Consider the following 72,089-nt stretch of genomic DNA (forward strand, 5'->3'; position numbering starts at 1 on the left):
AGCCGATTAAATCCTGTTTCCCTGAAATACTACAAACTTGCTCTCTGATGGGATGAAAATCTGCTTTTAAAAGGAGGGGAAAGAAGCAGCAGCAGAGATCGATATTTTGAGCAATATTTGAGGAACTCCTAAAAACCAGGAAAGGTTAATCAGATTACCAGTTGGGCCAATTCTTGAGTCTGTAAATTGCACACACGTGCATTCATACGCCCATGCAAATACTCCGGCTCAGGTTATCTGCTGGGGGTCAAAAAAGTCAAGATGGCAGGTAGCCATGACTACACAATTGCAGTCCCTTTAGGGATGGGGCTTTGATCACATGATCATTGGTGCTCTCTTGACTTTTTTGACCCCCGTCCCCAGGCAGACACACCTGCCCTGGGTATACAGGCACGTGCAACATTATTAACATTATTATTAATAATGAAATATCATTAACGTTGTTATTATTATTAATAATAACAACAACAATATGGTGCCCAACTCCAAATGATTCTGGGTGGTTATAGATAAAAAACGTTAACTGCTGGAATGCTATCGCATAGGCTAAAATGTTGCAGCCTAAATTTTTTACAGTCCCTCCAGACTGAATGGTGTATCTGGTCTTAGAGCCACCAGTTTCTCACTAGGATCACCAACTGCTACAATCAGAAAGATTTTGATTCACGGGATTTGCTTTTCCAACTGGCAACTGCAGCGAGACAAGGACCATTGTCTAAATAAAATCTGTCATCAGATTTGAACAAGCCCCCCCCCAGGAATCTTGCTGCATTCTACAAAATTTAAAAAAAAAAACACAATAAAGCCCCATTAAATTGTATTTCATTAAAAAGGTGCTAAAACATATTTATTGCTGCACAGCGCTTATCAAAAGGTGAGAAAGCTGTACGGAAGGGCTCACCGTGTGGAAAATCTGCACAAGGAAACAATAGAGAACAGGAAGGGAAATGCAATGGAAGAATATAGAGAAATTATGTACGTAGCGATGGATTGCTGAGGAAAAAATCATTCAAACTTTTTATCAGAGGCTGGATGGCAGACTCAGCTTTGGACTCTGAAAGGGAACTCCTAAAGACCCAGACCCCTTAAACCTAGGAAGTCTATCTAAAGCAGTGTTTTTCAACCTTGGCCACTTTCAGATGTGTGAACTTCAACTCCCAGAATTCCCCAGCCAGCCATACTGGCTGGGGAATTCTGGGAGTTGAAGTCCACACATCTTAAAGTGGTCAAGGTTGAGAAACCCTGATCTAAGGGCTTATCCAGACTACCTGGTTACTCCAAAGGCAGAATGAGCAGGCAACCCTTTCTGAATAGTTGCAATGGAGGTCAGAGCCCCCAGTTTGTCCCCTACTCACTATCAAAGCAATATCAGGATACATTTTTCTGCTCTCTCCAGGGTATGGTTTTCCATGTTATGTCACCTTGTGCACTCTGGTACGATCTGAATAAATCACTTCAGTGTGTTGTGAGCTAACCCCAGCAGCTTACTGTCTACTTTGCAGAGGCGAGAATGCTCCTTTAACTGAGTCAGTATTTACTTTTTCTGCAGTATCTTTTACAGCTAACTTTACCAGGAGTGCTTTAATAGTGTAATACCTGATTTGCGGTACAATACCTGATTCAGTACCATATCTGATTTGCAAATAGAAGGCTGCTGGTTCAAAACCTGATAGAACCTGGAAGGATTTTAATTACTATTTTTCTTTCCCTGAGCTTCCTACTTTTCTCTCTGCTTTCTTTTTTAAAGTCCAGCAGTATACTGTTTCACTATTTTTCCAGTAACATGAGGTAGAAGGGTTTCACCCTCAGCTCCTAAATAGGCCTGATAAACCTATTTATCTGGGGCCCACATTGAATTGGTGGCAGATTTGGCAATGGTACTGGGTAGACCATTACAGGAGAAGATCCCACATGTTCTTGCAAGTCCCTTCTTCAAAACGAGTGGTCCCACCCTTGGGCCTTTGTGGCAGAATCATTGGATGCCTTGATCTCAGGGTGCTGTCAGTAAGTACCAGGCTTGTACAGAAAAAAAATGCACTCATCCACAACCTAATGAACAATGAGAGTGCAGGCCTGGCTTGTATCAGTGGAACATGGTTAGGAAGCAACAGGAACAAAGCCCTATCTGAGATCTACTCTTCTGGGTTTCAGGCCCTGCAGCAGCCACAGAGAATTGCTGCAAAAATCTTTATAAGACTTTGGCAGTGTCCAAAAGCAGAGTTCATTTTATTGTTTTGCCTAGTTTTCTTTTCTTTTCTCCTTTTTAAGCATTCTATGTATTATATAATCATTTAGGGTTTTTCTTGTTTCAGCATAGTTTCTAATATAATAATTATACAGTCTACAGATATGTGTTACTCATTGCTATTGATATGCAATGTCTTTTAAGAGTATTTAATTCTTATGCTTTTAAAAATCAATTAAAAATACTCAATACTTTTGGCTTATCCAAAAGAAAATAACAAAAAAACCCAGCCGTGACCAATGAGCCCAGATCATCTTGGCTTTGGCTCTCAAAGGTGGGCTCATGCTAGATCTGCAAGGAAAAAACCCATTAAATGGTCTGATCAGATGCTTTATGGATCCTGGCAGTTTTCTGAGGACAGATGGATATTTTCTTCATGGCAGAATGGGAAGCTCAGTTTCAGACCTGGGCAATCTCTGGTACAAGGAGACAACCTGAGCTCTGGAGAAGATGGCTCTGGGAGACCTCTACCCACCTGCTGCTCCTGAACATCTCTCTGGTTTATCAAGGAGGTTCATCAGTTGAAGCAGGTGAAAAAACACCCAGAATGACAACAATGTATGACCAGAAATGAATGTGACTGACCATGAGTACAAGCCCAGATTCAGACATACACAGTACTGAGAAGAGTTCCGAAGGGTGTGTTCTTCGCAATTATTGTGCCTGTAGATTCCCACCACCACCAGCAGCTGTGTTCAGGGTGATCTGGATCATTCTTGAGAAAGACAAAGTTACAGATGCTTAGTTCTCCCAGATATCTGTTGTTGGCCGTTGTATACCTTGGTTTGATACTCTGAGCATCAGTTCTCTTTGCTGCAGAAAGTTTACTGCTCAATGGCACTGACTTTATTACTGAGTTGAACCAAAGGAGCTTGAGTTGTAAAGCAAAGTACAGTTTTGTCTGGAGAACAGAATGACCCTCAATAGGCAGAGAACCCTACTGATTTTTCTTCTAGTGGTAAATAAAATTCGCTGGAGACCAATACTTTAACAAGGGTAAGGTTACGGATTCTGCAGGCCCTGAGGAATGCTTTGCCTTAGGGGAGGTTGGAATGTCTGCTAAAACATTTAATTTTATTGCAAGGTCTGTACAAAAGGCAAACTGCATTTCCACTGATACCCTGGTCCCTTTTCCTGTAGTAAAACACACAGCTTGCCAGTCTCTAGAGCCAGTTGTTCAAAGCATCAAATTCATATTTTTTGCACTTTTTCCTTTCTGAAGCTTCAAAAACACTATGTTGCAATCTTGACAGGTTACTGAAAATAATTGGTCCCCATGTCTTTTCTTAGAAGAAGCCATTCTGGCATTTATAAATCTTTCTCTCTCTTATTTCAGCCTCTTTGCCTGCATAGAATACTTTCAGCTCTCTTCACTTTTCCTTGCATAGACATCCATTCAATTTCATTCCTCCCCTCTGTACATTTTCATGTTTTGCCTCTTTCCTAGCAAGCAGTACCCACAAATGAACTCACTTGGTATAACTAATGTAGAAAACTGACCTGCACTGAGCATATTTCTCCTTTTAACACTCTGTTTTTGCCTGATCCATTGCGTCTTGTCAATTTGCATATCATTTATTTCCCACGGCCAAACCCACCCATAAATCTGATGCATCGGTATTATTGAACTACACCGAACCTCTCAGCCCTGAAAATCCTGAAAATTATATTTTTGTGAGGGAGCTCATGGTCAGGTACCAAATCTGTCTGCACCATGACAAATCTAGAGTTCCCAAGTTTCTTTGAAGGAGACCAGAAAACTGCAATCAATATATATTTGTAACATAAATACTTCAAAATTAGCTGGTAAACTGATAAACAGATTATCCATATGTTGTCTTGCTCCCCACTTTTTTCTCAAAATAAGGACTTGGTGCTTATTTGTTAGAGATTTGAATGGCTTCTCCCCAAAGTTAGCATGTTACATCTTCCAATACTTCATAAAACATAGTTGCATGTCCAGATCAGTATACTGAGGTCAAACATTGCAATGCCTTTTTCTCCATGCTGCTGAGTTACTTTCGGTATCTTTTATGCACTGGAACAATCAAGGTGATCAAGGCAAACTTAAAAAATTGAGCGTGCTATTCTTCAAGCATCCTTCAATGGTGAATTTGCTGGCAAATTCTTGCTGTCCCAACAAAGCAGAAGGCTAATGTTCATCACCTCTGTTTTAGAAAGATTAAGAAGTCATGCTGGACACGAGCATTAGTCTCTAAAGTCATTACATCATTATTTCATAAATTTTTTTTCTTCAATTGTTTTGGAGGTTATGCACTTTCCTCTACAACCAAGTAGGACATAGCTATCTTTCTCTGTCTACAAAAGCAAAGGTCAAGCCCTACTATCTCCAGAGCAATTTGTTCTGATCTGATGCCCTCTAGATTGCTTATCAGCTCCATTGGGAATGACTGATTCTGAAGCATATAAATTTTAAAAAAAGATAAATAAATGAAGAAACCAGGCTTAGTTCAGAGTTCTCAGGACATCCTGCAAATTATAGTAGTCCCAACACGTTCAGAAGGTGGCAGATTGGGAAGGCGGAAGTCAAGATCTTCTCTTTTATGGCTTATGAAGATGCTTTAAAATTACATCTATAGACTCTCACCTCTTAGTCCTAGATATGTAGATCTCCCCGTTATTGCTAAATAAATGGAATGAAAATAAATTCCTCAGCAGCAAGGAGATACACTTTCCATGCATTTCATGGGGAAAGGTTTATTATGTCACTGGCACCGAATCACAGTTTATACCAATGTGCAGCTCTGAATGAGATGGGAGAGAAAAGGCCTGACGTGCTCTCCGATGGAGGATGAAAAAGGCTGCTGTCTTTAGAAGCCTTTTATCTCTCCCACCCACTGAGCTGGTTACACTTAGAGGAAGATGAAGCCCATTGGCTCAGAAAGGGCGACTGAGAATGCCATTAACTTTTTATTAGCTGGAATGACTGTATTGGGCTGCCGCTGAGCAGGAAATCTCTCTGTCTGGAGCAGACGGTCATGCTTGTGTCACCTCGCCACTCTTGAAATGGAGGTGACGTGGTGCAGTCATGATGCCGGAGCTGTACCGCCTCATTCAGAGTTTTCCAGCTGGGGAAAAAGATGCATCCCGTCAGCCAGTCCCATAAGTTACTAACAAAGTGAAGCACTCATAGCTCAGCCTTGATAGAGTATCCCCATAAAGAGGACCATGTGGCAATCATGCTCTCTTTGCTTTCTTGGGGACAAACACCAAGGATTTTTGCTGTAGCTCCCACACCAGCTATGAAAGCAAATATGTTTGGTGGAGGAAATGGGGAAGAGATTCAATAAAAAGTAAGGAACTGGGAAAGTTCCTGATTAATGCTGAAGGAAGTCCAGGAGGGAAGTTTCTACAGAGAGCTACTGTTGCTGTACAGGGGCACTGGCATGTGAAGGAATGGTTTGATGAAGGCTGCACTTGGGGAGATAAGCATTTCCTTAGCCCCCAACAGGAGCGTGGGAAGGTTAAGAAGATGAGACTGGCACCACCCTAAGGAATTCGCAGTGTTTTGGCTTGCTGGCTTGGGAAGTTTAGATTGAGTCTGGAGAGATTCTGTCTTTGAGGTGGAAGCTAATAAACGCAACAGAACTGTATCTGCGCTGTCTCGTGGAGTTCTTTGGGCTGAACCTGACATCAATCTCTCCAGACTGAATCTAACTTCCCAAGCCAGCAAGCCAAAACACCGTGAATTCCTTAGGGTGGTGCCAGTCTCATCCTCTTAACTTTCCCACGCTCCTGTTGAGGGCTAAGGAAATGCTTATCTCCCCGAACGTGGCCTTCATCCAACCATTCCATCACAGGCATGAGATGCTAAGCCTGGAGAGAGCAACCCTCTCACCCACCATCCCCAATGGAGGAAGAAATGAGCAAACCTGCTAATGTAGCCCCCATTTGATCTTCTCTTATGGGGTGCACTGCCGCCCCCAAGGAGACAACCTTCTTTTTCCTGGCTGCCTCCAATTCAAGCATATCTTCAGCCCTGGAAGCTTGCTGGATGACTTAGCCTGATCATTGTCCCTCTGTCCCAGCCTCAGAAGTTGTAACGGTGTACAGTGAATTGGAAGAGGAACAGCCACGTATGCCCCTTGAGTTCCAGTGGAAAAGCAGGATAGAAAATGAACAAACATATAAACAAGTAACATAAGACACTATCAAAATATTGTTGTGATGCTGACCAGTCATGCAAAAAAGGTTCTATACCCTTTTTTGCTTCTTGTAGATACTACCCCCCTTTATTGTGTTTGTGTATTGTACCTCTAAGAAAGAAGCATATTGCATTACTCCTCTGCAGCATCTGTGTACATTTGGGCAGGTCTAGCCAATATCCAGGGCAAAGAGAAGATTTGCTCTCACTGCAACAGAACCTTACAAGTTGCAGTTCTGTCTCATTTTCTTCATAGCAGGATTGGTGACCATTCTTTGATGAATGCAATGTAATCTGGATCTAATATGTATGAACTGGGATTTATATCCTCCCACATTTTAGTTAGAGAACATGAACATGCAAATTATTCATGGAGCTCTTGAAGGAAACAGCTGCCTTAATAGAGAACCTGTTATTAACAATACACAGGAAAGTAAGCATTTGGAAAAGTTGTATTTGAGGTTAGTAAACCATATCTTCACGTGGAAAATTAACTAGATGGAGGAATGAAGAGAATGGAAGTCAAGGATAAATTTTCCAGAGATAGTCCATACTTATGGGCTTCAGTAAACTCATACAACCCACACCTCATGGGCTGGGAGACAACTGATTAGGTTGCAACAGATTATGAACTTGCATTGCAGGGCAATATAATTGCATCAAATTATCACAAAAGTAAAAACTGTGTTTTGATCATGCCTAAGTATGCTTCCTCCCCCACCCCCAATTCTTTACACAGCATCCAATCTGAAGGAGATTCATGGAGAATATGAATACTTTGCAGCATTTGGGTTGACATGGTCCAAATAGACTATGGAAAGTTTGTATTGTCATTTCTTTTTTTCATCACCACTGTATTTCTAAGTTGGGTTTTACAGTCAGATTTGTGCTCATTGAGTTTTACAATCATCGAAAAGTAACCACTACAAATGCAGTATACCATAGCAGTGGGAAAATCATGCCTCTCCCCCCCCCCCCATAAGCTTTTGAATACAGTCCTTGCCAGTGCCAGCCATTACAGCCATTCATGAGGGATGACAGAAATTCAAAGGCTGCAGATAACTCACCCTCACATGTTAATATCCTTAGGAGCACATAGGGAAGTTACAGAGCTACTAAAAATTAGCAGCATGTACAAGTCTATAGATAGCCTTCCTGTGCATTCTAATACATAAACGCTATTAACCTGCTTTGTGGTTAGAGTCCCAGCTCTGAAAGGAAGCTAACTAGGGATATGCAAAACTGAGTATTCTGGAAATATTCTCTTCTGGAGAACGGAGAAACATTCTGTCCATTTTCTGGACCACACCAATTGGAGGATGTTCCAATTTCCTAGAAATTAATTCACCTGAACGAGAAGCAGTTCATGGTGTTCTGGATGTGGTCCACCCCCAAATTCTAAATAGAAAACCATAGCCCAATTTTATAGAAATGTAGTTGGAGAAAGACTTTGGAGGTGCATGCTCTAAAATTTGTATTTTGCTTATATTGCCTTTGCTTTTCCTCCACAAGGGCCCACGATGAAATTTAGAGGAAGCCAGATCACTGTTGACAGATGAAGCACATCAGATTTCATAGAAATCAATACAGTGGCTTTCAAACCCCTTTATATTGTTTTTTAGATTAAACTTATTAAAAATGGTATTGAATTTTTGAACCCATGCAAGTTGTCATAAAGATGATACAAATAATAACATTGCATTTCATTTAAACTAATAACACCAAAACTAGATAAACAAAATGGTGAAAACTAAAAAAGAAAGAAAGAAAGAAAGAAAGAAAGAAAGAAAGAAAGAAAGAAAGAAAGAAAGAAAGAAAGAAAGAAAGAAAAGGTCAGCATTCCTCCTCTGAGATGGCTTTCCCTCAATGGAGAGCCAAGATTGGAAAAATAGGTTTCTGTGTCATCCAGGTTTAATTCAATGTTTATAGAGCTGAATAGTAAAACCATATTATTAGTATTCTGAAACTGTAGAAAAGTCATTTTTAAACTCCTTTCACTTCTGATGTTATCATAGTAGTGCTGTGCAAATCTTCAAAGGGAGCTTCTCTTTGATGAAGTTTCAAGGGGAAGCACTACCTTAAAGCTACTCCGCAAATCAACAGGATACCCTTGCTTCTAAGAGCAAAATAAAACCAAAGCGGTTATGTCGCTCTACTGACTCAACTTCACGGCCTCTGCTCAGCTCAGCTTGTCTACCCCTGCTCACCCAAAGCTCTTCCAACTCGCGGGCTTCGCCAAAGCTGAAAGAGGCTCCCAGCTTTGGTGAGTGACCGAAAGCAGAGAGGAAGAAGTTTTGAGGGAACCCAAACGGCTTCCCTGAAACAAATCGTGTTGCTTCTTTGCTTTGATGAAGAGAATCCTGTTGCTCCAAGGTGAATCTCAGTCAACTCACCCAGGCTTGGCTCCAGAGCTTCTTTGTAATGAGACGGAATGCAATGAAAATTGCAGTGAAAATGGATCCAGTAGTGAAAAATATCTGTGGCAAATTTCAGGCAGTTAGGTTGATAGGATTTTCAGCAAAGGGAAGGGACAGTGGTAAGAAATAATGACGCCCCCTCCTGAGCTCCTTGCTGGAACTGAGGGTAAGGAGAAAGATAAGAGAGTCATTCACACAACTTTTCTTAAAGAAAATATAATCCATAAGCCAGTCAGGTAGATAAGAGTGCCCCTAAGCTGCTTCTTATTTCAGTGGACGGGAAACAGGAAACAATGAGAGACAGAAATGGTTAAACTAAAGATGCTTTTTCACTTTCTCTTCATTCTGTCCTCAAGACTGTGGGCCTTTCTCCCCTGCTGAACTGAAATGCTCTCCACCCGACTTTGAATCAGGAGGAGTCTGGTAGCAGCTTTTCCGAGGAACCAATTTTATTAAAAAGCATCTGATGAAGCGAACTGCAGCTCACCCAAAAGTATGCCTTTCATTAAAATGTGTTAGTCGGAAAAGCTTCTTCCGGTTTTTTGCCACCATAGAGTAACACGGCTCTCCTCCTACAACACCCATCTTTGAGTGAGCCAAAAACTAGAATTGGCACGACATTTGCTGCCCCTATAGCTGATCCCTCCCCTGCCTGTTTCAAATCACAGGCGGTCACGTAACTTCCTTCCAAGATAACGGGATGACAAAGTGTAACAGATATGATACTACCTGTGGCTGCCCTTGGATTGTAGTTGGAGAAAGCATTGCACCATCACAGATGCAGCAAGAGACAACGTAAGGCTTTTTAATTCATGGGCTGGGATGAGATGACGGTGATATCATGGGGATAGACAGAAAAAAGATGTTGTCAGGACATGTGTATCCTGCAGTTAGCTACAAGAGGGAAAAGATCAAGAGAGGAGATGCTGTTGGTAGAAGCGAATAACAAAGATTATGCTGATTTAAGGGCAGATCTGTCAGCCACTGAATCGATATCCACCCCCCTCTTCCTTTCCTGCTGAGGCATTTTATGAAAGCAAACATAAAAAGGGTTTTTAAAATCTATCTACCTATTAATTTTTCTATCTACTTAAAAATAATTGTTGGTGCCTGACAGAGTTTCTGAACTATACAGTACTGTGCAAAGGTTTTAGGCAGGTGTGAAAAAATGCTGTCAGGGACAAATGCTTTCAAAAATATAGATTGTAATTGTTTGTGTTTATCAATTTACAAAATGCAAAGTGGGCGAACAGAAGAGAAATCCAAGTCAAATCAATATTGGGTGTGACCACCCTTTGCCTTGAAAACAACATCAATTCTTCTAGGTACACTTGCACACAATTTTTGAAGGAACTCGGCAGGTAGGTTGTTCCAAACATCTTGGAGAACTAACCACAGATCTCCTGTGGATGTAGGCTGCCTCAAATCCTTCTGTCTCTTCATGTAATCCCAGACAGACTCAATGATGTTGAGATCAGGGCTCTGTGGGGGCCAAACCATCACTTCCAGGACTCCTTGTTCTTCTTTACGCTGAAGATAGTTCTTAATGACATTGGCTGTATGTTTGGGGTCATTGTCCTGTTGCAGAATAAATTTGGGGCCAATCACACACCTCCCTGATGGTATGGCATGATGTATAAGTATCTGCCTGTATTTTTCAGCATTGAAGACACCATTGATCCTGACCAAATCTCCAACTCCATTTGTAGAAATGCAGCCCCAAACTTGCAAGGAACCTCCACCATGCTTCACTGTTGCCTGCAGACACTCATTATTGTACCGCTCTCCAGCTGTTCAGCGAACAAACTGTCTCCTGCTACAGCCAAATATTTCCAATTTTGACTCATCAGTCCAGAGCACCTGTTGCCATTTTTCTGCACTCCAGTTCCTATGTTTTCGTGCATAGTTGAGTTGCTTAGCCTTGTTTCCACATCGGAGGTATGAATTTTTGGCCACAATTCTTCCATGAAGACCACTTCTGGCCAGACTTCTCCAGATAGTAGATGAGTATTCCTGGGTCCCACTGGTTTCCGCCAGTTCTGTGTTGATGCACTGCTGGACATCTTCCGATGTCAAACAGAAGCAAGCATGATGTGTCTTCCATCTGCTGCATTAAGTTTCCTTGGCCGACCACTGCATCTACGGTCCTTAGTGTTGCCCGTTTCTTTGTACTTCTTCAAAAGAGCTTGAACAGCACATCTTGAAAGCCCAGTCTGCTTTGAAATTTTTGCCTGGGAGAGACCTTGCTGATGCAGTATAACTACCTTGTGTCTTGTTACTGTGCTCAGTCTTGCCATGGTGTATGACCTGTGACATGAAACTATCTTCCACAACCCCACCTTAGCAGCAGAGTTTGGCTGTTCCTCACCCAGTTTTAAGCCTCCTACACAGCTGTTTCTGTTTCAGTTAATGACTGTGTTTCAACCTACATATGAAATTGATGATCATTAGCACCTACTTGGTATAATTGGTTAATCATACACCTGATTGTAATCCTACAAGATCCCTGACTTTGTGCAAGTATACAAAGTGTGCAAGTGTAAGAACTGATGCTGGTTTGAAGCCAAAGGGTAGTCACACCAAATATTGATTTGATTTAGATTTCTCTTCTGTTTGCTCACTTTGCATTTTGTAAATTGATAACCATAAATAATTAGAATATATATTTTTGAAAGCATTCTTACTTGACAGCATTTTTTCACACCTGTGTAAAACTTTTGCACAGTACCGTATATCAGGGGAGGAGCTTTGTGGAACAGTTTGAATCAGGAATAGGACGAATTAGATGTATCTAACCACTTTGAGACAGTTTAAAATTTACCCAATTGTCCTGCTCCATATTGAGCTTAGGGTTTGGGCCAACTCAGCACATACCTAACGTCAACATATCAAGTGGAATACCTAAACATGGAAAAGCAACATGACCCATTTTGCAAACACACATATTTTGTAAACGGATATAGTTTGCAAAACTTTTCTATGCCTGTATGTTCAGGGATAAACCTTTATCATCCTCTGGATAATGCATGCAGTGGCCCACATTTCTGTCTAGAAACTGAGAAACGGCACATTACCGTATTTTTCCATCAATAAGACGCCCCCATATACAAGACAACCCCCACTTTTCCAACCCAAAATTAAGAAATCAATATTTTAAAGATAGTGCAGAACACATTTTTATTTAGTAATTAGTTAACATTTAACTGATACACTCGGTGGGAGGAGGTCCAAACCGTCTCTCTGCAGCTCTATTTCCAGGCTCTTTTGCATAACTGATTGCATTCAAGCACGAGTGAAACTGCCGATAGCTTGTCTCTGCAAACAGCCTTCCTCTAATTGGTTTGTTCAGCAGCAGCTGACGTCAGTTACATCAGGCTCGTGATTGGAGGAAGTCTGTTTGGGAGACAAGCTATTTCACTCGTGATTGGAGGCTAGCAATAGGAGGAAGCCTGTCTGCAGAGACAAAGTATGGGCAGTTTTGCAACCGCGCGGTTCTCTCCTCGGCTGATTTCCTTGAATAAGACGCCCTTCAATTTTTAGCGTAAGGATTTTAGAAAAAAGTATCGTCTTATAGTCAGAAAAATACGGTAATTGAAATCCTACTTAAGTTTAAATCTCAGGTTCACCATTCCAAAATACTAGCACTAAATGAAAGTTTCCAACTATTCATCCCTAGATTTCGCACCTTTCAAGTCATACCACAAAAATATCTCTGCAAGCATGGGTAAACAAAAAAACAAAACAAAAAGCATGATATTTTGACACTACAGCTTCAAATCAATTCAAGCGTGATTTTTATGGGAAGAAGAAGAGGAAAAAAAAAACAGAAGGAGCCCATCTCAATAAAATAGTTGAATGAGGCAGGGCATTTGCATCATAAAATCCTCATTTGCAGGCACTCTGACTTTCACTGAAAGGACTAAAGAATATTTTTAAAAATCTCTAAAAAACATTTTTAGAAGATATACAGTACTTCAAACGTCCGTGACATTTATTTAGTACTACAGTCCATAAAACATAACAAAATTCAGGAATACACTCATTTGAGATAGTAATATTTGACTTAAAATAGTTCAGCGTCACTTTATACCTGGCAGGTTGTTCTAATAACAGCAGCAAAAAGTTAATTGCATTTCCAGTGCTGGTGACTGCTCATAGTATTATACAGAACTATAAAAATCACGCTTGAATTTTTGGGACCTGGAAAAGCAAGCACAGGAAAAATAAAATGTGCACAAAAATCCCAATTAAAATTACTATACAGAGATATGTGGTGGTGTCTCATCTCTAATTTATTTATTTTATTTATTTAGTAGACTTATCCCCGCCCATCTCCCCCCAAAGGGGGACTCTGGGCAGTTCACATCAAACTAAAACAAATAAATACATAATTAAAATTTATAAAAAGAAAAACACATTTACACAAATGGAAGAAAAAAAATCCAAGAGGCCGATGGAGGCCACACCAGGCCTCTAGGGGGCTAGCCAACCCCACATCTGATGACCTCCCTCCCCAGGCCAGATGGCAGAGCCAGGTCTTCAAGACCCTCCAAAAGGCCGGGAGTGAGGGGGCCCGTCTCACCTCCAGGGGCAAGATGTTCCAAAGGGCGGGGGCTACAGCAGAGAAGGCCCGCCTTCTGGACCCCACTAATCGGAGTTCTTTTGCCGAGGGGGTCCGGAGCATGCCCCCTCTGTGAGATCGGGTGGGACGGGTTGAAATCGTGAGGGTGAGGGGGTCCCTTATATTACTTCTGCATAAGCAGATATTCAAACATGAGGGGAGGTCTTTAAACATGCCTTCCATGACTGCTGATGGGAAATGATTTAACCTGGCCATGGGAGAGGGCAGAACCCTTCTGTATTTAAGACTTCCTGTATCCTGTATCTGTTGCTGGATATCTTTCAAGCTGTTGGCCAAGATATACTGTGGACAAGCTCTCCCTGATAGGGCAATAGGGTTAAGATTAGGTTGGAAATGTGAAACTCTTTTCAGACTGGCAGGATTCGTAACAATTATGCTTTGTTCTTAACAAATGTTAAGTCATGAACAGACATAATTAATCAATATTAAGACTAGGGCTAGCAAGAAAAGGAAAGATGCAACCATTATCTAGTTGCAGAACCAAACCAATAATTCCCAGTAAACAAATCCCAACTTCTGTTGTCCAAGAATAGAAGTTTAGGACTTCTTAATAGAGCAATTAATTTCTAGACTCCAGATCAGAACTCCATGTAGCCATTTGATTCTCATGAAAAGCCAACCAGGACTGGACTTAGTTAATTCTTGGTTGGAAGGTCACCAGAAGATCCCTGGTTGCAGCCTAGACTGGGAAGTAACAAAAATATCCCTGAAGACAACAATAACACAAGCCTCTATATTGTTGCAAAAAACAAAACAAAATCCAACAGGAATTGCAGTTACCAGGAATTAAGCTCAGCTTGGAGACTCACCTTAGCTTTATACATCATTGCTGGGAGAAGCATATAGTATGGCATACGCTATTTTCCTTTTGTAAAGAAGAAATTAACAATACAGGAGATATTGAGACTTCCCAAACCATCTTTCCCAAGACTTATTTATCCACAGTTATATAAATTTGGAATATTTCTGGATGGCTTTACCTTTCCCAGATCTGGACAGATATTCATATTTAAGTATATCTGTCTGTTTGCAAGTCTAGAACTTGTAGAGCTTATAATGAATGTCACCAATCAATATTGACCATGGCTGACCCAAGTTGACCAACAGCAAAGTGATTTTTGAGCCTGCCTGTAGATCCTGTCCCTGATTAATCAGGTTGTGAAGTAACAACCATTATTTCATCCCCACTCCACAATAAATACATTGCTCCTGGCCCCCTCCCTAATCATCCAATTATTTGTCTAGACAGATATTCTATATTGCCTTGGGGCATGAAAAAAATTCCTCCAAAAATGGAATCAAAGGCTAACTTATGATCTATAAAATTAGAGTTCAATTTACCTTTTCTGCATTTAAAATGTTTTTTTGCTAGATCATAAAGAACTAGTGCTTAGTCTGTAGTAAAGTAGCCTCTTTGGAATTTAATTTGCTCAGCACCCATGACATTATTCTCTTCAATTCACTGCACTAGTTGGTCATTTAGGTGTCCTGCACACAGCTTTCCAGTTCATTGGGAAAAGATTTATAGTTCTATAATTCAAAGGTCTAGCTTAGAAACTTTTGTTTTTATAAATTGCTCCTGCTGTTACTTGACACCAGCTGTGGCACATATAGCCCAATTTGTCAATATGAATTGAAGCAAGAGCTGTTTCTAATTATCATTAGAATTTAAACACAAAGGACATGTTTTACATTGTTATGGGAGACACAGTCACCTTAATTCCATGTCCATCCATCATTAACATTCCTCACACTTTAAAGGAGGCCTGGGAAACTCTTTTTTCACATCTACAGTTACCAAGAATTACTACCACAAATTTCTACAATTTCAAAGCAGGAAACTTAGTTTTTAAAAAATGAAGAATTAAATCCAAAATATTACCCCAAATCTGGGGAAATGAAATGGAAAATCCAAAACTCACTTGGGGCATGAGATAATCCTGCCCGCTGTAATTCATGATCCTGCTTCCTGTGAGCATCACAGCCAATCAATTGCGTTAGATGCAACCTCTGAGCCCTTTGAGGGATTCTGACAAGTTCACGTCCAACGTATTTAGAGGAAACTATGTTGGGGAAGACTAGCTGACTCCATATGGTGGGGGAGATGGCTGCCTTGGCACAGACAGATTCAGCCCTTCATCAGTTCTTGCAATCCATCAAATCTTTTCTCACAGCACTTAGAAAAGCATAATGTCAAGCATTTATGTATTTGCCTGACAAATATAAGGAATTCTGCAATGGAAACACAATTTAGTTTTGGCCTGTTTACATGAATATGCATTTTCTAAATAATCTATCTTTCTGGGAGCCAATGTCCACTGATGTCTGTGCTCTTTATGGTCAGGATAGTTAACTCCAAAGGGGGTAGTTTAATTCAGTTGAGAAATAAAGGATACTTGTCACAAGCTAGTTTCTTAGGAAACTTAAGAACTGTCTTATTGGATTAGCCTAAAATCCATTTAGAACGACATTCTTTCTGTTTCCAGCAAAAGCCAATCACTTGGACAGTCTCAGCCAGGCATAAAGTAGATCACTGTGCCCTGCTGTTTATCCACAGCATTTGGTAATCAAACTATATCATTTCTGCATATGGAGGTTCAATTTAACTATCATAGGTAAGCTGTGAATTTATCCAACCTTGAAAAATAAAAAACAATTTAGAACAGAAGCCTAAGCATAACTTGCTATAACCCATTGTTTGGGTTTTGTTTGCCCTACATGGCATGGGACCAGGTTACTTGAGGGACCGTCTCACCCCTATTATATCAACTTGTCCCACCTGGTCAAGCAGAGAGGGTATGCTGCAGACCCTGTTGACGAAAGAATTTCGACTGGTGGGGCCCAAAAGGAGAGTCTTCTCTGCCGTGGCCCGCACCCTGTGGAATACCCTCCCCCCAGATGTGAGGCAGGCCCCAACTCTCTTGACCTTCCGGAAAGCACTCAAGACCTGGCGCTGCCAACTGGCATGAGGCGAGAAAAGGGGCAACCAACCCTGGGGGCGGCTAGCACCTTGAAGATGCTCCCATATATTAATATCTTTTCAATCACCAGCACCTGGAAGATATTATGATTTATGTATGTATTTGGTTTTATTGTATTTTTAAACTATTTTCATTGTATTTTAACTAATATTTATTTGTTGTTTTTCTTGTAAACTGCCCAGAGCCAAAATAGCCACGGGGGACCCATCCCAGCAAGTAGAAGAGAGGTGGCATGCATGTTGCATCCTAAAGTAGCCTATAGAAGTTGGGCAGACCCCAATACCTCCCTGGATCAGCAACCTTACTGTTGGTGAAGCATGCTAGATTGCATCCACAGGAAATATTCTATCAGGAGAAAAAGGGAAACACTACTTTAAAACTGGAACAGCTAAGGATAATTTTAAGCTGCCTCAGCCGTGGGATGGAAGCAAGACAAGGTCAATGTCATGAAGACATCACAGACAAAAAGTGATCACTGAGTCATGTTTATGCTGTAGTTAGGGAGATGTAAAGCTCAACTCCTGTTTGATATTCTTCTACCTATATCCAAGCACCAAGAAACAACAACTTAAGCTGTCATTAAATGGCGACTTATACGGTCCATCATCCATACTAGAATCTCTTTTAGATGTTATTGCCTGAATGAATTTGTCTTTTAGTCACTCAAACATCACTTGGTTTATGTAACTCTTTTGAGTAGGAGTGTTCACTACAACAATAACTAAAAAACAGAAGAGGATGGTTGAAAGCATTCATCAATTGACTCATTCAACTAAGTAATCAGGGTCTTGGTTCCAAATTGAAAACAGGACGCTGCTTAATCAAAACTAATCACTTGGGTCCCCTCCAGCTCCCATTAAGTCCCTTCTACTTCCCCCTTTATTTGGTATCCCTTTGCTCTCTTCCTACTGCTGGAGAAGCAGCGTCACTTTGGTTTGCATGAATTCCTTCTGTAGGACCAGCTGGCAAGTCATCAAGAGCAGAGGAAGAAGAATGGAAACGGTATGGCGTCAAAGACAAGAAGTGCCTATATTCTACATCTGCAGAATCTACTGAGGCCAAGAAGAGAAGGAGGGTGCTTGTGATGAAGAGTGTGGGCAGAAAAGCAGGAGAACCAATAGCAAGTGTACATCTGATGGTGCTGAAGAAGCCTCCTTTGATCATTTGAAGCAGGAGAAACCTGACATGTATTCTCATCTCTCTGATTTACCGTCCCCACTTTCGGAATGATATTGGTTGTTCCATCCGAAGGAGGCAGCCAGTGTTATGGCAGGACAAGCCACACAATTCCCAAATGCTACTAAATCGAAAACAGCCTCTTTTTTGACATTTGAAATCCAATGTCCCATGTTCTAATGATGTTTCAAATCCAATGAAATTCAATGTCCTACTGTCCATTTAGGAATTTTGCCATTCCCTGCTAGCAGAAGAAAAATTATTTGGAGTTTCCTTGGTCACTGAAACTTTTTTTTCAAGAAAAGCCTAGATTTTGTAGACAAAGGAATAGTAAGGAAAGGGGCATCTACATTTTTGAACTCTCCAGGGTTTCACTGAATTATTAACCATGTTATCCAATTCAAGCAGAAAATTCATATGTATATTAATGAAGTAGTAATTTAGAATGAAAGCAATATAGTAATTTAGAATGTAAGCAAAGTGGGTTACTTTTCCGGATTTCCATAATAGCCATGGAGAGACATTCCTGCTCATAAAATATCTGTCATAGTGGGCATGACCAAGAACAAACACCTGTTGTCCAGAAGATAAATAAGTCCATTTGCTCCTCATCACTTCCATTAACTCTGATGGGGTTCTCTACCACTTCAGTTTCTTATTGCCTTTTTTCTGAGTTATAGCTTCTCAGGGCTTTTCTTTTATGGCATAGGGCCTAACTGTCTGAGGAACTGACTGTCTCCCATATTATCTGCCCTTCCCCTGGGGATCGGACAGAGTTGGCTTGCTTTAGGTCCTGTTGATTAAGTAATGTCACCTAGCAGGATCCAGGAAGTAGGCCTTCTCTGTTACAACACCTGCCTTCTAGAATAGCATCTCCCCCAGAGCTTCCCTTGGCCTCCACCCTACCCACCTTCACATGAGCTCTAATACTGTGGCCCTTCTCCCAAGCCTTGGACTAGCTATCCAACGGGCCCCTTAGGTTGAGGGTATTGTGAGAGATTGTTTCTCATTTGTTCCTGCAGGGCAATTGTGTATTTATGTGCATGTGTGCATATGCTTCTGACTTAAATTTTGTGAAGCTATTCAGAGTCATATTTGGAGTTGGGCAGCCTAGAAATTGGATAAACAAATAACATTTCCTAAGGTCTTTCCCCTATCTATCCATACTTTTCTTGGCATAAAACTATACAGGTAGTCCTCACTTACCGACTGCCTTGTTTAGCAAATGTTTGAAGTTATGAGAGTTAAAAAAAACAGCTTTGTAACCAATCCTCACATTTATGGCCATCACAGCATCCTGCGGTCATGTGATTGCCATTTGCGAGCTTCACAACTGGCTTCCAACAAGCAGAATTAATGGAGAATGCAGAAATGAAATTGCAAGTCATGGTCACGTGATGCCTCACTGTGGTGATTTGCTTAATGATGGAAACAGAAGAGAAGTTGTAAATCCGGTGTGATCACATGATTTTTCGCTTAGCAACCGCAGTGCTTAGTGACAGAGTTACCGGTCCCAACTGTGGTCGCTAAGAACTACCTGTACCACCATGAAAATTGCTGAACTTGTAGGTGATCCCTATTCAAATTCTACTGCACCTCTTCTGAGTTATAACTGAATGGTGTTGTCCCAATTATGTGTGTGTAGTGCATGGCAGGCAGGGTGACTGGCTGAGTCCTCCAGCTAGATTGCTCTCCCTCTTCCGCAGGTCACAAGCCCATAGCAGAAATATCCACTAGACAAAGCACAGCATTTGGAATGGGGTGAATGTGACACCAGGACTCCATCAGGCATTTCCTGGCCACTTGGCTGCTCCTCCTTCCCAACCTCCTTCTGTCACAGCACAAGTTAAATCATGGGTGGGAAAAGAGTTTTGGAATAAGTGGGGAAGGGCCAACACAGGCCCAGCTAAGGCCAACTCAAGCCTGTCTCATCAAGCAGCAGGAGCAAACAGGGAAATCACCCTTGCCAAGAAATGATTATGCCATGGTTTATTGTAAGTGGGAGTACAGCCTAAGAAAGCTGCTGGGATCTATTGGCTATAGATTCAGAAGAAGCTGCAGGCTTTCTCTGCACTTGGTATTTTGCAGCATCGAAAAAAGAAAAGTAACTTAAAAATTAAGATAGCTCCCAAGGAGGAGTCAGCAGGCCTACTGTCATTTATGGGCATCGAATTACCTGTCTTTGGCACAAATCAAGCACTTTGGCTAGTGTTGTGAAATTTCAGACTTGAGCTTCAGACCTGAGCATTTACACCATCAGCCTAAAGCAGGGTTCCTCAACCTCGGCAACTTTAAAATGGGTGGACTTCAACTCCCAGAATTCCCCAGCCAGCAGATGGGAACTATCTTAAAATTGCTGAGGTTGAGGAACCCTGGACTAAAGGATCTTTCACCCTCTGAAATCAGGTTAAATTTTCCTGTCCAATGGGGCTGGCGGTGTTACTTGATTGCGCAAGCCCAACTCCTGCTAGATTTTTATCTCTACCCATTTCCCCTTGCTTTTTTAATATCTATAGCTATCAGGGGCAATCTGTGAAAATGAAAAATGAAGGATGAGTCTTTCAACCTTTCCCTCCAGGCCCCCAAACTGTTAGAGGTCCAAATATAATGGCACTGATTCTTCAGCACCTTATGACCACAAGGGCAAGAAGGTGAAAATAAAGAGTTAAAAGTTTTCCTCTGTGTCCCTTCTTTGTCTACACTACCTGCTCTTCATCTGAAAGATTGCTAATCTGAGGTCACTTCCCTCTACTTTTTTTCTAAGGCACACACACACAGACCACCTGCACTTTGACTTTTCTCCTGGCAGAATACAGTCCGCTAGATGCTAGGTTTTGCCTATCCCTATAATGTATTTCTTATAAATTATGTTATACAACTTGCTTCACTAATCACCGGGCAAGTCAGATTCCCACTGTCCAGAATGCACCCATGAATATACTAAATACTTCTGCTTCTAACATTATCTTCCCTGTATCTTTTTTTCATGATTAAAAATATTGTGAAATACAAAAAAGAGTTGAAGAATTATTGGGGCAGGACGATACACAGAGAGAGATACACATACACACACATGTAAATTAGCACTTGGAAAACCACATTCAGGATAGATTTACTTATTCCTGTCTAAGGTCCAGTGTTTCTCAACCTTATCAACTTTAAGATGTGTGGACTTCAAGTCCCAGAATTCCCCAGCCAGCAAGGCTGGCTGGGGAATTCTGGGACTTGAAGTCCACACATCTTAAAGTTGACAAAGTTGAGAAACACTGGTGTAGACCAAAGTCATAGTAAGTAAAATCTTGAGAACACAAAGCAGGAATAGTGAACCTATGGGTCTGTTGCCGAACCACAGCTCCAAATATCCTTCCCTACTGGTCTTGCTCAAAGAAGCCAATTGAAATTATAATTTAGCAATATCTGGAGAGCCACAGGCAACCACTACCTCTGGGCTGCAAACATCTAGATGATGATTAGATGCCAAGAAGAAGATAAAGAGTTTCCTGTTTATCTTTGCTCATTTCTAATTGTCATCTGGATTTTTACAGTGCAAAGATAGTAGACCTACCCTAGGCTCTGACCTACCCCTCTTGCAAAACATGAGCAAGAAGTACAAATAAGCTGGAGCCTGCCAATCTATTTTATAAATCAAACTCATTATGAAGCATTATTGCCTGTTCCGTAACTCTACGCAATGCACTTCCTCAAGAGATCAGCCAGAGCCTCTTTTGGAGATACTGGATACTTTTTAATTTGAATTGATGCTTGGGGCTAGGTATTAACTTAGAAATTGGGAAAATGCTTACTATGGTGTAATGTTTTAAATGGAGTGTTGAGGTTTAATATATATAGATATATTAAAAAGCAAGCTGGGTTACTTAAAAAGACAATCTGAAAAAAATTAGTTTGAGCTATCTATGCACGTGGGTGGATTGCATGCATTATGTATCTTTCTCAAAGGATTAAGCAGTGATCTCCATATTCAGGTTTTGGGATAAAATAAGGTAATATACAATTACTAGTGCAAAAGGAAAATATAATAAAATAACTTCTGAATGAGGGCCTATTTATCGCAAAACTCCCTAACACTTTGAACGAAAGTGTTGCAAATTTAATATGGTTAATTGAGTCTAATTATGTATATACCATATTGTGTACTGTCTAGAAACAAGTGGATTTAATAGGTGCAAGTGGTAAATACAACAATGAGTCTGTAGTTAGACTTACACACAAAACATAAAGGGGGAGAGACTAGTGTCAATCACTATCCTGAGTTTCTGTAATATGGCAATATTTGCCAAAGCTAAAGAAGAATTTCTTTTTCTTTCTTTCTCTTTTTTCTTCCTCTTTCTTTCTTTCTTTCTTTCTTTCTTTCCTTTCTTTCTCTCTCTCTCTTTCTCTTTCCTTCCTCTCTCTCTCTCTCACTGGAATATTTATGTACACATGTTTTCTTCTGTTCCCCTTCAGTTTTCCTTTGGATAGGTGCATTTAATGCATTACAAGAAAATACCCAGAGATGTCTATTCACATAACATACCCTCTGCAAATGTAGTTGCCTGTTGCATCTCTACATTTTTTATTGATCAGGGATTGTTTCCTCCCAATCTGCCTCTAGTTGGGGTAGTTAAGTTTGAAAATTCAATCATTCCTATATCAGGAACAAACATGAATTGCTGATTTCAGACAAGACTGCCTGTTGCATTTTTGAACTGCAAAGGAATGGGCTTATTTCAATTCATACATGAACACAGAAAGAACTTTCTCTCTCTCTCTCTCTCTATATATATATATACCCAGTGTTATGTACAATCCAGTCCCATGCATGAGTTAAATACTGTGGTAAATACTGAATTCAGTCAGACTTACTCTCTGAAAAATGTGTTGGCAAGTGACGAGCTTGGAATGCCATCTTCATATTTGCAAATAACTCATCATAGGTCAGGGGAGGAGAGAAGGAATTGCATTATTGCTGAAACATCATGGAAAAAACACCATGGAAAAATGTACTGTCTGGAGGTAAGATGAACTGTTTTCCTCTGACAAGGGAGATCGACATAGATTCATACCTGCAGTGAAACTCTCATCCAGGTCTAAACTTAATGGATGTATCTATTGATGGAGCCATCTGGTAGTCAAACTATGTTCTGTTCTAGCTACAGAACTGGGAGAACTGAGCAAAGCCTACAAGCATTATTCACAGGGTTCCTAAAGCAGCAGGGTATCAGCAATATGCATTCAGATATAAGGAGCAAGTTTCATGGAATCTGGAAATGTTCCCAAGGAAGCTGACCCAGCTTCATATCACCAGTGGTGATGCTGACATGCTGCGCTCAAATCCCTCACTTCAACTGAGAGCTGTCCTGAATACATGCTGAGTGACATGCAAGTTTATACCTCTGTTTTCACAGCAGGGTGATTGGAAGAAACTTGGGAACATTGGAGGCAGCTGTTAGGCAGCTGAGCTGTGAATCCCTTGACAGGATGGAAGTTAAGCTTTCTGCTTGAGAAGTAGAGCTAAGAATCAAGCATTTTTTCTTAGAAAGCCCATTGTCAGCTAATGGAATTTAGGGTGGTCTCTGAAAACTCCCACCACCTTGCTTACAATCACTATCTGAAGTGTCAGGAATTTGGAATATGACATCCGTGCATGAAAGTAACCAAAGGTGAAGCATTTTGTAATGCTAATATTTAAATATAGGTCATATCCACACTTACCCATTAATCTGCTCCTGTCCTGTGCCCAAGCTGGTTGACTCTAAGCCATTTAAGAAAATCCTCCAGACTGAGACACTTTGGCAATAGGTTACAAGGGATTCAGTCCAGGCTACCATGTTCTCCCACTGGACAAGTCCCTTGTTGCTGTGCCCTCCCACCTTTCTGTTTTAAGAAAACAATGGTCAGTTGCTTTCCTTCAGTGGGTGGGTCTTCCTGGACATATACTGTACACATACATATAAAGTTAAGTTAAATGTATATGCACAAGGTTAAAGCACCTGATGCAGATACATGAAGACACATCAAGCAACTTTAAAAAAATCTCTTTTCCTGCATATGCTACCTCCCTTCACCGGCACTGCTTAAATAGCATAGTGGTTAAGATCTTTCCTTAGCATAGGAAAGATTGCCTCTTGACCCTCAGCAGATTTGTTTTCTAGTTACAATTTTTATTTTCTTGAGTAGGTGGTTCTCCCCCTCTGCCTTTTTTAAAGTACAGGATTTTACTATTTTTCCAGTCACCTGAGATAAGATGATTTCAGCTCCCAAATAGCCTAAACAAACCCTCAATAAACCTGGGACTGATGTATCTATTGAAGAAGGAGAAGGAGTAGTTGGGGGGAGGGATGGGACTTTTTACTCAGAAGGGGGAAAAATGCAATTCTGGAGCAGAGGTCACTTTGAGAGTGAATGGGCAAGTGATTGAAGGCAACGTTACCTGTTTCTGTTCTGCAGAAATGGTTGTCTACCCATTCTGCCAGGTTTCAAACTAGCAAACATCTCTGTGCTGAGATGGACTGCTAAGGTTACCTTTAACCAACTGAAGTGCTCTAGCTCAAAGGAGTAGAGTGCTTGAGGTGACATAACAGGGGAAAGTATATTTCTGGAGCAGAGGGCACTTTGAGGGTGAATGGACAACTGACTGAAGGCAGTGTTGCCTACCCATTCTGGCACAGGGGCAACCGAGCAGTGTAAATAAGTCCATAGTGTCCCTATCCTGGATGATGTTATTTTTTTATGAACTTTTCTTCCAAGTTTGTCTTTCCAAAAGAGCTTCTTCTTTCTCAGCATAAATTTAGTGTGTGTGGATCTGCATTTCATTCCCCGAGAACAAATGAATCTCTCTCTCAGCTTGGTCTGGGAGGCAAAATCAGTTGGTGTTATTATTACACAACTAGCATAAACTTAATGCCTTTACCAAAATATATTTTTTTCTCACTCAAGAAATGAATGAGATCTTCCTGGTCATCTTTAGCTAAAGCTAAATATTATGTCCTATTTTTTAGTAAGAGAGAAATAAGTCTATAGTTAGTTCTCCCAATGAAATTCCAAGGGCTAAATGTTACTGAAAAGAGTAACAGAACAGCAGTGAAAATAATCCTTAAAATAGGAGTTACTTCTAAAATGAGATCTCCAGTTGCACAGCACAAACAGATAAATAATGCAGAGCAGATTAACGGCAAATTGTACAGTGTCAAAGCTCTGAAACTTCCAGATTAGAATCAAAGATGAACTGAAGTAGAAGGGTCTACAAAGGAAGGTGTACATATTTTAATAGCTTTTGTAGAGAAGTTCCTGGTCCCAGCTAATTACAATCTAAATTCCCTAACTGATAAAACAGAGAGCAGGCCAAGATGAACAGATCTGAACATGAGCTTGGAGATTGTATGAGATACCTGGACTGAACACTGTCCAGTATTTTTATGAACTGAATCCAGTTTCTATAAACCTGAATTCTGATAAAGTTTCATGTGCAATAACTTTCTGTGCCATATCTTACAGACAAAATGGACAGAACAGGGGATTCTGCCTGTTCAAATCCATATCACACAGTTGGACTCCAGGTCTGGATAAAACCCTACTGATTCGTAAACATATAAGGGATGTCTGTTTCTGAAATACTACTGCATGGCTAACAATGAGCAATTATTTTAAAGGTTAGAAGAACATGAACTAATAAACATGACTTGTTACTTAACAAAGATTTTCCTGTGGGAAAACGATCAAGAAGTCTGACTAAATAATCCGATAAATCAACAAAGAAAGAAAGACAAGTGTGGTGTTTTTCTTGGAAGCTCTTTTCACCAATCAGTAAAACAAGATGTTCCTAAGAGGAAAGGAAAATCTCCGTGCGCATGGCATTGCCCAGCCTTCTAGTTGCAAGAAAAGTGAAAAGGGTGCTCCTCTCCTCTTTCATTCTTTGCCCATCATGGCAACTATATTACATTAGGACAGTGTTTCTCAACCTTGACAACTTTAAGATGTGTGGTCTTCAACTTCCCATGCTGGCTGGGAGATTCTGGGACTTGAAGTCCACCCATCTTAAGTTGTCACGGTTGAGAAACACTGCATTAGGAAAAAGCAGGTGAAAGTGATGCTAGTCTGTGTGGATCATCTGAATCATCAAGGCTATATATTTGAGTCTGGATTAATGCCCGATACATAAAAACCATTCCCTTGATTTTTCATAGTTTTTAATGGGGTTCATCTGAAGCTACATCAGATTGTGGTATCACCTGTCTAGACAGAATGAACCATTAACAGATCCGTTGCTGTCATGGAGGACACAGCCAGTCTCAACACATCCATTTACCTGAAGACCAATGTGGTGAGGTTGCTGTCTGCCACCTGCTAGGCACCCAGATGTTCTTTATCAGCCCAGTCATTGCCTTTTTTCCTGCACAGGTGGGCATATTCCCAGGCAAAGCACTAAGCTGCAGCTACCTTTTTTTATTTTCCATGAAAGTTTTTGGAACCTATAATTTATAAAGATTGTAAAGTTTATGTGGCTGGCACTTCATTTTGTACCATGCTGATATCTTTATGTCATCCTTACTAATTAATTAATTAAAAGAGTATTTTTAAAATAATTAAGTTGGGCAGAGAGCCTTGTGGGCTCATAGTGACAATGTTGCCAACTCCCAATACACCAAAATGTTTATTGCATCTCTATCACGGCTTGGAAATTTTTCGGCCCATTATTTCCACTATGATCTGGGGACCACCTAAAACACATTGGCAGGAAGATGCTCTATTTAAATTTCAAGTCATCCTTCAGAGTAACAGGAAGGAATCTCTGTGATTTCTTCCTTGCTCCCTCATTCACAGAAGGGACATCCAGCTACAGACTTCGGTGAAATTAGCATGCTTGCTTTTCCAATCCATTACTATAAGTTTGATTCCCTGTCACCAAACAGCCTCCAGCTGGAATCGGCTATGAAAATTTCCCTTGAAGAATTACCACTAGGAGTGCAACTACATCTTATTGCAGATTGCTCGTGCGGAAAAGGACTTGAAAGCAGATTTCAGGAATGGGATCAAGTTGCAAACTAGAGTGGGAGTGAAAATGGTGCAGCGGCAATAGAAAAAGCAAATCAAGCATGTCAGGACTGGGAGTGGAAATAAAACAGCAAGAACCCTAATGGCCTTATGCAAATCTTCGATGCAGCTATAATGATCTTCTGAATGCATCATCTCAAAATCGACATTACAGTTCTATAAAATTCACCATATACCCATTAAATGTTCCCTGTCCAAGTGCAAATTTCTTCAACCCCTTCCCCGAGATCCTAACTCCTCTCTCCCCTTTACCACCCGGAAAAAGGAGAAAGGGCTTAAGTTTCCATCCGCTGATTGCAGAAAAGAACATTTCCCAGTCCTGCTAAGCTGTAAAATAGCCTCAGATGTCATTAACAGAGGCTGTTTTAAAGCTTAACAGTATACAGGGGACAATTGCTAGGGACCGAAATTTTTAGTAAATGCTACTGGAGAGGGAAAAGGTGATCCTTTTTTGTAAAGTGATGTGACCCACTATTGAAATTTGGCATGACAACACCCTCCATTAACATCACCAGATATCATATTGAGGCCTAATTGCTGTGAAGCGTTGCAAGACCCTTCAGAAAGTATTTTAGGTTTTAAAACAGCCTCTGCTGCCTTACAATAGGAGCTATCGTAAACCTTCATGACCCTGTAGGGGAAATCTAGGGATGGGGATTCACAGCTGAGGAATGCCTGATCCTTTAACACCCCCACCCCCACCCCCTTATAATTTTATCTTCCAATGCTGCAATCAGGTTTGAAGAATGGGCTTCTACAGCAAGGCAAGGAGAGAGGGTAACAAATGATGAAACCTGTGTTGTGATATGACACAAGCTCCTCCCCTTTTGTACCAGCATCACAACATTGCCCACAAGTATATAAGAAGCACCACTTGTATCATGATGTCACAATGCATGTTTCTTCACACTGATGAAATCTCACTCTGCTATACTGTAGTCTTATCAAAGGTTGACCTAAAGTCTAACAGCACTTCAACTAACTAATCTTTCTACCTCTCAATTCTTGTGTTCCAGTATGAAATGCACCCGAGATTGATCCAGGCCATTCTCACAGTTTATATATGTATTTCCTGTCTTCCATTCCTTGTAAGTCTTCCCTGGCGTACAGAGTGAAATTGACCAGAGCTAATCAATTAAACCTGCTTTAATCCCACTTGCTATGCAGATGCATCCTGAGTTGGATTACAAAATGTAAAATGCAATTATAAGAAGGAAGGAAGGAAGGAAGGAAGGAAGGAAGGAAGGAAGGAAGGAAGGAAGGAAGGAAGGAAGGAAGGAAGGAAGGAAGGAAGGAAGGAAGGAAGGAAATGCTTTCTCTCCCTATTCATACAGAAAAGGTTTAAATAAAAAGCTGTATTTCCAACTGTTGCCTAAAAAAATTTAATAGTAGTAGTAATTCCACAGTGTAAGTTCACCCAAGGGATAAACAGTAAGTATTACTTAGCAATGGATCAGTTATTAGCAAAGCCTTAGTCTGCTTGGAGTTTTGGTTTGTTGGTTTGCTTGTCTGTTTAGTGTGGGATTGCTTCTCAACTTCAGAGGGAGCAACTGACTTGGAAGTTCTCTGTCCATGGAAATATTGGAGATACACTGAGATTTCAAACGCTGGTCACAACGCTATATTCTTGGGCTAGGCAGAATCTGGTCTTTCATTGTCTGAGTCAGCCCTTACCTAGTCAGGGTCTTTGTCTTCTGGAGCTGCCTCAGGGGTCTGATGGCCTGTTGGCTCCTCAAGTTATGGTCCATCTAATCTTCCTCTTCAGCCTCTAACTCACAGAATTCAAAAGAGACTATAAGACATCAGTAACAAATGAGCTTGAACTCTGTCCTCATCTAGTACTGCAAGAAAATGGCAGTGCTGATGTTGGCAGCATATGACCATGGCCATATATATGACCACATATAAAGACTTAAGATCTGCAAGCATTACTAAAAGTAGCAGTCAGGCATGAGCAGATGCCTCTGTAGAAGCCAGGTGTCCAATCTTTCCTGCAGCCAACCAAATGACCATAGAAGGTAGCTCCCAGAAACCAGAGGATGGGGGCCATACTTGTAGGAACCTGAAAGAGCCAATAGGAGCCGGACAGATTCCAACCCTGACCATATCAGCAACCTTACTGTTGGTGAAGTATGCTAGATCAAGCCCATGCAGAAATGGTGTCAGCAAAAGAGGGGGAACATGAATTTAAACTGGAATAACTCAAGATGACTTGAAGGCCTCTGCCTGTGGTCTGGGGATGAGATGAAGGCAACTTCATGAGGGCATGTCAGATATTGTAAAACCAGTTAGCAGGGCATGTTCTAGCAATATTGCATAACTCTTGTCCTGTCTCTAATCTTCCTTTTTTCCTATCTGAGAAAGTAGGAATCCGGTTAAAGAGTGCTCTAGAGGAAACAGATTATTTCAACCCTTTTTAGATGGAGTTCAGATCTTGGCGTGGAATGGAAACAGCATTGGTTGTTCGTCAGGACCTGGATGAGGGGATTGTCCCCTCCTGATTCTGCTTGATCTCTTAGCTGTATTCAGTATAGCTGACCATGTCATTATTCTGGGCTATCTGTGAGGACTGGGGGACACAACACTGTTCTAAGTAGTTTTATACTTCCAAAGTTGACCTTATAAGGTGGTGGGTGGGATCAGCTCTTGTGGCATTCTACAGGATTCAGTTGTCTCTTCCTTACTCTTTAACATTACATGAAGCTACAGATAGAAATCATTCATTGGTTTTAGGATGAGGTATCATCATCTGAGCAGGTCCAGAGATATAATGGAAGTCTTGGCCCATTGCCTAAAGTTTGAAGAGGCCTGGATGGGACAAAGCAAGTTAACAACCATGGTTCAGAAATCATCTGACACTGCCTGCTTTGGTTCTAACTCCCCCTGAAGGGGCAAGTCCATATCTTGGGAATCCTCCTGGATTCACAGTTGGAGGCCATGACAAGGGTATGCTTTGCCATGCTTTGCCATGCTTCAGGTGATGCACAGTTGTGGCTGCATCTGGAGCAGGAGACCGTAACAAGACATGCACTCATTAACCACACAGCTAGAATACTGAAATATACTTTACATAGGGCTGCCTTTGCTCAGAAAGTGCAACTGGGGCAAAATACAGCAGCCTGTATACTGCCATGTATTACACAATCATGTAACACTTCTGTGGCTTCCAAGACATTTCCAAACAAAGCGTTGGTTGTAACCTCAAAGTCCTACATGGCTTGACTTACAGGTATCTTCAGGACCGTCTCCTGCAGGTGGCACTAGCCCATCCTAGGCACTTGTCGCAGGTCGGGGATGCTCACTGTTCCCACATAAGTGGGATAAGAGGAATGGGGAGCACAGTGTTTCTGTGTGTTGGTTCCCAGCCTACAAAACAGCTCCTCCCCAAGAGGACCAGCTGGCACCTGCCTTGGCATCTAAAGGCAGCTAAAATGGAACTTTTCCAGAGGCTCTTTGAGTTATAATCTGTTGCTGCGTAGACTAGGGTGAGCACCATGGTTATCATTACTAATATTTTATAATTCCATTAATATTATTGCCTGTTTGGTTGATTCCATGCTTCAATTAGACATTATTGTAATTTGGGGTTTGTTGAATTATAAACCAGTTAAGTTGGTTCGAATCAGAGGACATAAAGATGAGCCTAGGGACTCTGCTGGCGCAGTGTAGAATAATGCATCTAACAGACACTAATGAGGACTTCAGCTGCTTGAAAGAGAGCTCTGTGTTCCTATTTTAAATTTTTGTTCTTATAGTTAATAGGAAGGCTGACAGCTGTGTTAGCCCCCCCCCCCTCAAAAGGAAAGGTAGTCTTGGAAAGTCCACTATGTGAGTAATGACATATCACTTAGCACTATTATCACACATTCCTTCCAGATCTTATTGGAGGAGGCAGAGATCCAAGTTTCCTGTTCAGCTGTTGGATCTAACATCTTTGCATAGTTATTTCGATCTGCATTTCAGCTGTTTTCACTGTTTTCGGTTTTGGGGGGGCGGGGGGAATCAGACATAAAATTCTTCAGCCACCAGTTAAAATTCAACGTTAATCTTGACATCCACCGCGCATTCGCTTTCGGATACAACCATATGTCAACATTTTCCCTCCCCCCACCCACCCACCCCGCCGAAGAAGTCGCTACCGGAATAAATTAACATACCGCATTTAAGGGCGACTACAGCCTTTCATCTGCCCTTCCAGGTTACCTTGTGAACGGAAGGCAGAGCTGAAGCGAGTTTAAGGTCTTCAGCGCGCGGAGCAATTGCCGGCCAGATAACTGGCGTTTTGATCCCAGCCGTAAGAAAAAAATGCGCGGGGGAGATTGAGCTGACCTCCTCCGACTGCTAAGGCAGCGCAAGTCCCGGAGAGCACTCCCTGGGGAACGGGGGCAGAGGGAAGGCTCGGAGGATCAGGACCCTGTCCCTTTCCCGTCGCGGCCGCCGCGCGCGAATTAATGCGTTAACAGGCATCGCCTGGAGACGAAGCGAGCAGACTTTGCAAGGCGCGCGAGCAGGGGAGAGCGCCCGCCGCCAACCAGCCCTCGGTCCTGGAGCCCTCCCCCCTCCCCGCCATCCAGGCTTTAAAACCGATTCCTTCCTTGCCAGATTCCAGAGCGGACCCAGATGGAAGCGGCGGGGCCAATTAGTCCCAACGCGGGGAAGTTGGCAGCCGACCTGCTCCCCGCGCGTTCTGCGGCTCCGCGAGCCTCTCGCTCAGGGTCCGCCAAGTCGAAAAAAGCTCCCGCGCGGCTGGCTTCTCTTCCTTCTCCTGCGACACCAGCCCTCGACTGCCCCTGAGCGCTTTTCTGCCTTCTCTACCGAGGCTGCGAGCTGAGCGCACCCAGCAGTTCAGCCATTTGCCTTCTTCTGCCTCCCCTCTCCTACCGTCTGTTAAAGACCCGTAGAAGAAAAAAAGAGGAAGAGTGAAACATTGGATTGCCATCCACTTGGGCGAGACAGGCACCCCTGCTTTCTGCGTTTTTATCCGATTCCCCGCATCACATCCTTTCCTCCTTGCATTGGATTCAGTCCCAGCACTGAGTCCCTCAAACTGCGACTTTTATTATCTAAATAAACCATGCAAACTATCCTGGTTTAAAATAGGCAGGACATCTCGAAGTGTGAAAGAGAGTCCAGTCCAGCTAGTCCAACCTTCCTATTTCTGGAAACAGGATATTAGAGCCGCTCAGCGGCACATTAATCCTACAAGGTTTAACCATTTTAACTTTTAGAACTTTCTCCTGAAGATGCCCAGGGCAGACACCCAGTCCTCCCCATGACATCGGGCACCACCAAGGCAAGAATGAAATTGGCACCCCAGCCCCAGCCATGCAGCATAAGCTTCCATGGTGTGTTGTGCAAACAGCTGCAGCAACTGCAGCTGTGAGAGGCTGATCGGGGTGACTTTTGTAGCACTCACACGGATGTCTTCAGAAATAATGATAGTCATAAAAAACGGTAAAGAAATACAGCCATTTCCTGGAGAAAATCTATCTGTGTGGTCACTAAGAGTTGATGCCCGCTTGATGGCACATCCTGGGTCAAGGAATCGAATCCCCCTTAGCAGAAGCTGTGCAAAACCCTCATGCACCTCACCTGACAGAAGGAGCAGCCTACACCTAGCTCTCTGGCCCCTTGGATATCAACCTTTTTCTGCAGTACAGGACCAGCACTCTTTCAAAAGAGCTCTACACCTGTATTTGAAAAACAAGTTTGGTGCTCTTTTAAAAGAGCACTAAACCAATATAAATCAGGACAAGTGCTTTGGAAGGTACTGATCAGGCTCTGTGTGGGCAAACGCCTTCTTGAGAGCCAGCTGTCTCCCTCCTAGAGCCCAAGCCAAAAGGCCTGGGTAGGCAGAGCCCACCAACCAGAGGAAAGGAGAGCAGGCCTGTAGCAGCCTAAAGTGACCAATAGGCGCCAGGCAGAGCCCAACCCTTGATGATGTCAGCAATCAAGTGGTCAGTGAAGAGTCCACAGGGTAAACCATATCAGGAGAAGAGGGGAAACCCTACTCTAAACCTGGAACAGCTAAGGGCCACTGTAGGCTGCTTCAGGCTGGGACAGAGGCAGAAGGTTCAAGGTGGATGGAGGCGATTTACGAGAAGCCCTGAGGGCCAATAAATGAGGAAACGGTTTCACTCAGTAGAAGGTGGCTTCAGAGCAAGCTTAACAGACGAGTTCTTATAGAAAGGGCAGGCGACGGGCAGGTTTGGAAAACGCGTGCCCGCCCACGGCAGCCAAAGCACGCTCGTTTCTCACTTCCCGGCTGTCGGGGTGAGCCATCCCTAGATCCACAGAGCAATGTTGTCCTGCTCGTCTTCGGTCCCCATCAGATTCACCCCGGGAGAGTATCGGGGGTGCGAGTAGGAGGACACTTTTCCCCAGACAGGGAGGGATATATAAATCGGATCCCCTCGTCCGCCTCTATTTGGAATCTGGGAACTAGGGGCCTAACTTGGGCTCCCCCCCCCCCCGGCCTTACAGACGCGCAGCCCGCTGACAATTTGCACGCAGCTCAACCGCTGACAACAGGCTGCGCGCTGGTCTTCGTGGGAATAGGGAGTGTCGACGCAACAACCTGGGCATCGGGTTCAAACGTCGCCGCTCTCTGCCTCTGCGCACTGCCCAGGTCCCCGCACGCCTCTTCAGGTTCCCCCCCCCCCAACTTGTCCGGTAGCGAAATTAACACCGAGCACCCTTGTAAACCACCACCCCCCACCTCCCCACTCTACTCCCTGCTACGGCGCGCATCCACGCAACTCCTACCAACCGAGCGGCTCGTTAAAAAGGGCTGCCAGGGCAGCAAAGCAGATCGGGGAGGGGGGAGTGCGAAGTGGTGGCGTTGGACTCCGCGCAGCCTACAAGTCCCGCTCCGACTGGGAGAAGAATGATTCACGCTACGAATGAAAGGAAAGTGCCGCCTCCCCGGTTCATCCTCCTGCTTTTTAAAGCCACCTCTTGCCAGTTACCATTGGGCACGGTTGGCGCGCAGAGACCCTCCGACTAAGCTAACACTGGCGCCTCCTCCTTGGCGTGAAGGATTTCGACTGGGCGAGAACTCGAAGTTCCTTCTTCAGAACTGGCGAGAGAGAGAGAGAGAGAGAGAGAGAGGCGGCGGCTCACTGCTGCGCGAGAGGGGCACGCCTTCCTTCCTTGCCATTTGCCCTCAGATGCGTTGATTTTCGCCAGCTTTCGAGTATTTCGCTGCGCGGCCCCCTCCCGACCACGTCCAGTTTGACACGCAGTCCCGCTAGGCATGGACGGCGGGAGCTGTGCCACGCGCGTCTCCGGAGGCGGCTGGATCGAAGGAGGGCTGTCTCGTCCAAACCGCCGGACCTGTTTCTTCCCTCCACCCCACGGCGGCTAGTCCTGCCCCCCTCCCCTAGGCGAGCTGCTCGATGCCCCTCTTCTGCCTCGAACTTGCTGCCATCAATAATTCATCGGCTCCAAGCGGCGGCGGCGGCGGCGGCGAGCGAGCGAGCAGCGAGAGCGGCGGCAGCAGCAGCAGCAGCAGCTTCAATAAGAGAGAGCGGGAGGCGGCAGGGCGGGGAGGGAGAAGCTGGTGCGTGAGCCGTGCTTGCCGGCTGCCTGCAGAGAGGAGGCGGCGGTGACAGCAGCGGCCGCTGTGGCGGTAGCAGCCAGAGCAACGGCGGCGGCGGCGGCGGCGCATTCGGAGATCTCCCTTCTCGCCTCCGCCGTCACCAGCATCATGTCCCCGCAGCGCGCGGCGGCCGCCTCCCCGACCAGGGCCGCCGACGCCGAGGAGGACACGGGAGGATGAGGACAGGAGGGAGGCGAAGGAGGAGGAGGAGGAGGAGGCGCAGGCGGTGGGAGGCGGAGGAGGCGAGGCGGGGAGGAGGAGGAGGAGGAGGCGCAGGCGGCGGAGGAGACGCGGAGGATGAAGTGGAGTGTCCGGGGAGCCTGCGCCGCGCTCTCCAGCTGCCTCCTGCTCGCCTGCGCGCTGAGCGCCGCCGCCGTGGGCCTCAAGTGCTTCTCGCTGGGCTCCGAACTCAAGGGGGAGCCGTTCCGCCTGGGCACCGCCGCCGGCGCCTTCTACTCGGGGCTGCTGCTGGCCGCCGGGCTCTCGCTGCTGGGCTCCGCGCTCTTCTGCTGCCGCCCGCCGGACGACGAGGGGGCTGGCGGGGCGCACCGCCAAGGGCACGCGGGAAGCGAAGTCGCGGTGGTGCCGGTCGCCGGAGACGCGCAGCCACCGTCCCAGCCGCTGCCCAAGGCGCCCCCCGGCGGGCGGCAGAACTTCCTGCTGCTGGGGGTCCTGGTCTTCATGCTGGGGGTGCTGAGCGCCTTCGCCGGGGCCGTCATCGACGGCGATACGGTGTCGCTGGTGGAGAAGAAGTACTCCCACTACTGCCTCCTGCAGGTCGGAGGAGGAGGCGGGGGAGGGTCGTCGGCTCGGGCGCGGCCTGCGGGGGGCCCCGACGGCGCGGCAACGGCGCTGTTGCTGCGCTGCCAGAAGCTGCGGGACTACCAGCGCGGCTTGGTCATCTCCACCATCTTCAACGCCCTCGAGTGCCTGCTGGGGCTCCTCAACCTGCTCTTGGTCAAGAACTACAAAGCGGCGCAGCAGCGAGGGCTGCGCCGACGGCGACGCTGCCGGCAGGAACAGCACCTGGCGGGCGGCCGTCGGAGGCGGCGGCGGGGGGCCGGTGGCGGGGGAGGCGCTGGCGGCGGCGGCGGCTCTGGCGGCGGGCGACGGCCTCAGCGCCAGAGCCGGGGCTCGATCTTCTCCAGCGAGGACCCGGATCTGTCTCCGGGGGGCGATTGCGCCTTCCAGGCCGTCTCCTACATCAACGTCGGCGTCTTCCACGTTTTCGACGAGGCCGGGGTGGAGGTACACTGTGGCGGGCACCCTTCCATCGAGTTGCCTGGGTATTCACCCATGGACCCCGACCTCAATGCCTCCTACCCCTACTGCTACCCACTGCCCAACGACCAGCCTCCTGCCTATGAAGAAATCTATCCCAGGGAGCCCTGTGCCAACCGCGTCTAGGCCCCGGCCAGCCCCCCTTGGAGGCCGCCTGCCCTGCCCATCAGCCTGCTGGACTGAAAGGGGCAGAAGATGAACTTGGGCAAAGGGGGCAAAGCACAGAGGTTTAATGGGCAGGACCAGTAGCACAAGGTGAGGCCAACCCCGCTGTTTGCCAGGACTCTACCCAGAAGCTGCCGAAAGAAAGGTAGACCCCAATAAATGCCTAGAAATGAGACCAGGCTGGTGTGTACTGTTGGCCCTGGTTTGGTGGCAAGTGGCAACGTTGGTCAAACAGCTGTGGCTTCATTTTTCTGAAGATCAGGCATATTTTCTCTTCACCTCTTCTATGATGGAGAAGTCTTGAACAGAGTTTTAAAAAGTTGCCAGTGTTTTGCAACCTGTTGGAGTTTTCTCCAATATATCTTGTCAAGATTTCTCTTTCCCTGCTATTTTCGGTTCTAGCACTAAAACAAAAACAAAAAACATAGCTACCTGTTAGGGGGTTAAGCAAAGTGCATTTTCACTGGGTTTCCGTAGAGATAATTGGGGCAATCCAGGGATGATGCTTTTCATATGTTTTTAATTTTACCCTTATGGTCTGGTGGAATCTTTTCTCTCTTCAGTATTGATGAAGTGGTGAACGTTTCAGGGTTGGTTCTCACAGTCGTCGTGTGGCTTGGATTGAAATCGAAAAATGGTTCGGCCTGCCTGGCGCCGTCACTCTTCCCGCATCAGATGAATCTTCATGATAACCTCAGCTTTAAAAGTGCAAAAGAGTAAGTTTAGAGCCAAAACAGGAGGAGAATAAGCAAGCGTGAGTCTTTCAAAGAGATCTATTTCAGAGAGCTGGAAGGCCCTTTGAACAAAGCCTCTTAAGTTTACAATATGCCTGGGAGATGTTATATTCAGTTGAAATCCTAGTGAGAGTTAAAACCATAGTTGGTCTCGTAAGATGCACATAAATCTGCACTTTCAAAAGAAGAAAAAAAAATCAACAGCAAGATTTTTGTACACTAATGTGCCTGCTTTTTGTTGATAATTTCTTACTGTAAGAGCTTTCCAGAAGTCTATAGTGAAAATGTTTGGTAAAGTCATTGCAATGTAAATTAAGAAAACCAATTCCTTTACTCAAATAGAAATGCTGTATGGAATTGAAGAAAGTCCAAATATCTCATACATTCCTTTTGTAAACAGATTCATGTTTTTAATGCAAAGCAGGGCTTATATTTATTTTACATTTATTTTAAAGGTGTAACTCTATTTTCTAAAGGTACATTCTTGCAAGTAGTTTCATTATAGTTACCAACTGGTCAGTTTGAGAAGCTTGAAGATTACACATAGACACACACACAATAATACATGTGTTAAGCAGCCTTAACTGATGGTTACAGTTTTCAGTGGAGTTGCCCAAACTCCTTTGAAATACGTTTTAGAAATCATATTACGTTCATTTAAATGGAAAGGACTCAACAGGTGAAGGCTGAAGATAGTAATACTCCAAAAAAAAAAACTTTCTAGATCCCTTTAATTGTTGAACCAGAAAAATGCTACATCTGAAATCACATCTCTCTATGTTTCTGTTTCTTTTTATTCTCCATTTAACAAGTGCAGAGGGCTTCAAATTTCTTTGGAAAAGTAGTGCTGTGAGAAGGGAGTGTTTCTTTTTTTTCCCCCCCTCCTGATCTTCCCTTGGAATTGGTGGGTGGTCTTATTGGGGGAAAGAATATTGTTATTTTGCTCTATATGAGGGTAAAAATCAGATGGAGACAATTTTGGGAGGAAATGGTAAAACATACACACAGCATCATGTTCCAATCAAATTCAGATTCTATCTCAAAATATGTACTTGTCTTAAAATAGAAGAAGCATTGTGAGATCTGATAAAAGATGGCCTGCATTATGTGTACTTTACAATTGGGAAATTAAAGAAATGACATCAGAATACCAGTACTGAAAAATTAATTCAGAATTATGTGGAAGAATTAAAGAAAGGCACTTATGTCCATCTTATTCACCCAGAATACCGAATTCATTTAGAACCTAGGCTGTTCATTAATCTCCTTAGAGCAAGGACCTGTTTTTCCTTATATTATTTTGTAAAGTGCTATGTATATTGAAGGCACTGTATAAATGATAGTAAAAATTCATATTGGAGCCCGCTGTGTAATGCACACATTATCAGTAGGGAATATTAAAGGACAATAATTTTGTCCTGTTTTTGCAATGTACAGATTATTTTTTTAATTAAGGAGCTGAACAAAGTCAACGGTCAGCCTTAAATTAAAAAAAAAATCAATCTAACAGCAGTGAAACCTCTCTGCAGTATTTTGTTATCTGAAATTATTTTGACTTGCACACTTTATATAACTTAAAATGCAGAATGCCTTAGAACACTTAAAAAACAAATTTAAACCTATATCTTAAAAAATATTAAAATCTTAATCCTAGATAGCTGGATCAAGAGCAGTTAGTCTACTTTGCTAAGTAATTACAAATTTTTAGAAGACTGTAGCTGTTATTATTAATTAAAGAATAAGATTATCTCCTTTGCAGAGAATAAGCACAACACTCACCGAAATGTAAGATCTACTTGAAACCAGTGCACCATCATTTTATCTCTCTCTCTCTCTCTTTTTCTAAATGATTATGAATTCTGCCTCAAGTTCAGTCTTTGGGCCCTATCCACAAGGAATGTCTCTGGCACACAGCTCACTGAAATGAACCTAAATTGTGGAAGAGAATGGCAATACCTGTAGCACATCTCTCATTCATTTCATTTGGGCTTTCAGAAAAGAAGTTTCTAGTGAATTACACTCCTATAGCATTTACTCAGGAAGGACTTTGAGCGTGTGTATATGGCCAAGATTTTGTAGAAGAAAATGGTGCCAAGGCTAAATTTTGAAAATCCTTTGTCCATATCTGAGTAAAACAATCTCTTCTTTTTTTAAAAACACACTTCTTAAACACAAACTAAGGATCAACCATCTATAGTACTATATTTGAGGTTCAGTAGAATGAGATCCAGTCTAGACAATACTATGTAGAAGAATGTAAAATTGTCTCTGGGCTGTGCCATTTTAGATGGTAGGTGGAAACCACAGTGCATACTTCATTGATGGGTTGATACCTTTCTTAAAGCTCCTGTGCATACTAAATATAATGCTGGAGAAAGGATTTTCACCTAGCTTTTCCTTTGCCATGCTGATTTTCCTTATACAAGTAGAGAATTTTGTTTTGCTACCTTGGGGTACCATTCAAGTGTATATCCTTCCAATAACCCAGGAACAATTTAGTTTATGACTAGCTGTTCATAATCTGTGTGTCACTGAATCGCTAGAAACTTCCTGAGTGTATATAGGGATAGGTAAAAAGAGGCAAACTGGTTGCTACAATCTTTGTGTTTTCCCAGTTTTCCTTTCATGGCAGGGCTATATTAATCTTCAGTCCAATCTAGCAACTACTTTTCATAGTTTGCAAGCTCGCACAAATCTCTTTTCACTGGTATTTAAAATTATTTGATCAAAATATTTTTACAAACAGACGAGGAAAAGGAGAACTTCAAAACGGACCTCATCAGCAGGACATAAGGAAATAAATTGGTCATGGCTCACTGCTTCTCTAGATGTAGGGAACTCGTATTTCAGGAGAAAAACTAGGACATGGATCTCAAAATGTTTGACCAGTGGGAATTTGAGAGGCTGTTATGGGGACTTTCGTCAACTGGCTACCTTGACAGTTGTGGTGAATGTTAAAACACTCATTTACCAAACTGTAGTCTCCCACTATTTTTTTTTCTAAATGTCTCTGTGGTCTTTGTGGGGGCCTAGAGGTAGTATGGAAATACATCTTCTATTTGAGGATGGCACTTTGTAACATGCCAGCTTTCTCTTCATGTTTTGTTTTGTTCTTTCATTCAGCTTGTTATTTTAAATACATAGGGAAGGCAGAGGGCTTGGTGGGTGCCAAAGAATGTGTCGGTGGACACACCAGCACTCTGCACACTCTGTCGGAGACAGTGGCTAGTTAAATATATGCTTCAGGACCAACCAAGTGAAATGGCGCAATCCAGGCAGATGTTGAGCGTCTCATGTCATATTTATGAAAAATAAATCTAAACTTCTTCGAAAAGTGTTTAGTAAGTATGAGCTCTAGGGCCCTATTAAGCTAGCTTTGAAAAAATCCACTCCAATTTTTTTAATGTTACATAAAAGACAACTTATTTTAGATCATATGTAGGCTTGAAATATGATGCCTTAGGTAAAATTGATTAGAAGCCCATTGTTTTAATGGAGTTACGAAGCATTGAATCTTCTGACTTGGAGGTTCTGGAGAACTCACTCAAAGACGGGAAAGTTTTTCAGGAAGCTTAAGAATGGTATAATAGAGGAATGTTGCTCATAATCCCACTTTAGGTTCTCATAGGTTTTGAGTGTTTGGTCAAAAGCTACCCAATCTGCTTGACAGTGAAATATTTGTGCATAGCGGCATGAGCAAAAATGTCTCTAAAATTTCAGTGTGGGAGAGAAAAGTAGTTGTTGTGTGCCTATCATCTTAGTTTGTTGTTTGAACTAAACTTTGATGTAATAAAAGCAGCACAATTTTCTCATATTTAGATTATGCATGGAGATCAGATTTGTTTCAGGAGTGAAATAAGCCTAACATAGTCACAAATGTGATGGAAATTCTTTAAAAAAAAAAAAAAGAGTTTACTAAATGGTGATACATTCTAGTAGGAGAGTCTTCTCCAATTTTGATATTGCTTAAGAACAAGGGATAATTTTGTTCACCCATGCTTCTCCCATGCTTCTCCTTGTGCCCTCAACAATGTATGTAGAGTATTTACTGGAAGTTAACAATGCTCTTGAGAAGAAACTGCCCCAAGTACTTGATTAATCTCATTTTTAGCCCTAGTATTAAGTTGATTCGGTTAGCTTGAATAAGTGTGGCCTTTCTAAAATATTAGCCAAGAAAGAATGGGGGCTGCAGTCTTCCTCAGTAACCAATTTTGTGGTATTAGGGACTACTATATTATTTCTTACACACAGGAAATAATTGGGAATTTTGCTTTCTTTAACCCCTTCCCCGCTCCAGATATTTTTTCTTCCATCTATGTGATCCCGTTCCTTTCTTTGGATCAAGAGTTAACTTTAGCTTATTGCAAACAAATATTGCAAAGCATGGTCACGCATCCAACCCTTGCCCTCAATCTTATAGCAACATTTCAGATGACAGGTTGGAAAAGATTATTTTCTACCTAAGATCCTGGAGACCAGAACAGACAATGTTAGACATATTCCTTCAATTGTGGGATAATGAAAAGAAGGCTTGCGAAGCTTTCAGTAGACTAAATTTAATACGATGGCTTGTAATTTGCACAGATTTGTTCTATGCCATTTGTTTTCGTTTTTATCTGATGCTATATTTGCAAATGTATGCAATATTTGTTTGAGGGGAATTCACTATAAACAACCTTAAGAACCCTATATTCTATAAACAACCCTCTATTAAAGGTCTTGTTCTGTTTCTCATTTGGGACCAAGCCATTATGATTCCACCAAGTGTTCCCATATTAAGTTATTTAAGCTCATACCTTCACTGGAGTAAGTGATAAATCGCAGACGTAATCTACTGAGACCTTCTTTTACCGAAGTACCTATGAAATGAAGAGGAGCTGATCATGAGCATTCCTCCATTTATTTAAATAGAGAGCATTTTCTGACTGATTGTGCTATTTTGTTGTTTTGAATTTAAAACCAGAGCAAAGTTGATTCCCTTCAGAAATGTTAAAGCCTCACAGTTATACAGTACGTCCTTTGTGCATAAGGACTTCATTTATTGCTGAAATTTCAGTTCACAGAAGAAAGACAGGAAGGCTGTCTGTGTGTTTTAACACTGCTGAATTGCTCAGCTTTCCTTGAACGTATTAGGAACAATTCAAGAAATGTTAGCTACAACCCCAACCCACCGAAGCAACAAAAATGGGATTTTCAACATAGAGAAAAGCAGATTTTCCCATTTTAGGCACATACTTAAATAAAAATTGGCCATATAATCAAAAGAAGCATGCCTGTATTTCCTTTTAATTTCTGCAGATCCTTATATAGTCTGGGCTGGCTACTTTAGGGATCAAATTATTTTAAAATTCCAAAGATCCATGCTCAGGGAAAAAAGATGGGTAGTCTGGAAAGCTAGAGATACACTAAAGTATTAAAGTAATTTTTGGCACTGAAGTTCCTAGAGATTCTTCTTCTTCATAGCACTTTGTTCTCTTCCTGACATTCACTTAAATTTATTTTGGAATCACTGTCAAATCAAGGACTTACATTTTCAAGATAGGCAATTTGTTCAGCCTCTACTTGTACCAAAGTGTTGGAACTACATTGCTGAGTTACTGTAGTAAAAGAGAGGATGAATTACAGCTCTATCAAATCCTTAATGCAAAAATATAAGAGTCCCAGTGCAGCGAGGTAGAAGCGTGACTGGAGTTGTTGCTGATACACATCTGCAGGCCACTGAATTTAAAACCATGGTTGAGATGCATGAAAAGGTCCAATGGCATCTATGGTTTAGCAATTTGCATTAGAATTGGGGCTATTTATTGTCATCCCAAGGTATTTGATTACAAGACAAGCAAGTAAGGAAACAAACAGTTCTGGCACCTCGAAATGCTTAGTGTAGTGCATGTTTCAATACACAAAAGCCTTGGCAGACACCGCAAATTATGGAAATGGTATGTTACAGCAAATCACCAAAATTTGGCGACTGGTAACATCCGTATATCGGTATCAACGCTTTTGCCGGGGCCATGAAAATGAAGTGGTGATGCGCATACAAGCACAAAGATAAAACAAGGTAGTTGTTTTAATCGTTCCAAGAGAGGTTCTTCGTCTGGACCAATGTGCACCTCTTTAAAATGCTTCATACAGCCCTAATAAACACTCATATTGGCTACATGTTGAGCATTTGTTGTTATAAAAACAGGCAGGGATCTTGTAGAGGAACGGGAAGTGCTAAAGAAGGGGCTCTGTACAGTACTATTCCTAGTGACTTGCATTCCTGTTGCTAGCAGCAGACAAGTTTTGAGCTAAAGGGTCTGAGTATGCAAAGCCCTTGCAGGTTTATTGCAAATATGCATGTCTTACATCTGAGCTGTTCATTTCATGCATTTGATGCAGCAGGCTCTATTCATGCCTGACCATTAATTTGGTCATGCCAAAATAACATCATTATTTAAGGTACTGTATCTTAATTATTTCAGTCACAGTAGACAGCATGATTGCTTTTCTAAGCTGTTAGTCATTTATCAAAAGTTGCATATTTTTCACATGGACAGATGTAAAAAAGAACACGGGGGGGCAGCTGTCATATGTTCCTGAATGACACATTCAATTTAAGAAATAAAAATTAGGCATAAACGTGATCCACATTTGTAGAGAAATGTATTTAATCATTTCTCAATGAGATATTTATGAATGCAAAGAGAGATGGTTCCCAAATATTAAAACATCTGTTAGTCTCTTTTTTTTTTTTTAGCAGCTTTTGGAAATCAACACTGTTCATTAAGCAATAATGTTAGTATATGTGAAAAACGTTCTGTGATTAAACTGAAAATAGACTAATGTCTACTGCTGGAGGAAGTGGAAAAGAGATAAAATGTTATTAGGGGGACAGGGGGACAGTCAAGTATCTTAAATGAACCATGTTTACTTGGAAGGGAAACTTATGTAAATGATTCTTCCATCCAAGTAAACATGTAAGATCACAATCTTACAGCAGTGAGCACTTCCAGTTAAGTGTGCATAATTTGGCAGCCTTAATGTGCATTTCATGGCTGACTGACACAATCATGTTTTCTGAGTGATGGTAACTGCAACTGTAGTGATCATTGTGTAAAACAGTTGATCTGTGACAGTCATCGGAGTTTCTAACTACGTCATCGCAGGAGCAATGGGCTCATCTGGTGATCTAGGTTTGTCACTTGGAGTTTCCCCACCTTCGCCAGTTGTGCGAAAAGACTTTTAACATCTTATGGGGACACAGAGTCTTTGTATGTCTTTAGCCTGTTTGGTGATTTTTTTTCAGTCAAGTGTATTAATGGCTGCACTGACCAGATCTTCTAACTATAATTATTAGGGTTTTACTTGATTAAGGAAATCTCAGATGATTAATTGTATAAGTTTTAATCAAATCTGCATAAATGAGCATCTATAGAGAAACAGGCATTCTGAGCAGCAAGGAATTAAGCATACTCCCTTCACCTTGCAGCGATATATTTGTGGATCGTAGCAGAGTCTAACCTAGATGAGTGGTTCTTCCGTATGTTTGTCTGTACATGTGTGCATATGTGTATATAAAGAGAGATGGGAGAATGGCTCTTCCAAGATGCCTACATTATCGGTAAGCACTTGGATTCTATTTCCAAAAGAATCATATGCTTTGATTAATAAGGAATTCCCCCCTCAATCAGTCTGATACATTAACTGGCAAAATATTGCAGCCCTAATAATTATACTGCTCATTCTGAAACCATCTGCATAAAAGTGTGTGAGTGAGTGAGTGAGTGAGTGAGAGAGAGAGAGAGAGAGAGAGAGAGACTCATTCTATGCTCAGGGCGTTGTGTATTCTGCAACTTCACTGCAGTTTCATTTTGGCCACAGCATTCATCATTGTAAGGCAAACATATAGTACCATTGTACCTTAATTCAAAGTGATGGTATTCTGCAAATCCATGTAGAACCCATGCTTTGTAGTAAAAATAAAATCAACTTGTGTATGTGCTGACTGTGGAATATAGACCTCAATGCAATTGGAGAAAGCCCTTAGCAAAATCTCCAAAGCTGGGTTGATGGGCATTCAGTAGCCTGCATCGTTCATTGCCCATGCTTGCGATCAACAACTATAAAATAAATTAGGCGTTCTGAGGAAACACAGCTAGTTGGCTGAACTGGTTTAAGTGCATGTTTCTCAGAATATGAGTTACCTTGATGCAGAATTTAAGTTTTTGATATAGAATACACAGTGCCCTGCCTTTTAGAACCTTCACCATAAACATAAACCAGAAGGCCCATAAGTAGAACCCAGTGCACGAGTCGCCAGCATAGTGTCTTCCAGATGTAGTCCAAACCATTTCATATTGGGGAAGGCTGATCCAACACAAATATACTGTATACATATGATGGCAGCGTTGGCACCCCTTGGCATAGTTGTGCCAAATCTTGTATGCTTCACCATACATGTGGAAACTGAATTTGATATGTGTAAAGTAACAAAATGTTGTGTTTGACAGGCTTTTACTTCTGTTATGTTACTGCCTAAAAAAAAAGGTGAAAAGAACCCGAGGTAATAGATGCTGTTTTCAGGGCAAGGCAGATATCATAATTTTCATTATAATCAACCAGGAAGCAGGATGAGGATCCTTCCTTCCTTCCTTCCTTCCTTCCTTCCTTCCTTCCTTCCTTCCTTCCTTCCTTCCTTCCTTCCTTCCTTCCTTCCTTCCTTCCTCCCTCCCTCCCTCCCTTCCTCCCTCCCTCCCTCTTTTTTTTTCTTTCTTTTTAAAAATTTTGTGATGGAAAAATGCCACCAGCCTGTTAGTAGTTCTGATTTTCACACATTTCCACATTTGGGGCTTAACTTGGTTACCTCTTTGCATTTTAACTAATATATTACTTTTTAAAAATGCACCCTAAATGCCAGACAAAATCTATTAATAAAGCTAGGGATCACAAGAGCTTGGGGGGGGGTTGCAAAGGAGTTAATTGTTGCTTGCAGAATTTGAGAAATCTGGAGTAACCCTTGATATGAAAGTGAAAAGAAAAGATGCTGTCAAAATTAGAACTCAGTGGGCATGTAGAACAATTGGGGCAGACAAAAAAGGTCTTTGGATCCCACCAACAGTGTTTGACCACCAGAAAAGTTTCCTTAAAAAAAAGTTTACGTGATGAAGAGAATCTTTTCTGCATTTCAATTTACATGTATAGATATATAGATATTAAAACCTTTTCTTTGTTTTGCCATTTAATTGGGAGATTGATCCTGAGAAGTGTCATTCATCCATATTGTAATTTTAGGATCAATAAAACATTTTGAAGCTTGGCAATATCCAACCAAAGTTCTCGCTTTTCTTCGTTACTCCTCATTTCACAAAGGGAAAGTCCTTGTGTCATTTAAGGGAATATAACACTGTTTTTTGCACTTTAAATTGTATTGTGTCAGAAAAATGTTAGATAGAATGGTGAAGGCAAGCCAAGGCATTCTATATAAAAGTGTTGCGTAGAGGTCCAACGAGTCCACTATTAACATTTCCAGTAACAGCCAGCAAAGTGTTTTAGGAAAGTGTGCATGGTAGTACATTACAGGCACACTTTGTCTCCGCCATCATGCACATGTTGTCTCTGCAAATGAAAACTGCACATATAATTATGAACCCATGAACAAACATGCTGACGCATCTAGAGATGGTTTCTCAATACCGTTTTTGTATCCGTTATCCATTCTCACACATTGTCTTGCATAAACACATCTATGTACGATGTTAGTACATTATTCACATTCACATTACCATTCTGAACCCATACTGAATGTAACCCCAATCATTCATGCTATTTTCCTCCTGTTCATGTGGTGCTCTCCTATATGCGCAGGGCTGGTCTCATTTCTCATCTGCTGACTTCCTTTCCCTGCTGCTTTTCCCATATCTAAGTTTTATTTAAGGACAGGGTTGATTTATAAATTTTAACCTATTCAGCTAAGCTAGAAATATGCCTTAGCAAACTGAACTAGTAGTTCACCTGTTAAAAATATTTTTTTTAACTTTTCTTTTTAATCAAGTAAGGAATAACACACACACTGTGCTATAGTAGAATTTTTTAACATGAATATTCCCATGGAAGATAACCTTTGACGATCACTCAACAGCTTTCTTTTTATGGGACGCCAGATTTGTATTTCCCTTTCTAAACAATCAGCAATCAGCAAAAAGGTGTGGAAACTTTTGATTAAGAGAGAAGAGTAAAAATAATGGATAGAGACAGAATTAAAGATATTCCACACTATTTGGTGAGAGAAAGACATTCTCCCACACTATTTTTCATCTGTGTTTTTTCAAGCAGCCTGGGTTTTGGAGGCAAATTGGAAAATATTATCAATTGTAGCAGATCCGTAAGTCCCTGCGTGTATAGGTACAGTCCTAGAACAAATAAAGCCTTGTTCCCTCTTCACTTGCTTGATTGAAAGCAGAGACCAGGTGGAGAGGGGCATGATAGCATCCCATTTCTTATAATGTCCTGTGGCAGAGCTTGAAGGGGGAAGGGAAGCAAACGTCATCCCCGTTGGGTATTCACGTGCACCTAGGCACTGTACCTAATGAGAAGCAACAGGACCCTCTGATTTTGAGACCTGTTCAGTGTCTGATGAACCACTGTCTTGGCCTATTCAGCTTTGACTTTGAATATATGGGATAGAAGGTTTTTTCTAAAGCATATTCTAAAGCATCACAGCCAGTGCTTTAGTGTTAAATGCATTTTTCAGAGTGAGGGCTGCGAATTCAAATGGACTTTGATATTAACCAAGCTTAGGATCCCAGGAAAGTAATTACATTAAATTATCTCATATAAATTATAATTAAGCTTGCATTTAATTTAAGGTTGCTGAATGCATATATGCTGGTGGGTTTTTTTGTACAAGTTTAATTGATGCCAATTTATTTGGGCGGGGTTCTGTATTTGCTGTTGCTAGTGAGTACTCTCAATACATTCATAAACCTGTATTCAAAAACGGAAGGATGACTTTTTGACTATTCACAGAACCATACAAGGTTTGATGGTAGGCACCAGGTTTGTTTAATGTTTTCGGTGCCCCATTCATGGACCACAATTGCTGAAACCTATGGTACATTCCGCACAGCACCAATTCTACTTTCCAAAATTTCCAGCCCATCTTGGAGCTAGCCCTTGATCATCTTCACTCTTGCAGATTCAGAACACTGAGACAACACAGAGACCAGCCTGAGCCAATCAGTGGTAGCTCCAACTGACCAATAAGTCTGCAAAAATGGTCCTTCGTTCAATGCTTTTGGGTTAGCAAAATAGCTCCTCACTTACTTCCTGCCAAAACAGATTTAAAACAAAAAATGCTATCGATTGTTGCTATAATGGAAAGTTTGGGGAAGGTATCCCACAGACAGTTCTTTGAGATCAGACAACTGATCAGTCAGTCCTCCATCTTGATACCATTCCTTTGCTGTATGTTAAAGCTTAGGGCTACTAGATTGGGGTTGAAGAGATTAGGAGGACCACTAGGTTAAGCAAAGGGATACAGAAGTCTTAGCAGCTAGAATTGGTGAAGAGGGGATGATAAATATATACCTGAGACCCCAGGGGAAAAGAGGAAAGCAGTTAAATTCCATCTGTGTGTAACAACTACAGCAAAGCTGGACTTTCCTACTTTAAGAACACAATCAATTCTCAAAGGTCTTCAGTTTTGTTCCAGTTTTAATCAGCTTAGAGACAAAAAGGGAATTCAGCTCTCCAAACAAACTGATGACACGCAATCAGATCCAGAGTTATCTTCAGATTGCTTCATAGTCATCTGAGGATGGGCCCTAATATCAGAAGATAAAGCTTCAAGCTGCAGAACTCTAATGTCTACTAGGGAACATATGTATAACTTCTACCATCTGTCAATTCACTTCATCTTGAAATATGTTATTCTTTTTACTCTGGCAGATCACATTCTCCATCCAGATAATTATGCCACTCTGCTATCAATGAATGCTTAATATGATATGCTGTTGTGAAATCAGCAGGTTGGTTTTCTTTGCTGCAAATAGTTGTGAAAGCAAAATGATTTTTAAGACCCAGTGTGGCTGGATGGCTCCTATGAACACATCTGGAGAATGCTAGGCTTGGGAAGCCTGGAAAAGATCTATTGTACACAAGTTGACATGCCTTAAATTATAACGAAATTGACAAAGTGAGTGCCTGCTGGGAAACCAAATACTGCAGGAGAAAAGATTGGCAAAGCATTTGAAAGGGATTTGCAAAGCATGTTAGCCCAAGCAAAAGACTCTCCCCCAAAGTGTTAAAGCAGGCACGTTCTAGAAAGCCAAAGCAGGTGGTCGCTGGTTGCGTGCACATGTGGGTGCATGGATAGACAAGACTTATGCTGGGTCTGCTAGTGAAATAAAGCCACTGTGTGCACAAACGTATGCCCGTCCAGCCAAGGACCGTTTCTGAAGCAGCCTTGTAAGGGTTCCAAAAGACATAGCAAATTCAGTGCTATAAAGAAGGGTGCTTCACTTGTGCAAATGCATTTTGTGAAGCACCCTTTTCAAATGCTAGGGCATAATCTATCACTGGTGAACAATCATTGTTCAACTGATATATTTCCGAATTAAAATAGGTCCTGGATCAATATGACAGTAGGCAGTGCATTACATTTTAGCAACATCCCTTTATCTTTTCTCCAACTCTGAATTCCACTGTTCCCAATCTGTGCAAATGGAGTGTTGGAGGTACATGACAGTTAACACAGTTGTATTTAGGTAGCTTAATTGTTTCACTCCACCATGCAAGAGTTATTAGGTGAAACTGAATATTTTGCAAACATGTTCTTATTAGCCCCAAGATTGAAAAACACCTCACCCTCGGCAGTCTTAGTTGAAGAGATTGCAGAGGTAAGACTGCTCATGGATATCTTGTACCTATTAAGGATAATGTTTGCCTCTCTATGCTGCTTACAGAAAGCTGATGGCAGCTGTGCTACAAAGATGAGCAAAGTTCTAATGAAGATAGACATCAGGCAGACTGCGTGATTGATTGATCCCAAATGTTAGGGTGTCAGATGGCGGACAAAAATAGAAGAGTGGGAAGAAAGGAAATCAACTTGCTTAAACCTTGACAGTTTATTTATTTATTTATTTACTGGAGGAAATTAGGGTTAGGAAATCTGTGCTATGAGGCTTTAAAAAATCTATCTAGGGATGGCTGGTGTGGGTCTTCCGGGTTGTGTGGCCGTGTTCTGGAAGTTTTGTTTCGTAATGTTTCGCCAGCACCTGTGAACTGCTCCTGTCTGTGCTCCTGCACTCTGAAGATGCCGGTCATCGTATGCCAGCCGTGAAAGCCTTCGACACTATCTAGGGATGGTTTCTCCATTTATACCTTCAATCCCATCCCCATCTCACCCAGGAATATAGCAGCCCTCTGGTGCTATATATTACAGAAGAAAAGAGGGGAAGGAGGGGAAAGAGGGAAAGTAAATGTTATTTTCTCTCCATTTGTTAATCCCCACCTCCCAGCTTCAGCACTACAAGGTTCTTGCTGGCATTAAAAAAGAAGATCAAAGGGTTACTTTTTCTATACTCTGTCTTCCTCCATGGTCAAGACCCTGATGGGAAGCCAAAACTGGATATGAGCTTAAGAGCCCCTTCCTACTCATTTTCACCACTGTCCTTCCCACTAATACCTGGTGGACCATATCTAATAATCATTTTACTTACTATTCATTTGTAGCCTTATCCTCTATTAATTTGTCTAATCTTTTAAGCTGAAGACATTCATACCCACCGCAATGTTTTGTGATTGTAAATTTCATGGTTTAATCATGTGTTGTGTGAAGAATGACTCTCCTTTCCTCAGCCTTCCACCCTTCAGTTTCATTGGATGACAATGATTCTATTGTTATAACAGGAAAATTAATATCTCCACACTCATTTGCATCACACCATACATAATTTCTATCATGATCCCGCCTCTAAATTTAAGAGCCCCAGACCTTGTAATCTCTAACTGCAGGAGAGTTTCTCCAGAGTTGACCTTTTGGGTTTCTCTTTTTCACATTTTTTCTATCACTAGGATAATTTTTTTGAGTTTTAGTGATCAGAAATGTACAGTATTCCAAACTGGGTCACACCCACCATATGCTGCTTAGAATTACAAACGCTCCATACAGGCAAGCAGGCAGGATAGAATTCTTAACATGAAATGGTGTCCTTTTCAGAGTACAGGTGGACCCCAGTTTAAGAACGAGTTCCGTTCCCAAGGTATGTCCTTAAGTCGAATTTGTATATAAGCTGGAACAGTATTATTGTATAATACTGTATAAGTCGTATCGTGTAATGAACTTGAACCGTTGTGTATTTAACTCAGATCATTGTGTATTTAACTCAGATCATTGTGTATTTAACTCGAATGTTGCTACAGTAGGATCCGTTCTTAACTATGGGTCATCCATAAACTGGGCGTTCTTAACCCAGGGACTACCTGTAGCCATTCTTGAGTTGCCATTTCATCTACATTACTCTTAAGATTTCTTTCATACTCAGTTCCTATTAATATAGATGTAGTCAGGATTTTTGGCCCAGGCTATTTGCCCACAGAGCTTTACTTGTTATTTTATTAGCTGCTCATCCATTTTAGAGGCTTACCTATGGGGAATGTGTGATATCTTTTTGTTTTTACCCCCATGAACAATTTGATAGCTGGCTTACTACTTATTCCTAACTCTAGATTTATTTATTTATTTCCATTTTATGAACCAAGATTCTCTCAAATAATGCCAATATTGTGCAATTGCCTTGTTTCATTCACAGAATGTTTATGCTGTTTTATTTCCATTCCTAATTCTAAGAAATAGGATCACAGGAGTCTTGAGAAGAAAAAAGAGTGGCCTACAGGAATAAGGAGACATATATACAAAGGAGTTTGGCAGATGAGGAATGTTGGTACAGATTATGTAAAGGAATAATTAAGGAGTATTAAAGTGGGTTAATTGGCTTGGTCTTGTCATGAACTCACAATTTGTACTGTAACCAGGGGAAGACTGTTGCACTCATATGCTGCACGTAGCAGAAGCCACTTGGAAGAAATCTTGGGAGTAGAAGATTTCTTTAGCCAGTTAGGCTCTTGGGGACAGAGGGAGATTTTAGGCAGGCTCTTTACTGTAAGTTGCAAATGTTTGATCATCCTAATTAAACTGCATAATTTTATGAAGTTGGGCACAGAGATTATCAGCACAAAAGTGACAAGAGTGTGGGTACTGCATCTCTTATGTATACACATTTTAATCAGACTTGGTTGCAGGAAACCATGAGAAAGTGCTCTCAGAAAGATTATGCTGTCAAGAAAGAAGATGATTTATAAACATTGATTGTAGTGTTCTGTTCACTGCAGTGTCTAACCCTGTTGGATTGCACCACCCACCCTACCAGTCACCATCATGGTAAGAAGAAAGAAGATGGAGTATTAGCATGGTATAATGAACGGTGCTCCATTTTCCCCTCTTTCTGGCACTGAATAGGTCTTGGATATGTCAAAGATAGATAGATAGATAGATAGATAGATAGATAGATAGATAGATAGATAGATAGATAGATAGATAGATGGATGGATGGATGGATGGATGGATGGATGGATGGATGGATGGATGGATGGATGGATGGATGGATGGATGGATGGATGGATGGATGATCACTAAGAGTCAACAACGACTTGATGGCAAATAATCATAACCATATCAAATATATGTAGTAAAATTCTATGTAGTCAGTAAGGTATAGTAGAGACAGTACAGTATTAGTACCAGGGTTTCAGTATAAGCTCAGATGCTAAGCAGGGGTCAGGTCTGATTAAGACTTCAATGAGAGACCACTGGGGATCTCTGGGCTGCAGGCCAGACTGAGAAGTCCAAATGACATCCTGAAAGAAGAAAAGTGCAAACCACTTGCTGAGAAAGCTGCATGGACTTGTTCGTGAGGTCACCGGGAATAATGTTTGAGTTAAAGGAGACTTCACTTCACTAGTACAGTGTGATCTAGGGTCACATTCCTTCTCAGTTCATGGGTGACTTTTTGTCCATCATTATCTCACAGTCTAACGTAGCTTCAAGATTATTGGAGAAGTAGGTTGTTATGGGGGGAAGGAGAGAATCGTGTGTTCTGCCTTTCAAAGCAGGATGTGAAAGTAAAAATAAGTAAAGCAGTGTTGTTGTTGTCATTATTATTACATTCATAGTGCAGCTTTGAAGAACTCAAAGTAGTGCTGGTGGAGAACCCCCTCTTTATCCTTACAACTTGAGTTTGAATGGGGACTTAATCCCACTCCAGCAGCTTGACCACCACACCACACCACACCACATCATGCTGGTCCTCAGTCCTACTCATCACCCAGTCAAATTTCTTCTGTTTACAAGGCTTGAATCTTCTGCACAAAGATGCAGGTGCTTGAAATAAAACCATTTTCTCAAAGAATGGATGGCAATTGGCTAAGTGTCTTGACACTCTGGAAATGAATGTCTAACATTTTAAATGAAGGTCAAAATCAAACAGTCCAATCAGCTCAAAGTTGCAGCTTACCAGTCAAAAATGAAGTACAGCAAAGGAAAGGTGGAAGATGATGTTAAAAAAAAAAAAATTCCAAGAATAGGAAGAAATGCATAATGGGAGAAAGACTCATCCTAGCTTGGGAAGAAGCGACAGGGAAGGATTGTGGGAAGGGCAATGTGAAAAACCATGCCTGCAAATTCTTACCTATAAATACCTCTTGAACTTTATTGGCATTATGAGACAGACACAGAACTGATTGGGGGTGGGGGGTTGTTGTGTTACTTCAGTAATCTTATGAGTCAATCATTGAGTTGAGAACGAATATTAATTTCATGTTACGCAAAGTAAAACGAGTTATCACTATGATACCCCCCTCCCCCCAGGACTATACAAAATTCTAGCTTGGTAGTGCATTGCACACACTTAGCTGCTATTATTAATTCACAGAATAAACAACAGCAACACCAAAGAGACACGCTTCTCCCTGAACAGTTTTAAAAACACGACTTCATGCACTCACCTGAAGCCATTTATTTGCCCTTTGGAAAAGGCAACAGGGTCCATCTCTACAACAAGCATTGGTGCTCTTGAGCTGAAAACGTGCCTGATCTTTCTGGTGTGTTGTGTTAGGTACACAATATTTTAGCTCCTTCCGGGCCAACAGGGAGTCGGTAGAATTGCACTCCGTGCTCCAGAATGTCTATAAGAGCTTATAAGAGCATGAGTAGAGTTTACACAGTTAAAAAAATGGGAAATAATGGCATTACAGATGCAAAATGACAGGCTCGGATTATTAGACTGGGTTTGAACATTTGCCCTGTTTACTGGCTCTCTTTGCTGTGTGTTTTCTGAAGCTAGACCTATTTAATCCACTTCAGTACAAGTTCACAAAGCAATTGGAATGACTCAGCTCCTCTGGTTCAATTGCAGCTCCCAGCAATTAAAGATTTAAGAACATTGTGGCCGTAAAGTTGTGTTTTTAGCCAGCTAATAATAACAACTAAAAGTCCCAAAATGTCCTCCATCTGCCTAGCTTCTCTGAAACCATTGTCTATTTATTTTTTTACCCTGATATCAGATGACATCCACCATAAGTGCACACTTGACTGTTTGATATAAAAGAGTTGCCTCTGTAGTTCCTTGGGAATACTCAAATGAAGTGAAGCTATCCAGAACTGAAAAAGCATACATTACATGCAGTATTTATCCAGTGCTATATACCCTGATCCTAGGCATGTTTAATAGCCCACTCTCAAGGAAAAAGGTATGTGATTATAGAGTGCTCAAAGCACTTAATAGGTACCATCTCAATCCAGCAAATTAATTCTTTCTTTCTTTCTTTCTTTCTTTCTTTCTTTCTTTCTTTCTTTCTTTCTTTCTTTCTTTCTTTCTTTCTTTCTTTCTTTCTTTCTTTCTTTCTTCCCATCTTGGAGAATGAAGTGTTCATAGCACAGACAGGTTTTAACAAAGGAGGTTCTTTTGCCAGTAAACAGGGCAAATGTTCAAACCCAGTCTAACTCAGTCTCTTCACCATTCTGCTAACTCCCAATAGCATGAATATTTCTTTTAAATGAATTCACACTGAGAGCCAATCATATAATCACCGCATCATGGACTAATTAGCCAAACATATTCAATGATCAGTCAATAAATTCAGGGCCCTGTTAGTAACAAGCAACCATGTTCTTCCCCTTCAGAACACAATTATGTGGAGCACTTTTGCTCTTAAATAATGTAACAATTGTTTGGTTACAGTAGAGTGGGCAGCCTGTTTCCTTAGGCAGACTACTCATAGTTTTAACCCCCCCCCCTCAAATATCTCCAAAACTCCTCCACAAAAGCAGGAAAACCAAGAAAACCCTGACCCTCCCTGGCCCACTTTGTCCATTGTGTGACCTCCTGTGGTCCTTGCTGTCCCCCCCAAAATATCAGTGTGCTTCCTCACCACCAAACACTTGCCCATCTCTAGTTACAGAGACCTTGAGTGCCACTGTGTTCTTACTGTAACTGATACAAAAGGGAAGCTATAATCTACATTGCTGTATGGAATGATTTGATGGGAATTATATACATTGGATGGTTCAAGCTAATTTTATGTGGTCCTCAAAAAACTCAGCACTGACTAGATTATGCCCTTCCTTCAGCAGCCCCTAAGACAGGCGGGGCATGGAATCCAACGTCACATAAGTCAGTACTACTTTTATTGTGAAGCTATAGTAGGAGAATCTTGCAAGTCTGAATGTATTTCTTCCCTCCCTCCCTTTATCTTCATGAGAACTAGGGAGAACTTGTCTGAGATGTTTACTTAGGTTATGTTCCTGCCTTGGATTCAATTCTCTTTTATTTGACCATTGTCTTGGTAGCAGCTCTTCTTCCTTTCCTCAAGGTCATTCCCTCTTTTCTCTACACATAAGTCCTAACCCAAGGGGCACAGTGAAATAACCATCTCAGGACATTCTGGGGGTCATGAAAGGATGGCACATCATTGCTGCCTTGTGTGCCAAATAACTGGGCTGATTCTGGGATCTCATCAACCTTGAATTAGGAAGATGGAAAGTGTCACTGTTCCTCCTCTTCAGATATCAAAATGGCTTTGGCTGAGCTGAGAAGAGGGTGAAGTAGTGAGGGACCCTAACTCCACATACTTTGGACTTTAGCTCCAACTCCTGTTGGCTCCAGGATAGATTGGCATACAGCCTTCTAAAGATTATCCCCAAAGTGGTAGAAGCAGCACAAAAAGATGCCTAAATATTTATTTATACCAAGCAGTCAATTTCTTGTAGCATGATGCACTCTTCCGTAGCATATTGTAGTTAATTCTTCAAGAAGTGAACTCTTTAAAAAAAACCTTATACACAAGATCAGATATTGAAAAGCTTTTAATATCCTTTCCTCCCTCCAGTACAGTATTTCTATCATTCTACTGTCCAGAGACCTCACAAGAGAACTAAAACACACAGGCTAAGTGACATTATAAGATGCTATAAAATACAAGTGTAGAAATGGTGTAGTTCCTGCCTTTGTTCCTCTCACCTCAGGCAAGTTGAACCTTACCATATGTCAGTTTTATAAGTGAATTATTAACATAATTTGTAATGTACATCAATATATGGCAAGCCAAATCTGATAGCCAATGAGTTGGTAATATCATCATTGGCAGCAGTATAACTTGTTACTGCCCCATTTTGAGTGGTCTTCTACATATCACTATCCATGTTTGCTCCAAGGTCATTTCTACAAAGATCATTGGGCTTATTCTCAAGAATGTGCCATAACAATGCAACCAAAGTTTATTGTGACGTAGCCAGCTATAGAATAGAAGGGACACATCCTGTCATTCTCAGTCATCCAATTTCTACCCTTTATAATGAAATGAAAGCATTGCATTCTAGAGCTCAAGATCATCCCATCCAGGGATATCAGCACAATATTACTAACATAAAGACAAGAAGGTCACAGTATTATCATATTCCAAGAGTAAGATTCCTAGGATGTCCCTTGTACCATAGGATTTCCTGCAGAGTGACAGGCTAGCTTTCAGCCTCGTTTCTCCAATGTCCAGCATCTCCAGATGTGTTGGCTAGGCTAATTGGAGTTCTAGGAGCTGTAGTTTGAATACCTCTGGAGTAGAACAGGCTGACTCCCATTAACATGTTCATTTAGCCCGTGCTTTTAGACCAATGGGATAAAAGCATGAGGCACTTTTAGCCACCATCAACTTCCTTGGGCTATCCAAGCTAGAGGTGCCACTAAAGCTGAACTACAAGGTGCAGAACTCACCCCCCAACCACCCACCTGAGTGGGCAGGCCCACAAAAAATAATCAGATTATATGCTGCTTTAGAAAAATATTTCACAACATCGGTGTTCTCCTTGGCTCCATTTCCCAAAGACAGAATATGACTGAGCCAGTTGCTGATATGCTAACCAAAGTTCTGTTGATTTTCCACTGGGTTGCAAAAGGAGAAGCACCTATTGCCAACCAGCCGTTCAGAGAGGAGTGCCTGCCCATAGCTTGGTGGGAGGAATGAAGTTGGGAGAGGATGAGTAAGAAGTGGCAGTGGAAGTGATGACAAGACAGAAAAAGGAAGAAGAGGTGGAGAGAGAGGAAGAGGAGGCAATGGAGGAAGGCAGATTTTCAATCCTAATACCTAGACACACTCAGCTATCATGAGTTGGATCTGCGTGGGTCATTATAAGAGGGAACAGATGAATATGATAAAGGTATAAGTCATTCAGTGTAGATATAAGCCCTTTTGACAGCTGTCTAAAACAAAAAGGGATTCTTTTCCAAGCAGATTCTCATATAGTTCTCTTTAACAAGATTTATTGAGACGAAAGAGATGGGGACTACAAGAATTCCAGCAACTGAACTATTTTCCATTTAGAACCAATATATCCTTGCGTAAGTTAGAGCAGGGAGTTTCTGTCTTTCTAAGAGCCTTCCTATGATCCAACAAGCAGGTGAGTCTCATCACTAATAACAGGTAAGCTTACAGCTGGCTGTTTACATAATGGTCTCCAGAACCTTTATCAGTCTGGCAGCTGACTCCTACAGTACAGGAAGCTCAATATAGGCCAGCCCTTTGAGGTAGTCCAGACAGGAAACCAAAACCAAGAATACTATCTTTATTGTAAGGCTACATAACAGAACCTTGCAAGTCTGAAAGCACTCCCCCCCGTCCCCTGCCTTTACTTTCCAGAGAACAAGGGAGGGTCCCTTCTGAGACATTTTCTCTACCCCTGTTCCTTCTGTGGGCTGAGGTATCTCTTGTCTGACAGTTGCCCTGGCTGCAGGTCTTCTTCCTGTCCCCCAAGGTTATTCTTACAGCCCATTGCAATATATGAATTGCCCTACTTGCAAAAGTCTGGTTTCATTTAGTTTTAAGAATCCCTTTGAGATGAGACCAAATCTGGTGGTACTTGCATTGCCTTGCTATTACGCCATTTTTTTTTTTACTACCTCCCCTCCACCACTGCCTTGTGCCAACTGAAAAATGTTTGGAAATCTTACTTTGAGAAAGTGAAACTGGTAGTGGGGAAGACTCTTGTTCGTATGGGAGAAGCCCTTTCGAGTGGAAGTGCTAAGACAGGATTGAATTGAAGGCCCCACTAAAAAGCCCCCCTTCCAAATGCACCAGAATGGCTTGTTTCAGTCTGACATAAGTGAAGTAATACATCTCTAAACACACACACACCATGACACCATTAAAACAGACTCATCGGTCCCCTGTCCTTTGTTGTTCCACTGTCTGTAGCTGCTTGGAATTGGCACGCAAAATACATTTCCTTGCCCAAGAGAATGAATTTGTAAAAAAAAAAGCAAGAGAAAGCATGAAAACTAGAAAAGACAGTAGGAACTACCCTTCACTCGTTGGTCTAGCCCTCCTTCTTGAAAAGTTGAAATAATGTTTGAAAAACGCTCTGCAGAGATTCAATGGTACCAGTTGTGTTCCACATTAACAATTTCTTTGCTGTCAAACTCACAGAATCAGCTCCATTTGCATTATAATATCTTTGAAGAACATTCTCCTAGGGCTGCGGATACTGTGTTTTTATGCTGTTTTTTTAGCAGAAATGTTTCTGGGAAGGAATAACAGTTGAGAGAACTTCCTTTTCCTTTTCAATCTGGCTTACAGCCGTTGCTCCTGCCCCACCCTCATTTAATTACTTCACTATTTTGTTAGTTACCCAGAATACACCAGCTGATCCTGGGTATAGGATGGCCACTACTAGATCTTGTTGTGTTGCCTGCTGTCTGGAATGATATCTCCCCAGAGATCCAGAGGGTTCATCCCTTGTTGACATTCAGGAAGATCTGGCTACTAAAGATCTGGCTATTCTCTCAGGCTCTGGGGCAGAGCAAGGTTGAGCCCAGCTGGGTGGGGTTTCTTTGGTTTTATGTTGTTTCTGGAGTTGTTAATGATTCTTTTTTATGGGGGGTGTCTCTCTCTCTCTCTCTCACACACACACACACACACACACTTTTAACTGTAACCCTCCCAGAGTCATTGGGAATCGGGTTTTCTATAAATTGTATCGATAAATAAACTAAAATAAGTAGAAAAAGTGTTTTGAGGGTGGCTCAAGAGAGGGCTATCCTTAGACCCACAGCCTTTGTTTCCCCCAAATGTGATGACTCAGAATTTCTCCCATTCTATGGCATTGTGAATGAAGCACTCATGTTAGCTGTCATGTTCTTTCTCCACAACAGTGCCAAACAGAAGAATTTCCTGAGCATTCTTCTCTCCTGGAGGCAAGTGATGCCATGTCCATTGTGACATCATTATACATGACATCATCACCAGCTTCCACAGGACTCTTATGAAGGAGGGGGCCAGGTTGTTTTAGCAATGGGCCACATCCATGCCACCTTGAGATGTTGGGTGAAGACCATTGATCCTAACTTTGCTACAACTCAATGTAGCCCTTAGATTTCCTATTAGCAATCAGGTTTGGTTGTTTGGCTAAAATCTCCAGGGGGGAGGGGCTACACCCAAATTCATGTAGAATAATAACAGTGCTTCTTGATTTGCCACACATCTGATTCCAGTTAATGAAGCTACACCGCTAATCATATCTGACAATTTACTGATGTCCCTGAGGGCAAAAATGTATTGAGGGACAAGAGGTCTCAAATTACTGAGCATTTCTGAAATGCTTTTTGGGAGCAGTGGGGGTGAGGGTGGAGGTAGGGTCACATGCAAGGAAGGGAGGATCGTTTTGATTGCTGCCCAAGCTCTCAGCTTAACGTTGTTCCATTCAACCCGGTTTAGACCCAGAAGAAGAGCAAATTAGTGCCAATTATATGCAGTTGGGGGGGAAAAATGGGGAAGCAGGGAGGAACGCCAGTGAAGCAAGGGAACATTTTGACCAGGAGTCTTTCAGCTGTCTCACAGGTCAGGGCCTTGACCTGCCACTTCAAGGCCCTCTTTAATCAAAGCGACAGAGAGATTCGATGACTGCTATTAGCCTGTCTTTGAAAAGCTGCTTTGTTAGTGGGAGGATCCATTTGGTTTTTTTGCCTGCAAAACCAGAGCTTTTCCATCAAGAAAACTCCAGGCATTTGAGAACATTAGACCCCAGGAAGCCAGAAGGTCAGCTTTCCCCCATTTTCTTAGCGTGACCCTCTCATCACGGTGCCTAGAAGATCAATTTAGAAGCAAATGGAAGGAGATGGAACCAACAATCGCTCTCAGGCCAAAGACATTGAATTCGGCTGATGGCTGCCCAATTAGAGGGGTGAAGAAGTCCTGCAGATCGTGATTCATTCAACTCAGCTCGGTAGCCGACAGCACTTTGCTCAATCCAAGTTGCCCAGAGAACATTTTTCCCCCATCATCTTTCCCTCATGGCACCATTGCTAGTGATACTCATTCTCCCTCTCCATCTGCCTCACACTCCTCTCTTCAGGCTCAAAAATCACAGCTCCTTATAGAACAGCTGACCATGTCCATTTCTGTCACGGTTTCTTTGAAAAAGACCCTTTCAGGGGATTACAGGCGTTGTTGTTATTACGTGATAGTAGCCTGAAAGTCCTTCTGGTTGAAGCCATTCAGTTTTCTCTGAACAGTGCTTGCAAAATTATGAGCTAGGGAAAAAATTAAGAACGAAAAAGCCATGGGAAGCCAATATTGTCATCCGCAGAGGGAGTTGCCTTCAGCATTTCTGCAGGAATCACTGTTGTGCTTTGCTTCTTTTTAAACAACCATTGTTTGAGTTGGGGAATTATTCCCTATCAAGTGTGAAAGGTTCTTTCAGCCAGTCAAATACTAGAGTAGAGCAGAATTTCTTACCCTAAGGCAGTGTTTCTCAACCTTGGCAACTCAAAGACGTGTGGACTTCAATTCCCAGAATTCCCCAGCCAGCATAGCTTTAACTGCAGCCGTTATCATAAGCTATCCTGCAAGGCCAAGCAACTTTAAGCACGGGATGTTAAATCTATGAAATCAATAGCTGATTCACGGATTGATTTTAGACATGAGCATACATAATAGAGAATGGAAAGGAAGTGCCTTGTAAATCCTCTAGTGCAGTGTTTCCCAATCAGAGCAACTTCCAGATGTTGGATTTCATCATCCAGACTTCTCGGCAATGACTGCACATTGAAATCTGCACATCTGGAAGTTGCCGTGGCTGGGAACACTACTTTAGTATATAGACCTTGTAACCACTTTTATCATAAAGCAGAGGTGTCCCAATGGATCATAAAAGTCAGGTTGGTGGCTGCAACAACGGAACTAAAGCTCTATTCCTTTTTTATGTTAATTGTGTGTCAACAATTGGCTTTTTTTTTACCTCCCTGAGATGCCCCTTAAAGCAAGCTTCTGCATATCTTTTTTTCCCCCTAGGTTAAGCCCTTTTTAAAAGCAATTCAGGAGGTAAAAATAAGAAGCTACTTTATGATCACATTTTTTTAAGTGAACTACAAGGTTGTTTTCAATATATCTTTAAAATATCAGGAGCATGTTTGCAGGCAGATGCTATATAGCTCCCTGTTGAATTCACAGTTGCTGACAAACAGGTTTGCCTCTGCAAAAATGTGGAAAATGTTCCTTTAAAATGAGCAGCCCTTCTATGAAATCTGTTCACTGTGAATTATCAGTCCTAAAAATAAAGCCTGGGGGGGGGGGGAAGCCCAGGTCATACTTTTATTTCTTTTTTCATATTTCATTCAAAATTCCAGTGCCACCAACAAAGAGAGAAGAAAAATATTTCCAATCAAAACATAAGTTCACCAGGCTCAAAGAAACATGAAAACATAAGAAAGCGATGTGTACAAAGGAGCTCTTTTTTTAATGGCTGATTTTTAAAATATTGCTGAGCATATTCTACACAGGAGACTGCCTTGTTATTTTGCCTTCTTGCTGATTATTTGCAATGCAGATGTTACATTGTCTGAATACAACAGACTACCACCAACATTTTCTACAGCGAGATACCAGGACATTTAAATGAGACAGAAAATGTCAAATTGAGATAATTCCGTCCAATCAACTCCCCCCCCCCGCCCCATTCTCCAATGCTTGTTCCCAATAATATGCAAAGCAATTGCTTTCTGTTTTCTTCATCTGTATGCCCTGTTTCCAAAGCAGATTTTGTACTGCTACATGTTGCCTTGCGTAAGGAAAAGCTTGATTGTTTCTTTAATTCTGGCAATGACCCACTTAAAAGCTTTCGAACAACAGGAGTGTTTTAGCATCTTCTTGAAGATAATGGGCAAGAAGCCAGCCACCATTCAGGTAAAGACTTGCACGAGTCTTACTTAAATTTCTGGTGACTGTGTGAACACTGCCTTACTGTTTTCTTGGCAACAACAGAGAAGTGGTTTATCGTGGCCTGGCGTGGGGAAGTTTCCAGGCACATCTACAGTTCTGTGATTTCTTGGTGTTCTCTCATCCAAGTGCTTTCCACATCCAACCCTGGTTAACTTTTTTGAGAATAGCCAAATTTGGCTAATCCTATTGATTATAATAGGAAACTTAAGACCACAACTTTTTGGACTTCAGAACCATAGGATATTTTGGATTTTTCTAATGAAATGTCATAGAGAGAAGTGCATTTAAAAAAAAAAAAAAATCCTCCTAGCCTCTGAGAGAGAGCAGTGCAGGGGAGTGGGGGAGGATGGGCCAGAAAGAAAATAAGCTTCCTTAATAGTTCCAATGGTTTACTAAGCTGCTTACCACTAAGTGATCTAAACCAGTCCTCTTGTATATTTATGTCCTATTCACTGGATTCTGCTTTTGGAGGAGGAGGAGGAGGAGATGAAGAAGAGGAGGAGGAGGAGGAGATGCTGCTGAAGAAGAGGAGGAGGAGATGCTGCTGAAGAAGAGGACGAGGAGGAGATGCTTCTGAAGAAGAGGACGAGGAGGAGATGCTGCTGAAGAAGAGGAGGAGGAGGAGGAGGAGGAGGAGGAGGAGGAGGAGGAGGAGGAGGAGGAAATGTTGTTTCTCCTCCTCTTCCATCTTCTCAGCTGGGGCCTGGCAGGGCACTATATTATGCAGATTTCTCTGCTTGCTTTGTGGATTTTCCACTGGTCAGTGATATTAAAGTCCTTCAATTTGTTTGGAGGAAAAAAATGAATTTTGGCTAAAATTCATACTTACATTATGCTGTAATAGTATAACAACATGGAGAGTTAAAATTAAACTGATTTTAAACTGGGGCCAGCTACTTCCCAGCTCTTCTCTCCTCACTGCATCTTGTGGAAAGTTCCTCCTACTTTTCTATCTCTGCTAGCCTGAACCTGACAGTTCAAGAGGAGTTCATTTGTTCTTCTGCTGAGGTTAGTTACAGAGGCTGGTAGCTCATAAGGTCCTACTGGAGTCCAGAGGATGCCCATAAACGGCCTCTTGCCTTTGTCTCAGTAGGCCGTGAAACCTACCAAGACTCACTTTGTAAATATTCTCATCCTGTTCAGGCTCAGCCATTTTCTCCATCCCTGGGGGTGGGGTGGGGGGGAACATTTTCTCCTCCAAACCTTGCTTTGAATTTTCCTTTGGAATCTTGCATATCTGCTCATTTTTTTAATAATAGAAAACAAAAAATAAATAAATAGAATAATAAATGGTACTGAAAAGTGAAATAAATTAGAAAATCACTAAAACATTAAGACAAGGGTTTTTTTAAAAAAGTTAATATTAATCCTAAAGATACGACAGATTTTCCATTATATTAGTAGAAAGTCAGTTCATACAGGGACAGCATAGACATCATCTTCCACCCAGTCATTTTAAATCAGGCTTACTAGAGTCTTTCATGGAACAAAATAATCTTCTTAGATGATGTCCACACATGATAAATTCAAAGTTCTTCCCACTTGGATAGGTTCTTAATTTTTGGAATATAATTCCAGATCATATTCATGTATTTAGTCCTCATTTCTTTTCTGAGTGCCCAGTTTACAGCTCTATGAAAGTTAAACCCAAAGAGTATCAACAGAGAAGAGATACAAAGCATAGGACTCAAAGTATTGCACCTCTGGTATACAAAGGATGAAACCCAATCCTTACAATACATTCTCTGTGATGCCCAATTTCCAAAAAAAGAAACTTTTGTTGAATTAACTTGATATTAAAGTTAAAGCATACTAATTTAAGATTTTTCATAACTCTAAATCATTGATTTTTTAAAAAAGAAGTTGTTCAAACTTATTCCAAATTAGCTGCAAAATCCCTATATCGATCTTAATAAAGCTAAATTAAAATTAAGGGTAGGTTTAGGAATTTCAAAATCTTTTTTTTTTCTTGTATTAATAATTTAAAAACTTCAGATGCAGCTAATGCATCAGGCCCAAATTGTTCCATCAAGCGATTATTTAATGACATGCTTTGCCACTGAGCAATCTTAAGTAAACCCACTTATTTCTGTAAAACATCAAATGTTTTGAAAAACTGATAAGCTGATCTGAAGGTAGACCAGATTAGGAAACAAATGCCATGTACGTCAATACTACTTTTATCATAAAACTTTAATAACAGAATCTTGCTGCAAGTCTGAATGCACTTCCCCTCCCTCCCTTTATCTTTATGTGAATAGGGAGGGGCTTGTCTGAGTTGTTTACACACATTACATTATTTCCCCAGCGTCAGGCCCTTTTTATCTGACCACTGCCTTTGTGGCAGCTCTTCCTCTGTCCTTCAAGGCCATTCCCTCTGCCCTTCATACCCAGTCAGAGTAGTGATGTAAAGCTTAGTATCATCAGCATACATATACAGTCCTCGCATTACAATGGCAATTGGGACTGGGATTGTTTTTACTAAGTGATGTGGTCATAAATTTTGATGTCACGTGACTGCATCGCTTAGTGATGGCAATCCAGGCAGTCTTGGTTGCTGTTGCAACCCCAGGATGCATGGGTCATTAAGCAGGAAGCAGCAGGAGAACCAGATAAGGGGAATGGGGGTACTACAGGGGGATGGGGGAAGGCTGGTGTATGCAGTGTGTGAATTGGGGGGGGGTGCTGCAGTGCAGCATGAGTGGTGTGCATGCAGGGAGGCTGGGGAAGGAGGGCGCAGGATATGTGCTATTTGGAGAATGGCACAAGCAGCCTCGGGAAGAAGGCTTGGCACAGCCAGCAGCTGCTTCACATGCAAGAGTGCTAAATAATTATTCTCCATTTGAGTTCACAGTAATAAGTAATCAATATAATGTTCATTCCAATATATGATTAAAGTCAATGAGTGTGCCTAATGATATTGTTTAAAATCAGAAAAACTAAGATCATCACCATCATAAAACAGGCATAACTAATAGACAGATCCTGGGTATTTGTTGTTACATAATAATTTAATCCGTAATTGTTTAGTTGAGGATAACCAACATAATCATTGCTCTTCTCCACAAACATAGAGGTATATTCATCCAGCAATTAATACTCTCTTTCAACTAGGTAATACTTATTGAAATGTTCTTATCCATTAAACACAATATTTTCCTGGGAATCATAGTCCCAAGATATTTAATAGATTCTGGACTATAAACAAACCCTATCCCCAAATCTGGCAACTGGCATAATATTTTACTTTTTAGGGTATGCTCTAATATTTACCGTATAGCTGTGCCATTTTTATAAATGTACTTAAAGATTTCTGATAACAGTTGAAAAAAAATCAACAAATAAGTGTAATTTACATTCTAACTCAGCTAACTGGATTTCTTGGATTCTACCAGTTATGAGATATGTCAGGAGTCCAACACTAGGCTGAAAATGAGACATTCTTGATGGGTTCCATGCAATTTAACTGCCAGTGAAATAATATCATTAGTAATAATAATCTAATAATAATAATTAATTATCTAAGGAGAGGAATTAAAATAATCAAGTATTATCCAGGAAATAAAATCTGTGGGAAATAGACATTTCTGCATCACTTCAATAAAAACTGAATTTGACCCATATCAAAAACTTTTTCTTCATTCAGTGAATTCAGTGAATTCAGGTTTATCAGCATGCAAGATTATTTTATCAACTAAAAGTCTTATATTCCATATAGACACATTCTATAAAGTTGGACACCTCTTTATAGAGCAAGATTGTACAGGATGTATTATTGTGAGTAATACCTTCTTTAATCTTCTCACCAATGTCACTGTCAAAATCTTAGCATCAACATTTAACAAAGATATTGGACAATGATTTGTGCAGTGAATAGAGTCCTTGCCAGCATTCAAAATTACTGTTGTATAAATTTCATAATATGAAGCTGCCAGGGCCCTCTTTTCATAAGATTCCCCAAATAGGTCCAAAAGCACAGAAGCTACTTTCTCCTTACATTTGTATACCATTATATTATATCTATTCCATCTGGCCTGGGAATCTCCAGGTTTCATTATATCAATAGTGTCACTGATTTATTTCTTTCTTTCTTTCTTTCTTTCTTTCTTTCTTTCTTTCTTTCTTTCTTTCTTTCTTTCTTTCTTCCTTCCTTCCTTCCTTCCTTCCTTCCTTCCTTCCTTCCTTCCTTCCTTCCCTCCTCCCTCCCTCCCTCCCTCCCTCCCTCCCTCCCTCCCTCTTTCTTTCTTTATTTCTTTCTTTCTTTCTTTCTTTCTTTCTTTCTTTCTTTCTTTCTTTCTTTTTAAGGTTTTGGTATATTCCCTAATTGCTCAGTCAAGATTTCTGAAAGATTTATTACAGGGGGAAAAAACCATACATTTGCTCAGGACTATATCAACATGTACAGAATATTAAAATCTACGAAACATTTTAAAAAAAGAAGGAACTAATTTTGTTGTGATCACTGTAAATCCCCACTCCCCCACATAGAAAACGTATTACATTGTTTTGGGTGTTTCAGATGAGAGATCAATAATTTCTCACATTTGTCTCCCTGTTCCCAATACATCTATTAAAAAAAAATACTCCCAGTACAGTGCATATAATTGATCCAAGTTAATAGATTTAAAAGCATGTTATGCTTTTGAGTCTGATTTGCAAGAGTATTTTCTCAATGTTTCTTTTACTTCCAACACTACATTGTGAATCACACATCTTGTTCTGCCACGAGGCATAAGCAGTTCCTTTATCATAAATAAAAGTTTAAATATATCCCAAATTATTGCCAAATTAGGCAAGTCTCTGTTTATTTAAAAATATCTTTTTGTTGTTGTTATTGTTCAACACATGTAAGAGGCTTCCAATACCCCATCAGAGAAATAATCTGCGTCTTAACATATCACTGTCTTGCCAGAAGTCTCCTTACAGAATCCTAATAAGACGTAATTCAGTCTGGGATAACCCTTGCCAGTGGCCTGGAAGACTACATTTTCATCCAGTTGATGAGACTGAAGGGAAAATCACACCCAAACAAATTCCAAAACTCCAACCAAAATGATTGCAAAGATTTTCTCTGCATCCAATGAGACAACCACCCTGAATCTAATTTATCAGATTGTGAATCAATGATATCAAGTACATCCACTAAGACTGGCCTTTAATAAACCAAGATAGTGCAGAATGGACTATTGAAAATGGCATGCCTTGCAGTCTTTGAACCAGAGTTGTTGTCACCATTTTGGCAGCCCAATTTTACAAAAAACCTGGATGATCATTTGCAAACTCTGTGGCTTTTTTTTTTTTTTTTTTGGCTTCAGAACTGCAGATATGAAAGCTTTGTTAAAGGAAAAGGGGAGAACATTTTGCAAAACAGCATCTTTATACTCCTTCAGAAACATGAGAGATAGAGAGAAAAAAATCAATATATATCTTATTTCAGACTGTAAGAAAACCATCAGGGCCCAGAGCCTTACCTAATTTAATTTATTTCAATGCATCAAAGATTTCCTGCAGAGATAAAGGTACAGCTGAATTGCTTCAGCCTGAGTATCTTCAGAAAAATTATTTTATCCAAAACATCTTAATTCATAAATTCGATATGGTTAAATCAATATCAGAAAACCAGGTATAAAACTAAAAAAGTGTCGATAGCTAACATTTCTATGCACTCTACTCCCAACAGCTCACATTATTATTATTATTATTATCAATAATTATTATTAGTTACAGGAATAGTACTAGTTTGTTAATGTTGCTTTAATCTGGAACCCAATAATTTACCAGATTTTTCCTCTTACACCCAGTAATCCAGCTTAACACAATTTAAACTACGTTCAGTGTCAAGTGAATAATATTTAATTCCATTTCAGTAAAGATAAAAATAGTATATAAGCCTGGTGAGAGTTGTTGCACATAGTTATTCAGAAAGTACTTAACCTAATCTTCCACATTCCAACATTTGTTTCTTCTTTTGCCAAGTAGCTGAAGCAATACTTTCACCATGAATAAATACCTCAAAGGATTCCCATTTTTTAATAATGATGTGCTTCAATCCCATCTCGAGCATAGCCATCCACAGGGACTCATGATTTAACCTGCATTTCAACATCAGTTTCTATTATTATTTCCTTATACTTTATTATTATTATTTCAGGCTTTAATTCCACTAATTTACTAAAAACATTTCTCCTCTTAAATGGATGCCTCAAGCCTCTAACAATCTAAGTGACAACTAAAGAAGATATCAATGTAAAAGCTACAGTGTGTGTGTATGTATGTATGCATTTATTTCCATGGGTCAAGGATAAGGTGAGAAAAAAGATAATCTTGTATGACTTGAACCACATTAAATGTAAAATATAAAAAGAAAAAAATAGGATTGAAAAAGGAAACAAAAATAACAATAATTTAAAAAAAAACTCCTTAGTATCCCCAAGCACACACACACAAAAACTTTATTAACAAAGAGGACAAGAAACACAACATGAATATTTTTAAAACATTAAAGGTATTTGAAGAAAAAAACTACTAACACGGATTGGATTCACAGAAGGACCGTGCTGGAGACCCTCCCCACTGAGTAAGGATCTAATTAGAACAAGAAAAGTGAATGATAATATCAATAAACAAAACGGGCTGCTAATTCTCTTCTCCTTTTGATTTTAACCAAGCAAATTTCTCAGCAGTTTCCATATCAAGAGAATGTCTTCATGCCAGAATCTGAGGAAGACACAAATAACTGAATATCACCCCCCACTCCCACCCCAAAACTTTCATCTACTTTTGCCATGCTACAAAATATGCTTCATTAAACAGTACATGTTGCTTGACATCCTGGGGCGGTAGGGCTGAAAATATCATTTTCTTCTTATCTTTCCATTCCAAAGACTGAGCTTGTCTCGCCAGTGATAAAATATTATCTTGCATGGTGGTTTTGAGAAACTGAATCAAAACTGAACTGGGTCTCTGTGAATGGAAATGAAAGCCTGAAATAGTACGGTGCCTCTCTTTTGAGCTGATATTCAGGTTCTAACAACAACAAAAAAGATCTCACATATATAATCTTTCCATATACAATACCAGAGACTGATCTGATTTGGCACTGGAGGGAATAGTCAAAAGATATAAATTATTTCTGGGGAGAAGATCTTAAAAAAGGGCCAGTTTATTCAGCAGATTCAAGCTGACTTAATCTGTTCTCATAAGAATGAATTATTGTGGCTTTAAGTTCTGAAAGGCTGTTATGTAGAGAGGAAAATGTTTTGCAAAGTATATATTTTAGAGCATCTACGGAAGTTCTGTTTTGAACAAGAGCTTTTAAGATCAGAAGCTCTTCCAAGGTAGATGGATTCTCCTGGGTCTCTGACTCTTCAGTGAAATCCAGAATTAAAACAGTTCTTTGACGTTCCTCAAAGACTGGAATGCCTACATCGGAACAATTTAGCTGGCTTAGTTACAGTTGCTGCAGCTCTTTCTTGCTCTGCATCATTTGAGGAACAGGACTGATGGATCAGAGATGAGTTCTTTATTTTTTGGCATGATTCAGAACCCATAACTCCTTCTTAAACAGCTGGGAGTTAAAAGAAGGCACTCATAAAAATAGAAGAAAAGCTAATAACATTATCTGCTTTCCAACTGATTTATGAAAACAACCCAATATTAGGTGAAAACTTCAAAGTCAGAGAGAGGCTGATATTGTAGACCAGGGAGCCATCATCACAAACCAGAAGTCCCTTACCTGCTCTTCTCGTTAGTCTGAGTGTACATTTTATGTTTTACTCCTTTGCCCCGAATATGTCGGTACACTGCATATTCTTCTTAGTTGGTGGGATGAAGAACGTGCATAGAATAGTGTGAACATGTTTGGGATAAAAATGAGAGCCAGTTTGGGGTAGTGGTGAAGGCTCCAGGCTAGAAAGCAGGAGATGGTGAGTTCTAGTCCCGCCTTAGGCATGAACGCCAGCTGGGTGACTTTGTGCCAGTCCCTCTCTCTCAGCCCAACTCACCTCACAGGATTGTTGTTGTGGGGAAAATAGGAGGAGAAAGGAGTATTGGGTATGTTTGCCACTTTGAATTATTTACAGTATAAAAATAGTAAAGGCAGGGTAAAAAAATCTTTTAAAAAATGGACTCTGGTTTCACTTGTGGCATACTGGCCCAAATGTGCCAAAACTTGTGTTTGAGTCCATGATAGCTGAGGAAGTGGACAGGGCTCTCTGCACTGTTAATCTGGTCACCTGTTTATTGGAACCAAGTCCCACCTGGGTTGTTAAGGCAGCCAGGGAGATTACCGGTAGTGGAGTCCATGCTGTGATGTCAGCTTCATTGAGAGAGGGATGGCGTCTTCGACCATGAATGAGGTGTGCTCGCTCCTCAAAAGGCTGACTTTGGACCCAGCTGTTTCAGACAGTTATTGCCCTGTCTCTCTAAAAAGGGAAGGTTGTGAGAAAGTGGTGAGCCTGCAGTGGCAGAGAATCCTGGAGGAAGCAGATTATCTAGACCCATTTCAGTAGAGTTTTAGTCGGGGATTCAACAGCTTTGGTCCTGCTTGTTGATGACCTGTAATGGAGCCAGGATGGAGGTGGTACATCCATCCTTGTGCTCCTTGATCTCTCAGCAGCCTTCAATACTGTTGATCATAGTATCCTTCGGGACTGACTGCAGGGCTTGGGAATTGGGAACGCCATTTTACAGTGGTTCTCTTCCTTCCTTCATGCTGGCTCTAGTCGGTGGGGGAGGAGGGAAGATTGTTCCCTAGGTTCAACACTCTCTCCCCTCCTGATTAACATCTGCATTGTGTGAGGTCATCCATCATTTAGGTTTGATATAATCAAAATGCTGATGATACCCAGTAAGATAAATGACCCCAGGCTGGCCAAGGGAGGCTGTTGAGGTCCTGTCCCAGTGCCTGGAGGCTTTGTGGACCTGTATGGAGAAGAACTGACTCTGATTCAATCCTACTAAGAATGAGTGGCTGTGAATATTAGGCCTTCCTGGACCTGGGGATTTTCCATCTTTACTCTTGGATGAGGAACCATCTGGGGGTCCTCTCGGACTCACAGCTCCTGCTGAAAGAGCAGGTGGCAGCTGCAGGCAAGAGGGCTTTTGCACATCTCCATCTGGTGCACCAGCTATGCCCCTTCCTGTATCAGGAGGCCCTTCACACAGTCACTCATGGCCTCATCACCTCACAGCTCTGGTGCAATGTGTTCTACATGGGGCTGCCCTTGAGAACCATTTGAAAACTTCCACTGGTCCAGAATGCAGTAGTGTGGGCAGTGATGTCCACTGTGTCACCTCCTCTCTGCAAGCTGCACTGGTTGCCAGTATGCTTCCAGGTGTGATTCAAGATGCTGGTCATCATAAAACCCCACAAGGCATAGGGCCAGGTTATTTGAGGGACTTCTGCCCACCTAGTATATGCCAGCAGAGTTGACACACTTTGAGTTCCTTCGATTAAACAGTCCCATCTATTGGGACCCAGGGAGTGTGCCTTCTCTCTCATGGTGTCTGCCCTCTGGAATGAGACCCCCCTGAAATTCATATGGCTCCCACCCTGTTGGCATTCTGTAAGACCTTGAAGACCTGGTTGTTCTCCCAGGTTGGAGTCCCTTGTTGGCTTGTTTTTGTTTAGAGTGACTGGATTCCATCTTGTTTTTAGTGTGGTTTTATAGTTTATTATATTGTAGGCATTCCAGAATCAATTTACAGTTGGGCAGCACCTAAATTGAATTAAATAAATAAGTACATAAATTGACTGGTAATTTTCTTAACATTAGCAGGGAAAGCTGTATGTGGCATAAATGCAACAAAGCTGCTAACCTCATTTATCTTG

At 41.5% G+C, this 72,089-nt stretch overlaps 1 protein-coding gene across 1 annotated transcript; it reads left to right on the plus strand.

Moving 5' to 3' along the window:
* Positions 1-34,574: 34,574 nt before the first annotated feature.
* Positions 34,575-35,858, plus strand: TMEM271 (transmembrane protein 271). The gene has a single exon (XM_088130101.1). It carries the CDS (start codon positions 34,575-34,577, stop codon positions 35,682-35,684), a length of 1,110 nt encoding a protein of 369 aa, XP_087986227.1. The 3' UTR covers positions 35,685-35,858.
* Positions 35,859-72,089: the final 36,231 nt, after the last annotated feature.

Source organism: Python bivittatus, unplaced genomic scaffold, assembly GCF_059951505.1.
Source record: "Python bivittatus isolate LINGU-HERP-01145 unplaced genomic scaffold, Pbiv_v1 ctg000850_np1212, whole genome shotgun sequence".
Lineage (NCBI taxonomy): Eukaryota > Metazoa > Chordata > Lepidosauria > Squamata > Pythonidae > Python > Python bivittatus.

Coding starts and splice junctions, on each gene's coding strand:
- TMEM271 (XM_088130101.1), top strand. CDS start 34,575: ATGAAGTGGAGTGTCCGGGGAGCCTGCGCCGCGCTCTCCAGCTGCCTC.